At 43.8% G+C, this 60948-nt stretch overlaps 1 long non-coding RNA gene across 1 annotated transcript; it reads right to left on the reverse strand.

Annotated features, from left to right (window-relative positions):
* Nucleotides 1-25096: 25096 nt before the first annotated feature.
* On the reverse strand, nucleotides 25097-59671 carry LOC140116702 (uncharacterized). The gene is made up of 3 exons (XR_011852922.1): nucleotides 59533-59671; nucleotides 53095-53157; nucleotides 25097-25202 (listed from the first exon to the last, which is right to left on the reverse strand). It is a non-coding gene; the product is annotated as an uncharacterized lncRNA (long non-coding RNA).
* Nucleotides 59672-60948: the final 1277 nt, after the last annotated feature.

The raw sequence follows: 60948 nt of genomic DNA on the forward strand, positions 1-60948 counted from the left end.
TGAAAGAAAATATATGAACTAGAAAAACTTAAACAGTCATTAATCTCCAGCACTGCCAATAAATGCTGGCTGATATCCTAGGGAGGTGGAAACAATGGCCTCTCAATAGACATTCTTCAGCCTCTTAAATCATATAAGGAATGTTCTTGGAAGAAAAACTAAGAAACAAAGGGCCCAAAGAACCTAATGAAAAGTTATAGTAGTGGCAAAGACTATGGGGGAGATTTATCAATTGCCTCACAGCAAAATTATTTCAGTTGCCTAAAGCAACCAATCACATTGTGTCTTTAATTTTTTTAAGAAAAGAGTATAAAATGGAAGCTTCTCTGTTTTTGGGTACTGTGACATATGTACAGGATTTTGGCTCGCCCTATGAAATTAAATCAATAATAATATAAAATTTCCCATATATTATAGGAATTATTAGACTCCAGGGCAGTATTAGACTTAGGCTGAGTTCACACCTAGTTACTTGCCATATGTTTTAAGGACACGTCAGGAGGATTCTGACATGTCCTCACAACATATGGCACAGATGTATCCCACTGTATGCCTTTACAGTGGGGTACATTGCCTGGGGACTCCCCCTCTGCCATAAATGAGGGTGGAGGAGTGTACATCGGCAGCAGCAGGCGATTGGCTGCTACCGATAAACGGGGTGTTCTCCCAGTGATGTCACTGTCCTAATATGGACAGTGCCATCACTGGGTCCTCCCTCCTGCTGAGTGACGTATGCGCTCGGCGGGACTGTGGGAGAGATGCAATATGCTGCATCTGCTCCCCATAGCTTTCCATTGCCTCCTTTTAGTTGCTGCTGTCTCTGTTCCCCCTTCTCTCTGAGATGCTGATTACTCTAACCCCCTTTCCATAAACTTCTCTATAACACTTGACACTTCTTGATGTTGCAGTTTCCCCAAAAAGTTGGTAAACATTGAAACTTTATTAGCCCCTTCACCTTTCTTTATCTTTTAAAAATCATATTGTTTATTGAACGAAGACAAAAATGAAAACTTTCCTTCAGTTGACCCATGACATAAACAATAGCATAATGTAATAATAAGAGAAGAAGTGCAAACAGTTTGCAATCAGAGTCTACATCATCTGGAGGGAAGGAAATGCCTGTCGACATGTCCTCCAACCACCAGGTTAGGTATGTAATCAGGATTATCTCACAGCTTTTTTTTGTAACTTACATGGAAGCAGTCCAATGGAGTGCAAGTGTTTTATTAAAATCTTTACAGGTTTCACTTGTTTTTGTACACAGTGGGGCACATTTATTTACCCCATCCACATTTACTTACCCCGTCCGACAATAATGCACGGTGCCGCAAATCACTAAGATTGTGCGCCCGATATCCTGCATGTGTCGCTTCCCCGCTCATGTCCGACAGAGTTCACCTTATCTTAAGTATCGGGCTTGCAACACAATTTGAAGGTTAAATCCCGTGCTCAGTCCGAATCAGTTGGATTGTCCAACAGAACGCCCCCCCAACTTGCGCTGCATGGAAGCCAGCGCAGCTCTTCTAAACTTCTTACACCTTTGTTTTTAAGAAAAAAGGCTTTAAAAATTATGCAAATGAGCCTGAGTGGTTGTAGGCTCCATTAACATGTATGAAGCCCGGTGCCCCTCAGGCGCATTTGCACAATTCTAAACACCTTTTTATTGTAAAACAATAAAATAAGAAGCTAAAAGAAGAACAGATCCTGCCAGAGGAGGCACGCACCAGTATGTCATTGTGCTTGTTTTACAATCTTCAATCTAATTGGAAGATTTCCATTAAGTACTCTCTACACTGATCCCTATCCAGATAAAGGAATCAGGGAGCCCACATACTGTAAAAGTGTGAATGCTCCTATTTCAGAAAATAGATGACTTCCTCAACTCCACCAATTTCCACCACCATTCGATCCCAGTGTCTTATAGAAGGAGTCATAGGTTGGTGCCAATGTAAGGGATTTAGAGTATTTGCTACCTATCCTGAAGCAATTCATCAGTGAAGATAACACAATAAACAATGAAGAGTTATCTTCATGAGAGCACAACCCAGAAAAGCTATTTAATCTAAAGAAAAAAAAATTATCTATAATGATCACTAAGGACATGATATTCATATTCATGAACTCCTAAGTAAGTTCAGTGATTAGATCCCTCTGCACCTATTAAGCACTTGGGTTTATAATTAACAATTACAGCCTAGATAAAAAAAAAAAAAATCTATACATTTTTTTAACAAAATATATAAGTGCTGTGCACTGGAAGGGTAGGCCACATAACATTGCAACGTCATGTTACTACTTTGCACTTGCATGTAAGTGAATGTGGTAGTTTTTTGTAACCCACACGTTACTTGAACACAACACAACAATCACCAAACGTTTACTATAATTACAGTAGTCATAATTGGACTGGTAACAAGCAGATGGAAGTCAACCATGTAGTCATATGTTAATACATGAATGTCTATGCAGGGAAATTCTGTATAAAATGACATATTTTTTTACATGATACTGTGCTCAGGCCCAGAATCATAATGGAGAGATTGAAGAGGTTCTTCTGGCACCCAGCTGATTAGCAAGTGGTTACAGCACTATAGTCAGTTTCATCTGCTTTACAGGCCAGTGACATCAAATCCACCCGCCATATGACCCGTACAGGGCAGACACATTTTTGTGAATGTGGCTGAGTGCAATACCATGCACAGTGTAAGGCGCTGTGCTTAGTAAGACATGGACTGGCCACAGCGCTTGACTGAATGCTGCTGTGTCTTCAAACAGCTGATTGTCAGGAATAATAGGTGTTGGACACCTACCAAACTGATATAAATCGCCTATTAGGTGATCAACAAAAAAATAATGGAGAACCATTTTAACAAGGCTAAATTCACCATAACTCACATATCAAATTATGGCAAAGAAAAGAAAATAATTAAAAAAATGATTAAAGTAAGCTATAAAAGCTCTTATACATCCTGTATCCCCCCAATTTCCTCATAGACTGTAAGGTCTTGCAAGCAGGGCCCTTACTTCTATTGTTCCATATGACTGTTTGTACTCTGTAATGTCTTATTTTATTTGTATATGTTCCCCATGAGCACTACATAATATTATGGCGTCATATAAATAAAGATCATTTTTATTATCTTTAGAATGAGGAGCCAAATTTATATTATCGTTATAAAATTGTCTGTTTTACCTGTCTCATCTAAATTTGAGATCACAATAATAAATCTCCCCATAGTAGGTTACACTTCTCTATTTTATTACCCAATGTTTTCACATAAATGAAGGAACAATTAATCACTGTAGTAAATAGGCTAACATTCTCCCAGCAGCTTCAGGAATCGTTGGATTGACCACACATACAATAATCTGCTCTCATGTTACAACTTATAATTGCTTCTGTCAGTATAGTTACCATCTAATCTATTGATCACTAGTTAACAAGCCTTCGAGTAATGGACCAGTTGGCAGCAGACTGTAAAGTCAAGGACTGGGATACTGTTGTAAAACACCCTGTGGGCAGATTTTTTAAGCCTTTGGTTTTATCTTGCCATTCTCCTGTTAAAATGGACCCTTTCCACCCCCTTCTGACTTTTATGGAAGATGAAGTTACTTACTTATATCCAAAAATAGATAGAACAATGCAAGTCCCAAGGAAACTCAAAGAGCCTTTTTGTCATCCAAGTGCATTCTCAACACTATGTCAACTCTGTCATTGTCAGAGAGATAAGATAAGAGGAGGGGGGTAGTCCATGTTAGTATAGGGAAGTAGTTAGTTAAATTTCTTTGTATGGGCTGCAGCCGATATCACAATGGAAATTACAAAAGTGACAGAAAGCCAAACATCAAGCGAAACCCTTCTTTTCAACTAATTTATAACTTTAGTTAGTGTTGAGAGCAAAACCAAGCACAGTAATATCCCATAGATTGTCATAAAGATGTAGACAACTGGCTCCATTCACAAAAGTGATGATATTTATTATAATAAATACATATATAATTTAATATTCCATCTATGATTATGGTGACACATAAACAAACATAAAATTTCAGGTTTGTTCATTAGAAGTTCATGGCTCGCGATGGGTTTAGCACATCTTCCCCCGCGATTGAGGAGAATTTAAAAAGCTAACAACTGCGATTGGTGCCAGAACCAAACCAGAACCAAAGAGGATTTTCAAATTTGGGTTTAGCCAAATCCAAATTTGAAGAGGCCCACTCCTCACTAATAAATAGTCTTTGCTTTGTAATTACCCATGAACAATTGTTGTTGTTTTTTTTACATTACCTACTGTATGTGACATGTGAGTGTACTGGTGATAACAAGTGTGGCTAAAATAAAACACAAAAACAGTGTGGCATTTATAAACAGCCAAAAGCATTGATGCTATGTCTGAATTGTATTTGGGAGATTTCACATTATTACTCCTTTGCTCCCTATCGATAAAGTTTGATAATAAAATTGCGATAGTCAATATTTTTGGTCGCCCTAGATCAAGGTCAGCACTTCTGGTGTAAACTCTTTGGGCAACAGTTGAAACCAGTTCAAAGTAACATATCAGATGGAAGATGGAAATTATAGTAAATCAGGTAACAGTTTAAGGCTGGCAGAGTTCATGCTATACAATAAACCAAGCAGAAAGACTCAAAATAAGGCGGCAGACAGATGTTTGTAAATCAGAAACAAACCAAGTCAATCCTTAGCAAATACAATAGCACTAAAGCTTACTATAGCATGACAGCTATGGTTGCTTTGGTGGAAGGTAAAAGGCCATATAACTGTAAAGTTCCATCCTAAAAGAGCTAAAAGGCTGTTTGTGGCTGATATCAGGGTGGTCTGAGAACAGCGTGGACACAGATTAAAGAAAATATGAAACATAGGATCCTGTGTGACTGGTGATAGACATATTGGGTGGAGAGTGTGACAAGGCCCATTAAAGGTATATGTAGCATCATAAGGAGAGTCCAACAATTAAGAATTGTCTGTTAGCCAAAGTGGAGAGCCCAAATAGGGGACTCTGTGCCACTGCCATCTATGTCTTCCTTGCTAGCCATCTATATGGCAATTCATGGCTTCATATATTGCTTACCAAAGTTTCCCTTGGTGCAATTAATTGATCAACAGGGATTTGATAAGTCAAGCCCCAGATATGTCCTCAACCAGTAAAATATGAAGCAAATATTATTACAAAGGAAATTACCAAAAATAACATGTAATAGATAGGGTTTTGTAACTTTATTTTCTCTGTCAAACGTTGTGTTGTAATTTGGTGAAATTGTCAGGCTTGATTTTGCCATTTTGCTTCTTGTATGTATTAGAGACCTGTACAACCTCTTTAGGGATATATTTTGTGTTTTTGTTATAATCCAGAATGCATTTCATAATTTGTTAAATCTGGTCAGAGTCTGGTTGTTAGATTTTTGCTATATTTTACTCAGTTTTCAGCTTACATTATATACGCGTCTATAGAACTGTCTCTTTCTTATTTTATGTTTTACCGGTAGTAGAAAATCAATATCAAAATGTAGATGGGAAGAATTTTGTAATAAATCACTTTTAGTAAAATATGAAATATCAAGAAAACAGTTCTATGGACATATGTGTATAATGAAAACTGAGCTACAGAACAGTGAAGAACACAGTGAACACAGTGAAGAACACATTGCAGATGTTTCCGTACATCTGCTAACTTATCAGAAGACATTAGCGCAGAAAGGTGTTCTTCACAATAGTATGTGAAGAACAATATGTGTGAAGAATCTTCACACATAATGTTCTTCATATACTATTGTGAAGAACACCGTTCTGCACTTGTGTCTTCTGATAAGTTAGCAGATGTACGGAAACATCTGCAATGTGTTCTTCAATGTGTTCACTGTGTTCATCACTTAAATTATCCTTAATAATCCTTAAATGATCCTGTTTTCACTGTGTTCTTCACTGTTCTTCACTGTGTTTACTTAAGTGAAAGCTCGTTCTCAAGCAGGCGAGATACTCGTCCGAGCAACGAGCTGTTTCGAGTACGCTAATACTCGAACGAGAACACATTGCAGATATTTAACATGGGTCATTCTCCTTTTTGAAGTTCCACGAATATTCCATTGAATTAAAAAAACAAAGAAACAGGACTGACTTCCTTATTTCTCAATAAAATGACACATTTTATTGCAGAGCCTTGGTCCCCTTGAAAAATGCTCGAGTCTCCCATTGACTTCAATGGGGTTCGTTATTCGAAACGAGCATCGGAAAAAGTTTGACTCCAGTAACGAGCACTCGAGCATTTTAGTGCTCACTCATCTCTACACAAGATCCATCACCCATAGGCTATTATGGCCTCTGCTGAGTGTATATGCCACTCAGCAGGAGGAAGCAGGATGAAAAGATGAAGCTTTCTTCTTGTGTTTCCTGCAGGATGGGACGTACTGTGAGGCAAAAAAGACTTCTCCATCTGCCAGTATATGTCTATGGATACGTTCCGCTTTGCTGATGTATATACAAATCCATAAAATGTGAATGTATCATAAGCAACATGCAATGTTTCATTTCCCACTATGGTGATGGTCGAGAAATTTTTTGAGTTAATGCTATGTTACAGATGAATTCTAAGGAAAGACCTTTTAGAAAAATTGACCGTGCTCCCAAAAAGGTGTCCCTGTTACATTATGGGGTGGACAAAATAAAGTGGTGTGAAAATGTTATGACTTTCTATATTATATAATATCTGTTTGACCTTTGCTACTGAGTTCATTAAGTTGCAGTGCAATGCAGTGAGCAGTTTTGAAATGTGAGATATGGCAGTTAACCCTTAAAATATATATGAATATTATACATATGCTGCAGGAATTTTTATGCAGTCCTACTCTACATTCTGTTGTCTGCTGAACATTGATCACTATATCTGTGTTTGCGTTGCCTGATAAGGAATAGAATATATGTTATCAATATGGTGACAGCTTGGAGATTGTATACTTTTAAAGGCGAATTGCGCCTATAAACCAGGTTAAAATACCAGAAAACATGTGAAAATACATTTTATTTTCATATTTTGTTTTTTTTTATTGTGTGTTAGAGTGAAAGAGAAAGAATTTCTTCTTAATGTACCATTAAAGAGAAAAGCTGTCAATATTCTTGTGTGATTTTCAACATATCCTTGCTTTTGTCCAACAGAATCAGTGGTAGAAATAAGAATACCTGCCAAAATCAATTTACAGGGAACCTGTCATGGTGAAATGCTGTGTAATCTGAAGACAGAATGTTATAGAGCAGGAGGAGTTGAACATATTGTTATATAGTTTTGCAGAAAAAGATTTGGTGTAACTTGTCTAACTGAAAATGTCTACATATGGTCAGAGTGTAGAAAAATAGCTACCCTCTAGAAAGTATTTAGGGACCATTAGAATTGTTATGAATATGGCTTAAAGAGGTATTCCCACGAAGACAAGTTTTTAAATGTACTCAGGATAACAAAATAACACATTCTCTAATTCACTGTTATTAACAAAAATTCAGCATTTCACAGATATAAGTCCAGCCTGTCTCTATCAGTCCTGGTGTACACAATTTCAGTTGCCCCTAGACGACCCTGTAACTTCTGACTAAGGTTTGGGGAAGCGATCTTGGATTTGCTTGCTGAGTTTCTCGTTTTCTGTTTCCTGCACTCTAGCCCCGCCCCCCTGCAGTCCAGGATGGAGCTCACTCACTGATGCACACTGATACACAGACACTGAGTTTCTGCCTGCAGCAACAGCCAGAGGAAAACTACAAGCCACCAACAGAAAAGTTCTTTATCTGAGAAGGAGTGGAATAGCAGAGATGCAGGAGAGCTGACTATGTACTTGTGTGCAATAGGCATCTAAGGGATCTCATCATCTCATCTCTGATTTGTCTCATCTCTCTCTTTCTATGTGTCAGATACTAGTACAATGTTCAGAAGCTAAATTAAAGTGGCTAAAACAGCATTAAAACTGAGTAAAATTGTTAAGTAAAGGGTAAATAATTATCTTTATTGTGTTAACATCACTAGGGGATTGAAATTTGAGTAATTTATTTCATGGGAAAATCCCTTTAATGATTTAGAGATGATCTGCAAAGAGGAGTGAACCAAAATTTCTTCTGACATGTGTGCAACCCTCACCATCAACTACAAAAAATGTTAACACCAACAAGGGTTTTGCCACCAAGTATTAAGTATGAGGGACCAAACACTTATTTCTCAATGCCAAATGCAAATAAATGTATATAATTTACACAAAGGACTTAAGGACACCTGACTTATAGACACCTATAGACGACCTTTCTGCCCACTGTGACTTCTGGTGATGGTCTAAGGCAGTGATGGCAAACCTTTTAGAGACCGAGTGCCCAAACTACAACAAAGACCCGCTTATTTATCGCAAAGTGCCAACACAGAAATTTAATTTGTGATTTATACTCCCTTCTCTGTCACAGTTTTCATTGATAGCAGCAGCTGAGGACAGCAATAAAGCAGAAAATAGTCCCTGGTAGAGCTGTCACTTTAAAATAGCTCTATGCACAACAAGTCCTGGGCTGCCTGGGACTGCAGGAAGATACCTGGAGTCATCTCTGGTGATGGCCTGAGTGCCCACAGAAAGGGCTCTGAGTGCCACCTCTGGCACTAGTGCCATAGGTTAGCCATCACTGGTCTAAGGTGTCTGTAATGTAGTTTTATTGATAAACCTTGTTCCCATAACAGGACAAAATTTTGAAATTCAACTGTCACTTGAACCAAATTTTTTTTTGCCTGGAGCTACAACTATAAAATATTCCAGTTCCGACTTAAATACAAATTCAACTTAAAGGGGTATTCCAGGAATATGAACGTCTGACACAAAAACCCATGATGATATAACTAAATGAATACAACAATACTCAATGTCATTAGTCACAAAACAAAGCTTAAATAATTAGATTTTATGATTTACAAAGTTTATGGCCTCCCTAAAGTAGGTGGAGTTATCACTAAGATGGCCGCCACTGGAAACTACAAGTTCCATGATTCTTTAGTTCTCAGTAACTCCTCCTACCACTTATGCTCTGCTAACAGTGATGATATAACAGACTTTTATTACCATAGTAATGATGTGTAACTGCCATCACCATAACACTGGCTATGTATGCACACTGGATGCACTGCAACCAACCGACTACAGCCAAACTAGTGGTGATCACATGACCTGCCCAGGCAGGTTCAGGCCATGTGATGTGGACATGTGACCAGCAGCCATCTTCTGTCCTGCAACGGACTGCGTGGAGGAAATTAACGGACTGATTAAAGGGCCAGTAGCATTTTAATTCTCCATCACAGTGTATGTCACTAGCATTTTCTGCTGAGGGGAGCAAAATTTTAAATAACAACTAATTACACATTAGCTTATATTTTGAGTGCCCATTTGTATATGAATTATGCTGATTCCTGGAATACCCCTTTAAGAACAAACCTAAAGAACCTACGTACGTAACGCAGGGTCTGCCTGTACAATATGTTGGGATTCTGTGGCTCTTTCCCATAAGACTATACTGCTCTCTATACTCCCAGGTCAAGTATCAGCAATAAAGGCTTGTAACACTATTTTATTGTGGCTATAACACAGATGATCCTCTGACTCTAGAAATCATCGACTTTTACCTCCAGGTTACTATGGGTTAAAGAAAAAGATAGAGTTCGACTGGAAAGACCGCTGGCTCCTGGATTCTTGTCTTAGAGTGTGGTTACCTTGGGTTGTGTTTTGTGCCTCAGCTGCCTTATATTACTGGTTTGTTGGATCGTAGGACCTGTGTACCTGAGTTCTAGCTGAACCAATGGGTGGTCACTTCCTTATGACTTCCGTTTGGGTACAATGGAAATGTAGGGACCTCTAAACTGTCCCTCCTCCCTTCCATCTTTTTCCCCCCTCAACTGCCTTCCTCCTAGGCGCACTCAGCTCAGCCTAGATATGTGTCCTGAATGTGAGGCTAGAATATACTTCTTGGTGTGGATAATCCTTGAAAACACTAGAAATAGGCAACATTCTGATCCTGACCTCTTCACTATCTGCGAGGATAGTCAGGAGGCCCACATATACATCTAATAGTTGGTCAGTCCGGTCTAAGTTTTGGGGTTTGGCCAATGCAAATATTGGCATAAAACACTTTCCTTGCTATCACTTTTAATTGGTATCAATCAACAGTGGTAAATAGCAGAAATGTACAGCCAATTGACAATCAAGACACAGCACGGTGGCTTAGTGGTTAGCATTACAGCCTTGCAGTGCTTAGGACCTGTGTTCAAGTCCCAGGGTCAACATCTGCAAACAGTTTGTATGTTCTCTCTGTGTTTGTGTGGGTGTCCTCCAGTTTCCTCTCACACTCCAAAACATACTGGAAGGTTGATTAGATTGTGATCCCCATTGGGGACAGAGACTGATTTGGCAAGCTTTGTGCAGCGCTGTGTAATCTGTGTGCACTATACAAATAAAGGAGTTATTATTATTAATTAAAGAAAGCCAGGTATGCAGCAGAGTAGTTACAGAGGGTCCAGAGGCAACAGTTTTACATAGGTACTGGTGCTTGAAAAGCCTTAAGTTGCATCTGATATTCTGATAATCATCAATAAAACATATAAGAACTAAATAGAGATGAGCGAGCATTAGCGTACTTGCAACTGCTCGTTGCTCGGACAAGTATTTCGCCAGCTTGAGAAAATGGCATCTCCCGGCGTTTAGATTTTTGGCGTCCAGAAACAGAGCCAATCACAAGCCAGGAGACTCTGCACTCCACCCAGCATGACGTGGTACCCTTACACGCCGATAGCAGTGGTTGGATGGCCTGATCAGGTGACCCTGGAATAGACTAACCTCTGCCCGCGCTGCTCGGATCATTCTCTGTCTGGATGCCGTTAGGGATAGAGCTGCTGCTGGTCAGGGATAGCGTTAGGGTGTTCTATTAGATTACTATTAGGCAGGAGTGATTCTACAAGAACCTCACTCTTAGGCAGGAGTGATTCTACAAGAACCCAACAGCCCTTGTTATGGCTACATTAGTGTTTTTCAAAAGTTAAAGTGACAGTCACAGGACAAAATCCTTTTGTGTGCTGTCAGTGTTGGTTAGAAACTAGCCATAGCAATCACCTTCTGAGGTTGCTGTCTGATTTCTTCAGCACGTTTTGACCTATAAAACCAAAAAAATAAATTAAAAATGACCCCCAAAAATTTACAGTTTATAATTTTTTGGTCTATAAAATAGACTTTAATTTGGAAAATGTTGAACCCGAGGGCTAACGGTAGAGGATGAGGGTGTGGGCATCCAATTACTGCAGGGGTCAGTCTGCACCAGTCAGTCTTCCACGCAGTCCACCCATGTTACCCAAGTGAGCACTCCTCCAGCTCCTCAACCTCCTTCCCCTTAATCTGCCTCCTCCCAGGAAAATTTGGAATTTAAGCCGGCATACTCTGAGGAACTGTTTTCTGGACCCTTCCCAGAGTCACAAACCACTTGTCCGGTTGCTGCTAAGCTCTTTTCCGATGCCCAGGTTTTCCAACGGTCACAGTCTGTGGGTGATGATGACATTGTTGAGGTAGTGGAAGAAGTGTGTTTTATATAGAGGTGTCGGATGATGAGGAGGAACGGTTGTCAGACGGTAGTGAAGTTGTTGTCAGGGCAGGAAGTCTGAGGGGGGAGCAGACTGAGGGATCGGAGGATGATGAGATGACAGACCCAAGCTGGGTTGATAGGCCGGGTGAAGACAGTGCTTCTGAGATGGAGGCGAGTCCTATACCAGAACCGGTTGGAAGAGGCAGTGGTGGGGCCAGACGGAGAGGCAGGGCCAGAGCTGGTGCATCAGCACCAAATGTTTCACATAGTGAAGCTCCCGTGGCGAGGGCTAGATTTTCTGAAGTCTGGAGGTTCTTTAAAGAAACAGCGGATGACTGACGGACTATGGTGTGCAACCTGTGCCACACCAGGATCAGCAGGGGTTCCACCACTACTAGCTTAACCACCACCAGTATGCACAGGAATATGAGTGCTAAACACCCCACTCAATGGAAACAAGGCCGTTCACCTCCGGCCAGGCACACCACTGCTCCTTCCCCTGTGTCATTTGCTGCCTCTGCTAGTCAGCCTGCTGCCCAGGACCCCAGCACAAACACCTCCCGCTGGAAAACCACACCTTGGCCTCCACTATCCTCCACAGCATCCACCAATGTCTCCATGCTCAGCATTCAGCTGTCTATACCCCAGACGCCAAAGCGCAAGAAGAAATACAGTTCCACCCACCCACATGCCCAAGCCCTCAACGTCAACATCTCCAAATTACTGAGCCTGGAGATGCTTCGCTATAGGCTGGTAGAGACCGAGGCCTTTCGCAACCTCATGGCAGCGGACGCCCCTCGGTATTCGGTCCCCAGCCGCCACTACTTTTCCGAATGTGCTGTCCCAGCCCTGCCCCAGCACGTGTCAGACAACATCATCCGTGCCCTGACCAACACCGTTTCTGACAAGGTCCGCCTGACCACGGACACGTGGACGAGTGCTGCTGGGCAGGGCCACTATATATCGCTGACGGCACATTGGGTTAACTTTTGTGGAGGCTGGGACCGAGACTGACCCTGGGGCCCCTCATATACTGCCGACGCCGAGGATTGCGGGGCCTACCTCAGTCACGGTCTCTCAGGCCTACTATGCCTCCATCTCCTCCTCCCACCCCTCCTCCTAATTACCATCTGTGGGCATGGCGCCATCAGTCGGTAGTTCTAGGCGCAGCAACAGTGCCGTCGCTAAGCGACAGCAGGCAGTGCTCAAACTGCTGAGCCTAGGCGATAAAAGGCACACCTCCCAAGAGCTATTACAGGGCATCACTGCGCAGACCGATCTGTGGCTGGCATCGCTGAACCTGAAGCCAGGCATGGTTGTGTGTGACAACGGCCGTTACCTGGTGGCGGTTCTGCAACTCGGCAGACTGACAAATGAGCCATGCCTGGCCCATGTGTTAAATCTGATAGTTCAGCGGTTCCTCAAGACATACCCCAATCTGTCTGATTTGCTCACGAAGGTGCGCAGCATCTGTGCGCATTTCAGAAAGTTGTCCACAGATGCTGCCACTCTCAGGGCAGCGTAGCGCCGCCTCCAACTGCCCGCTCACCGAAGTGCCCACGAGATGGAATTCCACATTAACCATGTTATCCAGAGTTTACCAGAAGCGCAGAGCGATTGTAGACTGCCAGATGTCAACTTCCACCAGAACTGTTAGTCAGGTCACTCAGCTTCCTCAAGTCTACAATGAGGAGTGGACGTGGATGTCTGATATCTGTCAGGTGCTGAGTAACTTTGAGGAGTCAACACAGATGGTCAGTGGCGATGCCGCCATCATCAGCCTCACCATCCCGCTGCTTGGCCTGTTGAAAAACTCTCTGGTCAGCATGAAGTCGGAAGCTTTGCGCTTGTCACAAGAGACAGGGGAAGAAGATTCCCTTGTTGATAGCCAGAGCACCCGCTGGTCTGTTTCTCAGCGCGTATCGGAGGGGGTGGAGGAGGATGAGGAGGAAGAGGAAGAGGAGGAGAGTGTCGGCGAGACAGAAGAGGGGACCATTGCTCAGTCCTTAACTGTTCAGCGTGTATGGACAGAAGAAGAGGAGGTGCAGGAGGAGGAGGAAATGGAGAGTCAGGCCAGTGAGGGGAGTGAATTCTTGCGCGTTGGGACTCTGGCGCATATGGCAGATTTCATGCTAAGCTGCCTATCCCGTGACCCTTGCATTCAAAGAATTTATTCCAGCACCGATTACTGGGTATTCACTCTCCTGGACCAACGGTACAAGCAAAATCTTTCCACGCTCATCCCTGTAGAGGAAAGGAGTGTGAGAATGCATGAATACCAGCAGGCCCTGACACCGCTAGCGGCAGAGGGCGTACTTCTGCAGGACAAGTAGCGGAGGGAGAGTAGGCGAGCAGGCAGCTTGTCCAGCACTGGCAGGGGTACGCTTTACAAGGCCTTTGCCAGTTTTATGTCACCCCAGCAAGACAGTGTCCCCTCTCAGCAGAGTAGGGCTGATCTTTACAGAAAGATGGTGAGGGAGTACGTAGATGACCATACCATCGCCCTAAATGATCACACAGTTCTCTACAACTACTGGGTTTCAAAGCTGGACTTGTGGCCCGAACTGGCGAGGAACGCCTTGGAGGTTCTTGCCTGCCCTGCCGCTAGTGTGTTGTCTGAGTAGGTTTTCAGTGCAGCTGGTGGCATCGTCAGCGATAAGCGTACACGTCTGTTGGCTGACAGCGCTGACAGGCTGACGCTTATCAAGATGAATCAAGCATGGATTTGTCATGATTTCCATTCTCCACCAAGTGACAGCAGCTCAACCTGAATAATTCTCATGTATGCACCCCTCCTCCTCATTCTCCTCCTTCTCCTCCTCTTTGTACACTAAAGCAGAGGCAACTGGTTATTTTTTGCCAGGGCCAACTGGCTCTAGCTATAGTACTCTATGTACTCTATAGTACTCTAGTACAAAAAATTTTTGGGAGTGCCACATACAGGTACTCTATGTATTTAATTTTTCTGGAGGGCCACCTACCCGGTCCTCTGTTTTGAAAACTTTTTTGGACTGCCACATACAGGCACTATCCAAATTTAATTGTCTCCATAGCAGCCTCACTCGGTCACTCTGTCATCACCATGCTGTTGCACATAATTTTGGCATAATGGTGTGATTAGGCAACCTCAGAGGCATCCATGGATGCTGCCCCTGCTGTTTCCTGTCCATTTCCGTGGTGTTTTTTTTTTTTGGTGGTTTTCTGAGGTTTCCAGGTTTTTGGCCAAGCTTCCCTGTGCAGAGCCTTGGTCCCCTTAAAAAATGCTTGAGTCTCCCATTGACTTCAATGGGGTTCGTTATTTGAAACGAGCACTCGAGCATCGGAAAAAGTTTGACTCGAGTAACTAGCACTCGAGCATTTTAGTGCTCGCTCATCTCTAGAACTAAACCATAATTGTATAAAAAAATATTTGTGCAATTCTTAAGGTCTGCTTAAAATAAAAGGTCTAGTTTTTTGCAGTTGTTTTGTATCATATTGGGGCTTATTTACTAAGGGTCGCGGATCACACTTTAGTTGGATATTTCGATGTTTTAAGGATTTGCGCCGCTGTGACAGGTTTTTAGCAGGGGATTATGTCGTATGCAATTGGATTTTTCATCCGACAGAAATCAGGGGGGGGCGGGCCATCGGATGATCCGACTGATTCGGACTGAGTGCAGGATTTACCATTCAAATTGTGTCGCAAAACAACGCACTTACATGCACCGGGAAGAAGATGGTGAACTCCGGCGGACCTGAGCGGGGAAGCGACACATACAGGATATCGCGCCAGAGTGCATTATGGTCGGAACAATGCACTTCAGGTGAACTCCTCGGATCGGGTAAGTAAATGTGCCCCATTGTCTCTCCATGTTTATAATACCTGCACATGTTGCAGTTGTAAGGGTTTTGTCTTTTGGCTATGCATTCACACTGACATTATAGTTATGTCAACGTTCCTAAACCACCTGAGGCCTTTGACTTTCCACTGCAGAAAGGGATCAACAGAGCAAGCAACTAATTTCCACAATTAGATAAAATGGACACAATCACTGCTCCTTCCATTATCACAGAAGTAGCAAGTACATCACATTACACATTTCCGAATGAGATATTTTGTCTTTTGGTTGTATATTAAAGATGCTATCTTTCTAATGCAACACAGTGTGTAGAAATGATAAATGATGTCTGGACTAGGTAAGATTAAATTGAAATTGAGAAAACTTCTCTCTCTAGAATTACACAAGTAGCATATATACTGAAAAGTGTGAATTTTGTTATATAGCATAATCACACGTTATCAAGAAAGTTACGCCATCTGGTGTAAAACAGCACAGTACGTAGGTGCGATAAAGAAAAAAACTCAATGTGCCTGGTCTACGTACCGTAAATCTGCAATAAATTGTTAACTAAAGAAAATGTGTTGCGGTCGCAATCCACCAGAACTAATTTAATTTTAAATTATTTATCATATTAATCTTTTTCATTTTCTAGTTTCAAGAATTTTTTCATTTTTCAGTTTAGATTTTCTTAGAATCTTTGGGGGGGTTTATTAAGACCAGTAAAAGCCTTGGTATAGTTGCAAATTATTGTGCACTGCTGTGAACTGCGACTCTCCCCACTTCCACAACAACTGAGTGTGTTACAGGGACATGGTGGGGTCCGTGTCAGACAGTGTACTGGCTATAGACTGCACCTGTTCGTTGCAGCATAACTCTACAAAAGACAGGGCCAGGGCTGGCTGCGCGATTGGCGGTGATATACCGTATATTCTTGTGTACAAGCCAAGTTTTTCAGCACAAAAAATGTGCTGAAAAACCTCATCTCGGCTTATATATGTCAATAAAAAAGTCAATAAAACTTATAATAAATAACCTAATAAACTTACATACTCACCCTCAGGCGCCCCGATGCTCGTTGCGGCTCCTCTTCGTTCTTCTTTCTGCTGTATTAGCAGCCAGAAACGCTTCCTTATGATCTGCTGGCCCGGCGCAGACTATGATGTGGCGGTGTTGCCACTGATGACGTCATAGTGTGCACCGGCAGATCACGTGGACGCGTCTCTCCCGGCTAATACAGCAGAGAGAAGACCGAAGAGGAGCTGCAACGAACATCGGGGCGCTGGAGGGTGAGTATGTAAGTTTGTTTTTTGTATGTGCTTGGCAACTGCGGGCTGGCTATATACTACATGGGCTGGCTTTATACTACTGGGGGCAGGCTGTATACTACATGGGGCTGCCCGTATACTACTGGGGGCTGGCTGGCTGTATACTACTGGGTTCTGGCTGGTTATATGCTACCGGGGGCTGGCTGGCTATATACTACTGGGGGCTGGCTGGTTATATACTACTGGGGGCTGGCTGGCTATATACTACTGGGAACTGGCTGGCTGTATACTACATGGGGGCTGGCTGGCTGTATACTACATGGGGGCTGGCAGAGGGTATACTGGGAGACTGTGACCAATGTATTTCCCACCCTCAGCTTATACACGAGTCTTGGCTTATAATCAAGTGTATATGGTATCTGGCAGTATCGAAGAGGCGGAGAGTACATCAATTTCTCAATGCACCAAAACTTGATAAATTTCACCCTTTGTTCTTTACATATAACCAGGGTTGTGATTTAAATTTTTAACCGACACCCTAACTAAAGAGTGTGAAGATATTCCCATTGTGTGACGCAAGACAAAAATGATACCTATGACAATTATATTTAAATTGCATTTTATATTAATTTAATATTTGAATCAACTTTATTGTGTCTAATTGTGATTTAACATATTAACTCATATATAGACAAATACAGCCCCTTTACCAACACATAATACAAAAATGTAGTGTTAACTGTATAGAAATTAACTGTAAAGAAGAACACATACAACACCAAAACCAAGTTAAATACAGCACCAGAGCCAATCTCACACTATAAATACAGCATAACAAAGTTCAATACATACCGTATATGCCGGCGTATAAGACGACTGGGCGTATAAGACGACCCCCAACTTCTGCCCTAAAAATCTAGAATTTGGTATATACTCACTGTATAAGACTACCCCTCTCCCAAATGAAAAAAAGTCTGCTTAAAACTTTGCAAAACAAACAAGAGAGCAAGTGCCTGGTGATCATAACTGTAAGCTGCGATATTAATGAAGATCCGACATGCTTCTGTAAGTGCCGCCTGTGACCCCCAGCTCTGTGACGCCGACCACTGTGACAGGGCGGCTGCATTAGCGTACAGCGCGCCGCCCCGTCAGTGAGTACTAAGCTTCTTCTAATGACTGTGAGAGGCGGACTGCCGCGCATGCGCGGCGGTCCCAGGAAGCGGCTCTCTGCGCGCTGACGGGGAAAAAAAACACCTCACACAGTGCGGCCCCCGTATATCCGGCGTATAAGACGACCCCCCACTGTAGCCATTATTTTAAGGGGTTAAAAAGTAGTCTTATACGCCAGTATATACAGTATATACATCACCACAACCAAAACCAGTACTTACAGTAAACATAGCACCAAAACCATATTTAAACTAGAACCAAGCTCAGTAAATAAAAACAGCACCAGGACCGAAATCAGAAGGAAAAAATATGGCATTAGAAGTGAGATCAGTAAAAAGAATACAGCACCAGAACCCAGTTTAATAGATAAATACAGCACCAGAACCCAGTTCAGTAAATAAATGGTGAAACAGAACCAGAAGTACATAAAAAACAAGCTCAGGGTAAAAATATTTAGTATTGAGTGCAGAATTGTGAGCTAATATGTAATACCAGAACTTACTGTAAATCCTGTAACAGATGATACCTATGATCAGGAGACTGTTTCATCATCTTCTTCTACCTGGCTGGCATTTCAGCTTCTGCCAGCCACAACTCCTCTCTGCATATTTAGCAACACGAGTCCTCACTTTATCATCATCTCCTCCAGCTTCTTATTACAAACATAATACAGGTCTGTTGTTCCCGTAGTTATACCTCTCACAGTCACTAATACAGTAATGGAGTCTCTACATAGTGGCCAACAGTAACAGTGCCCCACACAGTAGCCAATGGTCACAGCACAAGCCCCACAGTAGCCAGTAGTCACAGTGAATACCTTAGTAGTCAATAGACACAGTGCCTGTCCCATTGTAGTTAGTAGTCCCAGTGTCTGCCCACAGTAGCCAGTAGTCAGAGATCTTGCCCCCAGTAGCCAGTAGCAAAAGTGCTTGTATTGGTATTTGACATTTAGTTTATTTATGTCCTAGGTATATGCCTTTGTAGTATAACGTAATACGGTACCCCTGTTAGAACATCACAAGGCTAATACGGTAAACAAGTAATTTATCTCATTACACAATAGTGATAAAATGTCTGCTTCAGAATCTGACCACGACACTGGTTTATAAAGGATATCATCAATTATATAAGATTTACGAGATAGAGAAATGATGAGTTTCCATATACAGTCGTCTGTGTGGATGCTGGCAGATTCTGAGCAATTAAATTCTAGCTCTGACCATGGTAGACAGTGTTTACAATAGACTGAAGCAGTGATGAGTCACACTTTTCACATGGGAGATGTGTCTGCTGCTGCTGCTGCTGCTGCTGCGGAGAAAAACCTTGGTGTCATCTTACATTTCTTACTAATAAAAGCAGCTTTCAACCTTAAAGGGAATATTCCTGCTTCCCAAATCACCCCACAAGTACAAACAGCATAGTGTGTCTTACTTGTGACTTCCGTTTTCTAGACATACCTTGTCCATTTTCCATTGTTATTATTCGAGAATATAAAATGTTTATCTTTATGCAAATGAGCCTCGTGGTGCACTTGGGAATTGGGGTGCCTGATGGTGCTCTGTTTTATTTCTTTGCTTCCCTTCACTTCCTTCCACTTTTACACAATGAATGAAGAAATTAGGAGAAAAGAGGTGCATCTGCAAGTGCACTAAGAGGCTTATTTGCATACAAATAAAGGTAGCATTTTCCCTAAAGTTATAGATTGCTTCAAAAGTGGAAAGGTTTGTCTGGAAAGTTTTTCATGTGCTGTATACAATTCTGTTTTTAGTTGCAAGGTAGAGCTAGTGGACTCCATTTAACAAGCAGAAATGTAATGCATTGGGGGAGATTTATCAAGGCTTGTATGCTAGTTTTTTCGTGTACAATAATAATTAAAATAATTAAAATAATCTCAATACCTCATGCATGGCCAGGAATTGTAATTATTTCCCCCTTATAACACCTTCATAACAAGGGAGGGGCATGAAGGGGAACATGCCTGGAGGCAGAGTGTGCCAGTGTTTGTATTCCTGCCCCCTCTGCGCGCCTGTTCATGCATAGGTTATAGCACAATTCTGTCGTAATTGCATAAAAGTGAGGGGGGCCACCGGGGCCTCCTTATATATCCAACATGGTGGAAGGGTGGGATATACATCATATGCTGGTTAACAACGATAAATTGCCCCAAAAGTTTTTACTTTAAATTAATTTATTAAAGTCAATTTTAAGAAAGAATTCATCCTTAAAATTCAAAAATGATTTTTATTATGCTGTTGACTACAGCGTGGATTAGATGTCTGTTCCAATATTATAATCTAAAGAAAATAGAACTATTAAATCTACCGTCAGTACATCAATTAAGATCACACATTTCCATGAATGATATTTAAAGGGAAACTGCCTGTGGTTTGCCCTACAACATCTTGGTCTGTGGCCACTATAAAAAAAAACCTTATGTTTATTCCTCCCTAGGGATGGGTCTGATAAGGTGTATCAATCTCAGCTCTGGTGCGCTTGGTGCCCATGTAATGCTCCAATAATGCCAGTATAGTAGACTCTGGCATCACTGCACATGCAATGGACCTTCAGCACATGTGCAGCCGGTCCATGAGGACCTGCCGGTAGATTAGTGTCCCAAATTGGACTGACAGTATAGTACAATAACACTAACTCATCCACAGTAATCTGGACTTGTAGGGTCTATAATATTCAAACGGCCCAGGACCAATGGCAATCTTAATCCGCCCCTGCTCATCCATCTTCACCAACCTAACTTGAGATCCAAATAAACTAAATGGACATGTAAAGTGATAATAAATGGATATGGATTTCCATAATAGTCTCAGTGACAAGAAACACCCCCCCCCACCACTGATAATACACACACTGCCCCTCCCCCCACTGACAATGCACAAGCTCCCCCTCACCGACAATACTCCTCTCTCCCACTGACAGTGCACATACTCACCATTTTCCCACTGACAACACACACTCCCCTCATCCACCACTGCAATACACATAATCCCTCTCCCCCACGATAACACAAATACACCCTACCCAACTGACAACACAAACCCCTCCCCCACTGACAATGCACAAGCTCCCCATCGCTGACAATATCACTCCCCCTCCACCACTAACAGACACACTCACCCTCCCCCACTGACAACATATACTCCCCCCCCTCTTTTACTGAAAACTAACAAACTCTCATCTCTCCCACTGACAACACATGTCACTTACCTCCTGTTTCCTGCATCTCTCCAGCACATGCTGTGGGGACCTCTCCAGCTCTGATGCCTGATGGGTTGATTATATTCATATTTTGATTGATCAGGTACCTTGCAATGCAGGATAAGCCACCTGCCCTGTGTGGAGAGGACTTGGCCCATGAGCCCTCTCTGTACACCCTTGATAAAGCATCATAAACCATGATGTAGATTCTTATGGGTGATTGGGGACCAGTTAAAGCATTGTGTTTCATTATATTATAATTATTGCATTGTATCTAGAATTATACAATTATCTATAAGTTAACAAGTTTGCTTGTTTGCTTTAGAGCACCACCCAACGCGTGAGCGCTGGGTATTGAGACATGTGACTGGAATGCTTGACATTTGTGACCTCTCATTTGCCTGAACAGATATTTGTGTTGAAGGCAGGGCCAGCGCCAGCACTGGGCATTCCTGGGCAAGTGGCGGGCCCAGAGCTGCTGTGGGGCCCACATAAGGTTGTATATAAGGAATCCATGGGGGTAAAAGGACTTGTATCTAATCAATCCATAGAGGGTAAGGGGGGGACTTTATCTAAAATAACCATGAGGGGGTTGTTTGGTATGATAAACTAGGGAATATTTTAGCGAACAGGAGACTGTTAGTTTCTGAATTTTTAATGTCACCATGTGAGTTCACTACAAAGGAGACCACTGAGGCTCTATCTGAGGCCTACTGGAACCTGGAGCCAACCCTTGTCGAAGGCAACTGCTAGGCATCACTACCCTGTTGAATCAAAACATCACACGGGTACCTGTAGGAAGGACATAATAGCTCATAATAATGGCCACCACACTGAAACCCCTGAAGACATTTTTAAAACGTGAGTCAAAATCCACTTTAAATATTTCAAGGAAAGAACAAAGCTTTGAATAAAAAAATGCACACACTAATTATTAATCTACGAAGGACAGTAGAACGCTCCAGGACTATGTTTTTGGCAGTATATACACAGCCACTCCCAAGAGTTTTGGAGCAGAATACGCCCTTCAGGCCCAATCTGATGATGTCACAAAGAGTCATTCTATCCCATTATAACTAACTTAAGCAGCAAGAGGAGGGCAGAGGGAGTATGGAAAAGTTCTGTTGTTTTAATCCAAGTTTCTACAATTGGCTACTACAATGCAATGCTGTACTACACTGTTTGGCTTGGACATCTGGTACATGATGCACTGAAAGCTCCTCTGTCTTCAATACCGACCTCCACATTCCTTTGACAGATATTTCACACTTTAGTTTTACACATGACTCATACTGTGAATTTATATGATTTTTTGGTTGTGCCATACTTCTTGATACATTTTGTACTATAGCAAAAGGTCAGTATGATAACATATAAATCTGATTAGAATACAAGTCAGGCCTGTTTTCACAGGCGAATATTGGCAAAGTGCTTCCTTGAATATAAATGAGCACAAACAGCGAATGGTACGCTTTTTATCTTTGATGGGAAGAAGCAGCGGACATGGGGCTGATACATTAGGAACAATGCAATCAGTACATTAGTATTCTACTAGGAAAGTTATGTCATTTAACAATTAATTGCCAGATTTCATGCCTCCTTAGTAAAATGTATATCTACTGTTTAATATATTTTGTAACTAAACTGTACCATTTTCTTTCTATACGATTGGGCCTATAGGTAAACCAGACATTCCATATCTGCTTATCCATACCCCAGCTGTCATTAAATATCACATTGATCCGATTTAGAATCAGAACACTAATCTTAAGATCCCCCATTTCCTAGACTATTTATGATATCATAAACCAAAGTATTAAAAACATTTCCTTTATATTGTTATATATTCTCAAACTTCCTCCAGCACATAATTGGCATGGAGAAAGTGAAGTTCTGGATAAGGGGTAGCTTGCTTCAGATGAAACCTTCTCTGAATGTTCTTTACAATGAAAACCATGAGATCAATATAACATTCCACATAAATTAAGTGAAGGGCTTTTTGCAGATTTTATTAATCTAAGTGTGCTTTTATATTGCTCATTTACTTTTGGAACAGGTGGAATAACCTGGAAAAGTATGCTTCTTACACTATACCAGATTTATCATCCATCATCAGTCTCTTAAATGAATCTTGTGCGGCACAGGCGGGACGGAAATATGTGCCTTGCGCGGTATGGTGAGTACAACGAGTTCTCACCGTACCGTGCCCTGGCCACAAAACAGATAGATTACACTCTATGCTAGGCCGTAAGAATGTCAGTGCAGCATTATTTTCTATGGTGAGAGGAAGGGTGAGTAGCGCTTACTCCTCCTTGTCTCCATCGCGTCTGCCGTATGTGTGCATGTATCCTTATACTGTATATTGTTATTATTTACCTTGTCCATACATTTATTGAGTCTGTGGGTGACATGCTCGGTGCATAAGGTATATAAGTGTTTTGCTCACCCTTATGGTACATGTTCATTACTAATGTGTTGACCTTAGGACAGTGGTGGCGAACCTATGTCACGGTTCCAGAAGCGGCACTCAGAGCCCTCTCTGGAGGTACACAGGCCATTGCACCAGCACAGAGCTGACCACAAAGGACCATAAAGCCCCTCCTGCCACAACACATTCTTGGTTGCCTGAGACTGCTGAATGAGCGAGAAGGTGTGGACAGGGCTGGTTATTATTTGAGCACCTACTGCAAGTCTCTCACATTTTTGCTGTCATCCTGAACAGATGCTTCAATGATTATCCAAATCCCCCCTCCTTCGTTTAACATATTGGTGTCCTCAGTGCGCTTATATGATTTATAGCTGAGGCACAGCAGTTAAAAATAAGCTACTGCTTAAATTGCTATGTAGGCACTTCATGATAAATAAGTGGGTTTTGATTGTGCTTCAGGCAAATTTATTTATCAAAGGCCGGCATATTTATCATATTTTATATATTTATAACAGGCCAGCGCTCATGCACCGGCGGATGATAGGCCCGCATATTTGGAGCGGGATACATCAAGAGGATTCTGCCTCTTGTTGTATCCGGGCAGGCTGCTGCGCAGTGTTTATACGCCCTACCTAGCGTAGAAATAATGACGGCCAGCGACTTTTATGTCGCCGCCGGCAGCGAGAGCGCCAGCGCGGGGACAGCAGCATCCCACATCTGCCCACTCCCGGAGGGCGGCCCCCCCCCACACACCCCTTCATGCCGCGCTGGCCTGCAGGTAGCGGAGAGGGTAAAATAGTCGCAAGTGTTAGCAATAAGCAGTGGCGCAGAGGTCCTGATAAATATGCCCCACGGTGTCTAAAAGTTTGCCATCACTGCAAGTTCTCCTGATTTTAAGTGCGTTTTATTATACTTATTTATTATTTACCTTTTAGATTAAGTTTTTGCATGCATTTAGGTTTGGTATTATCTTTTCTACCTAACAGACCTGACAATACCTGACAATCTAACATTTTTAAAATCCAATTGTCATAGAGACCAAAAATAAATTTGGTTGGGCTCACAATTATAAAATATATAGTTCTGGCTTATGAACAAACCTACAGAACCTATCTTGTACCTAACCCAGGGTCTGCCTGTATACCGTAATATATGAAAAGGCTCATCCTTTTATTGTGAGCCATTGACCTACTGACCCACTGGGAAATGTTCTTTTCAGTCAATATAGACAGACCAGTATGTACTTTGATAAAAGTCAAGATTTGTTTATTTAACTTTAATATGGTCTATTCTCTATTTTATGAGCTTCTTTGATAGGAACAGTAAATTACCTTGTAATGTGAAAAATCATTGCAGGTGAGAAATAACACCATGAGCACATGAAAAAGGCAGAAAATTATATTGCATGTCAAAAACATTTCATAATTAAAGTCATGGACGAATTTACATGTAGGCGCATTAGCTCTGTGTCCAGGTATGAGGCCATAGAACAGTGGTGGCGAACCTATGGCACTGGTGCCAGAGGTGGCACTCGGAGCCCTCTTTATGGGCACCCTTGCCATCACCACAGGGTAGAGTTTGCCAGACAGGACTCAAGGCCTCTTGCAGTCCCAGGTAGCCCAGGACCCCAGAACGAAGCTACAATGATAATCCAAACTTCTTCTCCATCTTTCTTCTACTGCATTGGTGTCCCTGGGGGCCTATACAATTTAAACCTGTGAAAGAGCAGGCAGAAATAAGTTACTGCTTAAATTGTCGCATTGGCACTTTGCGAAAAATATGTGAGTTTTGGTTGTAGTTTGGGCACTCAGTGCCTGAAAGGTTTGCCATCACTGCCATAGAAGATATGGCACAATGCACAACCCCCTCCCAGGGGAACCATAAAGTTGAATTGTATCGTATTGTATAAAGTAGTAGATGCGCCAAAGCTCTGGAGCCTGGTCCTGGGGTAAAATACTCTCATAGACATGTATTGCCAATCATTCATAATTTTAATTGCCACATTTAACTATGTTGCTCCCCCTAATTAATTAAGTGACCCAAATAATGTATTTCCTCCCATCTCTTATAGTTTTTGTACCCCTTTATAATTTTATTAACCTCTACTCTTTAATAATTTTAATGCCTCCATATGCTGCTCTAAAGAGAGCTCTAATATGAACATGAGAACTTGGGCACATCTGGTAACAGATTTGTAATGCAATTGTAATGCAATGGAATTGTTTAGGCAGGCTTGTGTACTAGATTACCCAAGGAACCAGCTGAGATATGTCATGCAGGGTAAAATTGGGTATTGCATTCTTAAGATCTTCTTTTCTTAATAAGGACCATCCATTTCAACCTGTGTAAAGAAGAGCATCTTCAAAACTACCGTGACCTAAGGTGCGGAGCTAAAACAGCCTTTACTGTGCAACTCTGTTTTTTTACTTCACAAATCAGTATCTCTAAGGCTACATTCACACTGCCGTATGGGGGACATATATACTGCTGAAAATATACACTGTATATACATCTCCCATAGACGGCAGTGGGGGCACGGAATATGCCGCAGTGCGCTATACTGTATATCAGTATGGAGTGGGGCGGGGGTGATCAGCGCACACCCCCTCCTCCTCTCCCCAGCGCCGACATGTGCCCGCCGTACTACGATATGGGGGGCACATATTGGGGCACATTTACTTACCTGGTCCCTGCGCGATCCCCGATCCAGACTGTCCGACAAGGATGAACTCTGCTGCAATTTATGAAGTTCTTGTGCCCGATATCCTGCATGTGTCGCTTCCTGCTCAGGTCCGCCGGAGTTCACCTTCTTGTTCCCGGTGTATGTAAGTGTATGGCTTGCAACACAATTTTTAAGTTAAATCCCGTGGTTTGTCCGAATCCGTCAGATCGTCCGCCGGCCCTCCCCCCAATTTGTGTTGCATGAAAGCTGGCGCAATTGCGCCAAACTCTGATTGCATGCGCCAAAAACCCCTTTAAATCCCCTGTCCCAGCAGCACAAAACGGAAATCACCGGGATGTCCGACGAAAGTGCAGTCCGCGGAGCCCCTAGTAAATGAGCCCCATTGTGCGAATGTAGCCTTAGAATTTACAGAAGATGTTATCCTCCTCAGTTTAGCCTGCTATGTCTTCTGGCTGTGCTGATTTCTCCTGTGATTCCATAAAGTTGTTTAGAAATATTTTTTCATGGAGGAGAGGGGCTGTGCTCTCAGATCTCTCTGGGGGGAAGATGGTGAGGTCATATGATAGTGCTCTCTGGTGTAGCTGAGAATGTTGAGCACTGTGGATGCAGAAGTCTACTACACAGAATAGTAAGGTAAAAGATTTTTCTTCTTCAATATTAATTCCTCCAACCCAGTCTGAGATTCTGCAGACCTTTTTCTGTCTCTATCTGTACCTCACATTCCCACATTATCTGCACATAAGATAATCTATTGGTCACACAGCACAGACTATACACTTTGTGTAACTTTTTCACTCCTGGTGTCTACTACTTATTACATGCCACATGCTGCCATGCTAGTCTCTAAATAGATCTTGTATATACACTATGCAATGTTAAAGGGATTATCCGGGTGTTAAAAATTACTGAGGGCCGGGCTGGGGTGGGCTATTTAAAAATAATAAACATCTACTTACCGGCATATCTCCTGTGCCACGGTTTGTCTCATCTGTGCGCCGGTTTGTTTACAGGGTTGCACATGGAACTTCCGGCCGGCCAGAAGTCGGACAGTCTGGATCGGGGATCGCGCAGGGACCAGGTAAGTAAATGTGCCCCAATATGTGCCCCCCATATCGTAGTACGGCGGGCACATGTCGGCGCTGGGGAGAGGAGGAGGGGGTGTGCGCTGATCACCCCCGCCCCACTCCATACTGATATACAGTATAGCGCACTGCGGCATATCTCCTGTGCCACGGTTTGTCTCATCTGTGCGCCGGTTTGTTTACAGGGTTGCACATGGAACTTCCGGCCGGCCAGAAGCTCCCATCCGACACCATCTCCCAGCACTTACAACGCTGAGAGATAGGGACGGATGGGAGGAGCCGGCACATCGCGGACCAGAAGCTTCCTGTGCGCGGCTTCTGTGCCCCTGTAAACAAACAGGGACATGGATCGAAGGGACTGCAGCGCGGGACATCGGCGGCACTGGAGGAGGTAAGTACATGTTTATTATTTTTAAATAGCCCACCCCAGCCCGGCCCTAAGTAATTTTTAACACCCGGAAAACCCCTTTAACTGGATTGAATTGTAGGAATCTTACTGGTTTTAGGGCTAAATTACTTAATGGGGTATTCCTACAAAGAAAATTGGGGCACATTTACTAAGGGCCCGAATCGCATTCTTCCGCCAGGTTTTCCAAATTTTACCGTTTTGCGCTAAATTGTCCCTGGTTTTTGACGCACGTGATCAGATTGTGTCGCATCTGCGCCAGCTTGCATGCGACGAAAAATGGGGGGCATGGCCGTCGGAAAACCTGACTGATTCAGAAAAATCGCGCTATTTAAAAAATAAATAAATTGTCGCTTGAGAAGCACTTACATGCACCAAGAATAGGATGGTGAACTCTGGCGGACCTCGGCGCAGCAGCGACACCTAGTGGATATCGGGCGCACAACCTTAGTGAATATCGGCAAGCTCCGAATCCTCGTGGGAGAACGCCGCTGGACCGCAACAGGACCGGGTAAGTAAATGAGCCCCATTGAGTCCTATATCCATCTCATGGCTCTAATCTGTCTCATCTCTCTTTTTCTATGTGTCATAGAAGTAGTAGAATGTTCAGAAGCAAAATGAAAGTGGGACAGTCCAGTTTTTTGGGTGCTGTCCCACCATCCAAAGCGGCTGGAGATTGTCTAGGGCAGCCCCACTCTCCCCTGCATTGTCCCACCTCCTCCTGGTCCTGTACTTTATAGCTGCAGACCAGCCAAAGCATTGGAGCCAGGAGGAGGCGGGAGCAGCCCCTGCTACCTCCTCACATGGTGTCTGGACAAGTGGCCCTGCCCCCTCCACAAGTCAGACATAGCCCTGTAGAAGAGAAAGTGACTGCTGCAGGGAAAATAGAGAAGGTAAGAGACAAAGTTTTTCTTTGGTTTCATACCAGGGGACAGGAGGCTACTATAAGAGGAGGTTGGAGGACAGGGGAACAAAGGAGGAGGCTGGTGGACAGGGGGCTACAGGAGGCTGGTGGACAGGGGGTACAGGAGGAGACTGGAGGACAAAGGGCCACAATAAGAGGAGGCTGGAGGACAGGAGGCCACAATAAGAGGAGGCTGGAGGACAAGAGACCAGAGGAGAAGCTGGAGGACTAGAGACCACAAAATGAGTGGGATAGAGAACAGGGGCTACAACGTGTGAGGAGAGGTGAGGGTAAGAGTACAGATAGTATTATGTATAAGTTTGCGGAGATAAAAATAGAAATGTTTTATATGTGGCAGAGTTGCATTAGGAGGTATTATATGGCTCCATAGGGGGGTTGGCCACAATAAGGGGGTGTTGTACTTTGTGGGGGCCATAAAGCTCGATATTTTAGTATGCTTGTGGGTGGGGCAATAGACGTGGATTATAAAAAAGGGGAGGGGCTTTTTCTCTTGCACAAAATTTGGTAGTTTTGACATTGTCAGCACACAACATTTCATAGCACAAAGGAATCAAGAAGTGTCTGCTCAGCTAGTGCCCACCCACAGTGCACTAAAACAAAGCTAGGACTTAAAAATATTTTTCTGTGTAAACATCACTAAGGGATTAAAATTCAAGAACTTTCTTTCATGGGCAAGCCTTTTTAATGAGAAAACAAAAGGAATCATGGGAACTGTGGGCTTCCTAAATTTGACTAAGTTTCAGGGCAGATACAAGAAGAGGTTTATCCATGCCCGCTTCATTGCTACTATTATTTGGTATGTCAGGCTAGCGGACACATTTTCACAAAACAAGTCACCCATTGAGATTAGTTCTATGAAATCATTTAAGTAGACATGGGCTGATTCTTGGCATTGATGGAAACCAGCTATGTTTGTGTGCATGAAGGTGTAGTAAAATGATTAACTAAATGAGAGGAATCATTAATGGAAATTTGCATTTATGGTTCATGCCTGTTAAAAGGTCATCAATATTAATACATAGGAGAGCCCATAAGGCAAAGGATACTGGACTTCGAAGCATTAACTCATTTATGGCCGCATGGAGTACCTGTATGTCATGGGGCCATTAAGAATGTATGAAGAGGACTCACAGGCTAAAAAATCTAATCTCCTCCTTTGCCTCGAACTGATATAAAAATAAACAAATAAAATAAAATACATGTTAGGAATCGCAGAATATAAAGACAGTTATACCCACCAGTGAATCCTGTAAATGAAAACAGCACCCAAATGTTTGCAGCACATAAAATTTGGAATTAAAAGTGATCAAAAGGTCATACTATACCCAAATAGGTAACAATTAAAACAATATCATTTCCTGCAAAAAAACAGATCTGTACACCAAAGTATAGAAAAGTTATTAGTGTCAGAACATGGCAAAACAAAGATTTATTTTTGTTCTAAATCTTTTAATTTTTAAAATGCTATGAAAACATAATAAGCCGCAATTTCCATAACAAAAAACCTGCTGAAAAGCCCAAACTCATCTTAAACGAAGTGAAAAAAAGAAAGTCAATACTCACCTTTCCGACAACCCAACAGGTGCTCTTCTTACATGGGGCAACAGGCTATGACGTCAGCTGCCAATGACATCAGAGAGTATGCGCGGCTGCCCGCACACACAATATGATGGCAGCAGCAGCTTTCGTCAGATCCTGTGTGCCCCAACGTGGCATGAACCTGTCGCTGACAGATGTAAAGAGACGACCTGTGGGGCTGTCGGAGAGGTGGGTATTAGACTTTCTTTTATTATGTTCTGGACCTATTATGGCTGCCTATATACTGGCTATATACTGGGGCTGCTGGCTGTCTATACTGGGGCTGGCAGCTGGATAGCTAAATACTGGAGGGTAGGGGGTTGCGTGGCAGTATACTGGGGGGGGGGGGCGCGTGAGGTTGGCTATGACCAATGCATTTCCCACCCTAGGCTTATACTCAAGTCAATAGGTTTTCCCAATTTTTTGTGGTAAAATTAGCAGCCTCGGCTTATATTCCATTGGCTTATACTCAAGTATATACAGTAAATAAATTTGATATCCCCCTGGCAGTACCTACCCAAAGAATAAAGGGGAGGTGTCATTTGAGCACACAGTGAAAGCCATACAATAAACATAGAAGTCTTATGCTGTGCCAGATTTATGTCTGATACTAAATGATATCTAGTTGCAATTTGGACATCATATTGGTTGGCTTCGAATTTACCAGCAAGTTTAAATGTCTAGGAGATTAGCATTATTTGCACCTCTAAGTCAGACTTTTTCTATCAAATCCTTCCCTTTTTGTCATTCTAGTCATACACATGCTCCATTCTCTAAAAAGCTTGATTCTAGTACCATATGTTAAAGTGAATCGCAGACTTGTATGGGCTATAATATTCATACATCCCAGGGCTCATGGCCGTCTTGATTTGATCCTTATAGCCATACAAGACCCACCATACTCTTCATCCATTCATTTATAATGTCTTTATACTGTAATGATATGCTCTAATAAAAAGCCATTTTTATGTAAGGTAACATCTTTTAACACGTCCTCTGCATTTTTTAAAGGAAATCCATCATCAAAATTAAGCATGATAAACCAGGGACAAATGATTCCAGGCACAGCGACTGTGGTAATCTTCTAAGATTTGTTATTCATGGCCTCCTTCCTTCTAAAATCAACCTTTATAATTAACTAATGAGCCAGAAGGTACCTGGGGGATGCTATGAATGGGATGAAATTATAACAAGGGAGCAGGTGGGACAGTGTAAGAGCCTGTGAAGCTGTAGCACAGAGGGGCCCTGGTAACACCCACCACAGCCCTTCTGGTGGTTCACCAGAATAAATTCAAAATTTGCTTTTAGAAGGAAGATGGTCATGGATTACAAATATAAGAATATCACCATAGTCACAGTCCTTGGTTTATAATGCATGATTGTGACCTTGAGTGCTCGTTGTTGTAGGCCTTGCATAATGTAGGTGCCCTCCTGCTAACAGATCTGAACATTTCTTGCCCAATATAAGGAAATAAACCCACAGCTACATTATAACTTGTTTAAATTTGTGCAACAAATAATACACTGGATAAAGGCAGTTTGACAGGAGCACCATGTTGATACATGCCTCCCTAAGCAATGAGATTATTTCACAATATTTCATTAAGGTTATAATAATCATATAAAAACTGGCAGAGAATGCCATGTGAACAGTGTGCCAATAGTGCCTGCTTTGTACTGATATTGCATCAGTGTGGGATGATTACATACAAATTCCAGAAGGAAGTGTAGCATTAGTTCCTGGGAATCACTTCAGTACAAATATATCTAAGTCTACATTTATTCACACGACCGTTGGAGGACGTATATATGGCCGCTGTATACACGCCCCCCATAGGCCGGCAAAGGGCCCATGGAGAGGTACACACATGTCCTATCTTTCCCCACATTACGGCTTCCAAATTAACTCAAAATGAACATTAGAAATTAATTTTGTTTTTGTGTGTGTGTTTTTACTCATAAAAGACCCCTGGGGGATATTTTCACTTTTTCTTTTTTTTTCTTTTACTTTATTTTTTCTCTTTTACATGTTTTCCCCTGTAACTGAGGAGCATCAGTTACAGGGGAAATGACCAGCTGTGACTCGGGATTGTGATCAGAGCTGTACTGGGTCTAATTAGACCCTGCAGCTCTGTTTAACTCCTTTAGGCCCTGGTCACACGTTCCGCTAGGCGTCCATTCATAACGCGACGCTAGCGCACAGGGGGCGAGCCTCGGCCCGAAGGCACATGCGTTTCCGGGGATCAGCTTATCAATCCACTATCCACTATCCACTATCCACAGCTTTAAGCCTCTGCCTGGGAGGTCACAAGTTAACTGTTCTAACCAATGATATGCTCTGTCATTAATGTGAGGAAGGATTGTGCTGGTTGGATAAGTGCTTGCCACCTCATAAGGGGGAGTTTATAAAACCCCTTGTGGGTGGGAGCACTTAGTCCAGTCTTCACGAGGAGGTCGGTCCTAAAGCAGAAGTGGAGCCAGTGTTCCAGACCAGGAAGCAGAGGTGTCCCAAAAGACGAGGCCTGAGGACAGAGATCCACCATCAGGAGTCTTTTACCAGCCCAGCCTCTTTACCAGGTCCATCTTTACCAGCCTAGCTTGAAGCCATTATCCGAGCTGTGAGCAACCACCTTGCAGTGTGCAAGAATTTGCGATCATTTCAGTTCTAAATCTCCCCCTATGTATCAATTCATCACCTGTGTGACATCACATTACCAACATTTATCCACTTAAAGTAAACCTAGAAGCTTTCTATAGAATGACTGCAAGCAGAGATATAGAAAACCATGGGGAATTGATAAAGAAAGTATATTGGAAAATTGCATAACTGCCCATCATACAATCAATAACATCATTTGCTGAAACAGGAACTTCTCCCAAGTACCGGAAGAGCATTTCATTCTTAGGGGGGCTGCATCAGGCATTTCATTACTAGGGGCTGCTGCAGGGCATTTCATTCCTGGGGGAGGATGCTGGCCATTACATTACTAGGGGAGGCTGCTGGGTATTATATTAAAGCAAGCTGCTGGCAGTACATTACTAGGGGAGGCTGCTGGACATTACATTACTGGGGAGGCTTTTGGGCATTACATAGCTGGTGGAGGCTGCTGGGTATTACATTAGATGAGGCTGCTGACATTACATGACTAGGTGAGGCTGCTGGACATTACGTTACTAGGGGAGACTGGTGGAAATTACATTACTGGGGAGGCTTTTGGCATTACATTGCTTGGGGAGGCTGCTGGACAATACATTTCTAGGGGAGGCTGCTGGACATTACATTTCTGGGGGAGACTGTTGGGCATTACATTACTAGGGGAGGCTGCTGGACATTACATTACATTACTTGGGGAGGCTGCTGGGCACTACATTTCTAGGGGAAGCTGCTGGACATTACATTACTGGGGAGGCTGATGGGCATTACATTGTTGGGGGAGGCTGCTGGGCATTACATTGCTGTGGGAGGCTGCTGGGCACTACATTTCTAGGGGAAGCTGCTGGACATTACATTACTGGGGAGGCTGATGGGCATTACATTGTTGGGGGAGGCTGCTGGGCATTACACTACTAGGGGAGGCTGCCTGGGGCATTTTATTACTGGGGGGGCTCTGACCAATACATTTCCCAGCCTAGGCTTATACTCAAGTCATTACGCTTTCCCAGTGAGTTGTGGTAAAATTAGGGACCTAGGCTTATACAGGCGGTCCCCTACTTAAGAACACCCGATTTACAGATGACCCCTAGTTACAAACGGACCTCTGGTAACTGGTAACTTACTGTACTTTAGGCTTAGGCTACAATAACCAGCTATAACAGTTATCAAAGGCGTCTGCAATGAAGCTTTATTGTTAGTCTTGGTTGTCTGGAGTTACAATTATAAAGTATACAGTTCCGACTTACATACAAATTCAAATTAAGAACAAACCTCCAGAACCTATCTTGTATGTAACCTGGGGACTGCCTGTACTTGGGTCGAGTATATACAGTATTTATATTTTCTCAAATACTTGCCTGTGTGAAGTTGAAAAACATTGATACAAGATTAAAAGAAATGTATGTGTCGTAAAAATGCCAAGTGAGTCAGGCTGAACATGAAACTACTCCAGTCAGGTAAGATTCCAGGCAGTGCATATGTTTCATGTGAATGTATTATTTATTTCACGAGACTCAATTACCTTCAGCTTTCTTCTTATATTATGTGCACACATACCCACTTAGAATGGCCAGCCCACTCCACAAGGTCAGGTATAAGTGCAGTGGTTATTCTCTTTAAGAAAAAAGTCAGAACTTTGTCTTCTCATCTACATAAGAGGCTCTGGTATGAGTCTGTCTAAAATTGGAGTCCTCCATGCAGGATTTTTATCATCCATCAAAATGACAGATGACATAATGGATACCTGGCCATTTCCATTCCAAATAGTATATCTTATTGTGAGTCATTTATTAAATGGCGATATCCATTTGTTACCAAATGTTATAAATGTAGGCCCGTCATTTTGTATTTGACAGTGCATACATAGGCATAGATCATGTGATGGACATGCAGGTGTCACACAGTCAGAGAAGGTGTCACACAGTCAGTGAAGTGAGTCTGACAGGATTCAGTCAGAAAGACTAGCCAGTCAGACCAAGCAGTGAGTTAGACAGAGAGAGGAAAGAGGTATCATTCTACCTTCCAGGGTGATACCTGAAGCAACTCAGGACAAGCTGAAGCATCCTACTAGGACACAGCTACCTCCCAGCCTGCCTTTGCATCCAGGCTGATGATCTACTCCTGTGGCTCCCTCCAAATGCATCTCAGCACTCCACCATTTAGTTAAGGCTCGTTGCTGCGGTTCTTGTCGGTTCCAATAAAGAACTGTAAGTTGTTTTTGTTCAACCTCTGCCTCCGTCTGGTCCCTGCTACTCTGGCTGCCATCATCACAGGCACCCTGTCCACCACACAGAGACTAATACTCTAGACACCAAAGGGTTGCCCCAGGGAGATCCGCTATAGCAGCCTCTCCCTCATCATTTCTTGCCAACACCACCCTACTGGAGACCTGCCTCCGGTTCCCCCATACCAAGCACCGTGACACTAGCGTGCCTAGGCCGCAACCGCCAGCCACTCAGGTACTGCGGGCCCCGGCTGACTCCAGGCCCCGAGAAAAGGCTTGGCCCCGGTGGGGATGTTGCAAGTGGCGTCACGAACACAGGATCATTACTTGTGCCTTATTCTGGCACTAGAGACTATCCTTTATTGAAAAACTACTGTGCTGCCTAACCCTGCTACCATTCGGGTATAGGCTCAAGTGATTTTGTGCTATATTTCACATTGACTTTATTACTGCTGCCAAGCGCTGTCAAGCATCGCTCCAGCAATCAGGGGGTTAATCCCTGCCAACGGACTCTGTTAGCTCAACTACAGTTGGTGCAGAGCGGTTGAAGCATTTACCTGTGCTGTGGTGCAGCAAGTATTTGCAGCAAATCCTCACTGGCGGGAACTCCAGAGTCGTCACTAGGCTCCGCCCCCTGCGCGAGTGGCGTGAAGCACCGTGGAGGAGGAGCTGGAGCGGGTGCGGCCGGCAACGAAGAGGGCTAATCGGCCATCTTGGATTTCGGCGCAGGCCGCGCCTGAAGCCTGCCAGCAGCGTGCGCCTCATCCGGAGTTCCGGCGCACGTGTCCTGCGACTGGAGGAAAACACAGCTGAGCATCACTGAGCCCCTGCTGCCTGCCCGACATCGGGAACGGAGTCCTCCATGCACCGGAGCTGTCCTGTCACCGCGGCTGATCCTGAGTGAGTACCGCTGGGGAAGTTAAAGGGGGGTAGAGATTGTTTCCAACGCTAGGTTATTGGCTCACCTCCCAGGGAATAGTGACGGTGTCTTAAAGTGCCCACGTCCCATTCTAGCCATCGCCCATAGCAACGGACATTGTGTAACCCTACAGACTTCCCTCAGCTAGGCCAATCATGTCCGTCCAGGACGAAGATACGGGACTGGAACAAGTCCCGTCCCCTGGTCCCTCCTCAGGGTACCGGAGCATGTTAAGTCCTCCAGAGAGTCCCTTCAGCCCTGCTACTGCTAGTGGCCCTGTGACCCCCACCATTATGTCTCTGACTATGCCATACTATCCGGGGGCCCCCTGGTTACCCCACTACGAAGGAGAATCACACACTCTCCCTGAATTCAGGGACAGGTTGTTAGCCACCTTCGCCCTGTACCCGTTCACAGAGGAACAGAAAGTGGGCATTCTAACCGGGCAGTTGAAAGGACACGCTCTCAGGGAAGTCAAGTCTTGGCCCCGAGAACAGTGTCAGAATGTGGTCCAAATTCTTGATAGGCTGCGCAACACCTTTGACAAGTGTACTGCCTCAGAGTTGAAGCAGCAATTCTTCGGGAAAAGACAGAAGCCCCAAGAGTCCCTCCGAGACTTTGCCCTCTCCCTACAGGAGACATGGAAGGCCATAACCCGTCTTGATCCCAAAGACGCTGAAACCTCTGATCAAACCCTGAGGGAACAATTCATTAATGGACTTGTTGATAGAAATCAAAGGTGTCAACTAAAGATCATCTCTTCTCAACATGCCCAGGCCTCCTTTCTTGAGTTTAAGGAAATTGCCATTGACATATTAGGGGACCGACCGCCTACTGGACCGCAGAAAGAGCCTGAATCCGTGGAAATGGAGGACTCTGCTCTAGCTTGCCATCCAACGCAGTCGACATCACCTACTCCTGCGGCTACGGAAGTTGCTGGCTTAGCAGGACAGATCCCTAATCTGGCGGACACCCTGCATAAAATACTCGATCGTTTGACCCAGTTGGAAGTGACTGTCTCCGCTATGAGGAAGAAAGCTCCAGAGAACTCTGTACGGTCAGCTACCCCTCGTGACTCTCCGGCCAAACAGCGCCCAAGAGAAGCGAAGTCGTAACCATCAACGGAGTTACCCTACCAGCCTTAATTGATACCGGCTCTCAAGTGACCACCCTCCGGAGTGCTGCCTTCGAGAAATGCCGAGGAGGAGCATCCTTAGTCCAGCCTCCCAAGGCTTACTTGAACATTATTGCTACGAACGGAAAGCCCGTACCCATCCGTGGCTACTGGGAGCCCACGCTAACCATTGGAGACACTGAGTTAACCAGGCAGGGCGTAGTGGTGACACGAGTGCCCGAAAACGGTAACTTCTCCCTGGTACTGGGTACCAATGTCCTCCGCAACTGCTACCCTGAAGTGCTGAAGGCTCTCCATGACTCCCTGCCAACAGTGCCCAACGGTTCCCGGAAGGTAATTCAGGAGACTATGCAGGTTCTAGCGGCGCAACAGAAGTTTGCTGGCCCTAATGGTGAAATCTGCAGAGCCCAGATCAAGGATCCCCAACCTGTCCGCCTTCAACCTGGGACTGAGACGTTAGTATGGTGTCGAGCCTGCATAGGCGTCCAAGGTCAAGACTACCAGGCGATAGTAGAACCTCTACCAACTGATGAAGACCTGCCCATTCTAGCCGCCAGGAGCCTAGTCACTGTATCCCGAGGACAAGTACCCATTCGACTACTAAATGTGGGAGACTCCCCAGTGGATCTGAGAAAGTACCAAGCCGTAGCCACTCTCTTCAGCGTCCATCCTGAAGACTTGGTGGAAACCTCTCTGTCTGCCTCCCAACAGTTGGAACTGAAGCAAAGTGCTGAAGGTGAGCCTGCCGAGCAATCCTGGTGGCTTGAGCTCAATATTGGAGACAACGATTTTACTCCTGCAGACCAAGTACAAGGTGTCCTGGATGTCGTTATGAAGCACCACCAGGCCTTCAGCAAACACCCACTGGATTTTGGTCAGACTACCCTGATCCAACATACCATCCCTACTGGCTCTCATCCCCCTATCAAGGAGCGATACCGGCCCATACCTCCAGCCCGCTACCAAGAGGTGAAAAAGCTGGTACAAGAGATGAAGACAGCCAACGTTATCCGGGAGAGTCACAGCCCATGGGCTGCCCCGCTGGTCCTTGTGAAGAAGAAGGATGGAACCCTTCGATTCCGTGTTGACTATAGGAAGATCAACAATATCACCCACAAGGACGCCTATCCTCTGCCTCGATTCGAGGAATCCCTCGCAGCCCTAGGGTCAGCTGCCTACTTCTCTACCCTGGACCTGACCAGTGGCTACTGGCAAGTGGCCATGGCGCGAGAAGACATAGAGAAGACGGTTTTCACCACCCCAATGGGTCTGTTCGAGTTCAACAACATGCCGTTCGGGCTATGCAACGCCCCAGGCACATTTCCACGGCTGATGGAGAGATGTTTGGGTCATCGCAACTTCGAGACCGTCCTGCTATATTTGGACAACATCATCATCTACTCCAAGACTTATGAAGACCACCTCCACCATCTGGCTGAAGTCTTCCAAATCCTGACCCAACATGGGTTGAAGGTCAAGCCATCCAAGTGCCACCTGCTACAATCTAGCATCAAGTACCTGGGACATGTGGTGAGCGCTCATGGAATCGAGCCAGATCCAGAGAAGATTGCAGCTGTTCACGACTGGCCTACCCCATCAACCATACGGGACATCAAAAGCTTCCTGGGATTTGCCAGTTATTACAGGCGTTTTATCCCGAAGTTTGCCCAGCTGGCGGCTCCCCTGCAAGAACTCCTAAGGGGCCTGCCAAAAGAGAGCCAACGTTCCCGAGTATCCATTGAGTGGACAGCCGCATGAGAAGCTGCCTTCCAGATGCTCAAGCAACGGTTGACTGAGCCTCCGGTGTTGGGATATCCAGACTACAGTCTGCCTTTCACCCTATACACTGATGCCAGCAAGCAAGGCCTAGGGGCTGTACTATCCCAGCTCCAAAACGGAACTGAAAGGGTCATAGCCTACGCCAGCCGTTCCCTCCGAGAACCGGAACAAAACGACCAGAACTACAGTTCCTTCAAGTTGGAGTTTCTGGCGTTAGTCTGGGCTGTGACCGAAAAGTTCAAGGACTACCTGGCTGCATCATTCTTCACTGTCTTCACAGACAATAATCCCTTGGCGCATCTGAACACCGCTCGTCTTGGAGCACTGGAACAACGGTGGGCCTCCAGACTTGCCAACTTCAACTTTACCATCAAGTACCGGGCTGGTAAGACCAATGACAACGCCGACGCTCTGTCACGTCTCCCTGACCAGTGGGAGGGACCCTCCACGGATGCTCAGTGGGAAGATGTGGAGATGCCAGCCCGGTTTGTTCTATGCCCGGTTGGTGCGTCAAGATGCCCAGAGAGTTTACTCCTTACCGTCAGAGGCAGCGCCAGCTACTCCTCAAGAAGAGTCAGAGCCCCCTGCGGAAAAGGACCTCTGGATAAGCCTTCAGGAGAAGTAATGGACTATCTCTCTAGTGGGCGAGTGCCTGAAAGAATCCGCCGCAGAAGAGCTGATGGAGAACTGTCTCAATTGTGGCGCCAGAGAAAGACTCTGAACATGCATCAGGGTCTGCTAAAGAGAAGAACTCTGGACCCTATCACTTATGACCGGCTGTACCAGATTGTGATTCCCAGGAGGGACGCCAAGATAGTACTGGATATGTAACATGACCAGTCCGGACACTTTGGCGCTCAGAAGACTGAAGCCACCCTCCGAAGGCGCTTCTACTGGGTCAACATGAAGCCCGACATTGAAGCCTGGTGTCGGGAATGCCCAGCCTGCGCCATCGCTCGAGGAGAGCGACACAATCAAAGGGCCCCTCTACATCCCATTGTGAGCCAACGGCCCTTAGAGATCCTGGCATTGGATCATGTGAAGTTGGAGCCCAGCAGATCCGGTCACAGTTATGCTCTCACGATCATCGACCACTATACCAAATTTGTGGTTGCAGTACCTGTCAGAGACCTATCTGCAAGGACCACCGCAGCGGCCCTAATCAACATGCTGAGGACTCTGACCCCTGCAAAAAGGGCTGACTGGCCAAAACTGTTGCCCGAATTAGTGTACCTGTACAACAATACCACTCATTGCTCCACAGGATACACCCCGCATTATCTGATGTTCGGGAGACACGGCCATCTCCCTGCGGATATGACCTGGGACATGGAGTCCCCTGATTCCCAGTCTTTACTCCCCCAGACTGACTGGGTTCACGAACACCAGAGGCGCCTGGCGGATGCCAGAGAAGTTGTGGATCTGCGGTTGGAAGAGGCCCGAGAGAAACAAAAAAGGGACTTCGATCGTAATGCCTGTGCTGAGCCTCTTGCCCCAGGAGATCGAGTGTGGCTGCGCAACAACCATCCCACCAGTAAGCTAGATGGGCGTTGGGAGCGTGAGCCATACCTAGTTAGGGACAGTCTCTCCCCTGAAGTCTACGAGATTTCAAGAGGAGACCGTCCACTACTCCGGGTACATAGGAACCGGCTGAAGAGATGTCTTCGTCCTTTTGCCTCTATGTCCACACCTCTCACCTCGACCCCCAACTTACAGACCTCCTTGTGTTCACCTACCCCCAGTTTCCTAGAACTTGTGACTGTGCCTCAACTCTGTTTTGTTGTTTCCACTCCAGTAAGAGGTACCCCAGAGAGACCATCATCACCACCGCAGTCTCCAATACTGCTGCCTGTGGAGGATGATCCGGCTCCAGAGTCTGCAACCCCTGAAATTGTTTACGAAATTGTTTACGAAATTGTTTACAAAATTGTTTACAAAATTGTTTACAAAATTGTTTACAAAGCTCTAAAGGAATCCTGTCAACAAGATACACATACAATTAAGGTCGAACTAAGTTCCTATATCTATATTAATATCTTTACATGATTTGTACGCGGATGTGTTTACATTATTCATTTTAATTTTACTCAATGTCTGTCATATTTTAGAAACTATTATAAATTAAAAAAACGTTTTACTTCTGTACATCTGAAACCGTTTTTGATTGTGCCCACACCCATTTAAAAAGATTGTGTTCACCTACCCCCAGTTTCCTAGAACTTGTGACTGTGCCTCAACTCTGTTTTGTTGTTTCCACTCCAGTAAGAGGTACCCCAGAGAGACCATCATCCCCACCGCAGTCTCCAATACTGCTGCCTGTGGAGGATGATCCGGCTCCAGAGTCTGCAACCCCTGAAGCATCAGAGGCAGCTGAGACTCCGACTCCAGCGCCTGACTCAGAGGAGGACGATGAGGAGGTTGTTATCTTCTCCAGGCCGGAACTTCGGAGGTCTCAAACGGAGACAAAAGGTAAAGCTCCTGCGTACCTGCAGGAGTACCAACTGGTGTCACACAGAAGGAGGAGGCAGGTACGCTTTTCTGACACCGAAGTACTTACCACCGAAGAAGATACTGAGTACCCCCTGATGGGCTGAAAGCCTTACCAGGTACTGTGCTTATTGTACATATTGTAAATATTATTACTGCTATCCCATTTGGGCTGAGCGCCCGCTATTCCACAAGAGCCAGAGACTTTCCTGGGACTCTCACCCCTATTTATTTATTTCAGTCAAGAGACATACCTTGAACTGCCCACTGTTATGTGCTATGATAGCACCCCTACAAAGGACTCTGTCCCTCTACACATAGAGGAGACCCTTTGCATCTTTATTGCACTTTTCCCACTTCAAGGGCTGTACCCAGAAGATGGACTTTGCTATTAAAGACCTTCTGAGAGACTTTTGCCAACCTCAAGGAAAAGTTGCTACTTTATTTATTTTTATATTGCACTTAATGCCTTCCTTTTAGGTACAGACATTCTACATGCACTTTTATGCCTTTCCTTTTCAGGTAAAGAGACATTCTATGCTGCTACCCTGAGTAGCCTAACTATCTGTAACGTTTGTAATGTTATAAGATGTGTACCCATTGGGCTCCTAAGCCAATGTGAGTTTACAAAATGTTTGCACACTGTCAATTTATGTCTGTAGTTTGCACTAACCTTTTATAGGCTTTTCAGATTGTAGTGTGGCTGTGTCGGACCGTCTAATCTGTAAACCTTGACCGCTATCTTATGCCTCAAACCAAAGCTTTGCAAGTGGGGGTAGTCCGTAAACTGCGGGTCCTTAGGGGACCGGGGGGTGTTAAAGATATAGCACCTGGATGCCACTCACACAAGGGTAAGAATGTCAGTCAGCAGGTACTTGTACATTGTACAATGTTTTATTGTGTCACATATGCCAATGTAATGCATATATACACTATATATTTGTCGCCAGGGAAGAAGTGTTTATATAACAAATATACAGGCCCTGGTGCAAGGAGTGGATTACAGTACATGACACCACACCTTTCCTACTGTACAGTTTGGTTTAATGGCGTCAGCAACCAACTGTCACACATGTCCTTGTCTTAGTCCGACACCAACCTAGGTGCCTGTCTCCAGGACCATGGGCGGTTTGTCCCTACAGATCATGTAGCCTGCACTTCACAGAAGTGCCCCTATCTACCTCTGCACCCCAATCAGTCTGTAGTCGAGCCGAGGGCGGCTCTTTCAATTGCCCTGGGGGTATGCAACACCCTCGCCACTTGCAAGGCAGAGCTGTGTTTGCAAATACGTCCCACCATGTAGCTTGCAGCCTGTGTAGGGTCTGATTAGCCCCACAGCATGTCACTACATAACACTAGATAACACAGATGAACTCTGCAGTGGTAGATCCTGCCTGGTAAGGCAGGAGTTAATTGCTTTATGTGATGTAAAATGTGTCATCCAATCACATGTATTATCCTAATGTATTGTAATCTGGGATGTAATTGGAGGAGTAACCACCACATGACCAAGAGCTGAGAAAAAGGTGACGGTTGGAGATTTCCAACAGTCAGTTCAGTCAGAGAAGTGAGTCTGACAGGATTCAGTCAGAAAGACTAGCCAGTCAGACCAAGCAGTGAGTTAGACAGAGAGAGGAAAGAGGTATCATTCTACCTTCCAGGGTGATACCTGAAGCAACTCAGGACAAGCTGAAGCATCCTACTAGGACACAGCTACCTCCCAGCCTGCCTTTGCATCCAGGCTGATGATCTACTCCTGTGGCTCCCTCCAAATGCATCTCAGCACTCCACCATTTAGTTAAGGCACGTTGCTGCGGTTCTTGTCGGTTCCAATAAAGAACTGTAAGTTGTTTTTGTTCAACCTCTGCCTCCGTCTGGTCCCTGCTACTCCAGCTGCCATCATCACAGGCACCCTGTCCACCACACAGAGACTAATACTCTAGACACCAAAGGGTTGCCCCAGGGAGATCCGCTATAGCAGCCTCTCCCTCATCATTTCTTGCCAACACCACCCTACTGGAGACCTGCCAGGCTGTAGGACAGCCCTCCGGTTCCCCCATACCAAGCACCGTGACACTAGCGTGCCTAGGCCGCAACCGCCAGCCACTCAGGTACTGCGGGCCCCGGCTGACTCCAGGCCCCGAGAAAAGGCTTGGCCCCGGTGGGGGATGTTGCACTTACTATTACAAAAACCCTATCAATTATTTGCCTAAAGAGGACAACCCCTTTAACTGAATTTATACAACCGCCATATTGACCAATGCTATTGCACTGTTTTCCATATGGTTAAAGCACACCTGTCTATAACACAACAGAAAAATTGCAAACTAGCAGAGATGTAAACATGTAAAATAAGCCTAAGGCTGCATTCACAATGACGTGTGCCTGCCGTACCGTAGCACGGTCGGCACACCGAGAAATATGGCGCATGACGCCGTAATATGGGAAAAGATAGTTGCCATGCGCTCCATAGTGCGCTGTGCGGATATTGCTGGCCTATGGGCGACGTACACATGGCAGCCGTATATACGTCCACCAAGGGTTGCGTGAATTCAGCCTAAATAACACAGGGAAGAATGCCAAAACACACACCTCCTGCTGGTTTTACCATGTTCTGTAATGGCAGCAGTCAAGGGAATGGTACTTTTTAGTAAAACCAATTAGGTCAGTGGTGGCAAACCTCAGGGGTTGCACTCAGAGCCCTTTCTTCGCCAGACCTAAACCCCAGTATAGAAATTGCCAGATAGGACACGATACAACCTCCTCCAGTTCCGGAAAGCCCATAATAAGCTATTTTAAAGCATTTTGGGTTACATGAGACTGCAGGAAGAGTGCAAAGGTGCCGAGAGGATCAGATTATCATCTCCGAGATTCAAACTGTTTGGGGGCCCCCAGAGAAAATCTATTCAAATCTGGATTTCGCCACCTTTCAGTGGTATTGGTTTGCTCAGATGCTGATATCTTTGAATGCTGTGGCAGAGCAGGGAGAAATAATATAGAAATAAGTTACTGCTGAAATTGCTGATTTTACTGAGGGTAAAAACCCTGATTGACTTTTGTTGAGATGATTCATTGATCCCTATTCTCTATTCTGTACCCCATGAAATCTTGATACCAGATTATTATCTCTGCTTAATGAATGATTTTATTCTTCAGTGATAGCATATTAGCATACGTGCCCTTCATCTAATGTCTTAACAAAAATCAACTCGCAAACTTCTATACATACTGATATCCTGAAGTATCATACACATTTATTTGCTCTCATTTAGATTATAGGTACAATGTATTTGGTTATAAGTAGATTAGCAATATCCATTCATGGTACCTGGTACCTTAAAAAAAAAATCCCTAGTAGAGTTTACATTTAAATCTAATTGGTTGCTAGAACATCATTTATTTTTATCATGTTTTTTTTTGTTAAATTTGATGATTTGTAATTTAATTGAAAGTTCTTTATTATGGTATACACAAGCTGCGCCCTAGGCTTAATAGTAGATTGACGCTTATTCTGTTGCAGTTATCTTTGCAGACGCTACCTCCTTAACCCCTTCCCGCTCAGCGTCCGATATAGCGGACGCTGAGTGCAGTGACTTAACGCTCAGCATCCTATGCCGATCCGGCATCGGCAAACACGGGGTACCGGCTATCAGTCACAGTGTAACACCGTTGTTTAACCCATGTTTAAGCCGTTAAATGCTGCGGTCAGTCCAATCAGGGGGCGCCGATCGTTGCTATATCAACTCTGGGGTCCGATCTGGACCCCAGAGTTTCCTGTAAGAACTGCCGGTAAGATGGCATCTATGACGTCATCTTACAGGCAGAGTGTCAGCCTATGCATGTGCATAAAATGAAGTACAACATGTGGGGAAAAAACTTTCACAGAATCGCTTTAATAAGTAACAGAGTTGAAAAGTTATAACCATATAAAGCGACGCAAGTCAGAATCCAAAAAATGGGGCTGAGCCTTAAGCTATAAAATGGCTGCGTCCTTAAGGGGTTAAGGGGAACCTGTCACCAGGGACCTCATTTTCACTAAAGACAGGTTACAGAAGCCCATTACAGCTGCACTGCACATCTGCCTTTCTGCCTTCTCTAAGCATTTTCTCGTACAATATAATTGTGTGTTATAACTAACCTTGTATCCTGACACAATCCTCTGTGCAGTCCTAGGGGTTGGGCTTTGGTGTGGAAGCATTTCAAAAAACAACTTGTGTTTTATCTGTGCTGCAGACTGCTCATCTCTTGGCCCCCACCTTTGTGCTCTCATACAGCTACTGCTGTCTGTAGTGAAAATTAGGTCCCTGGTGGCAGGTTCTCTTTAACACAGGTAGGAGAACGATAGAAGATATCACCACTATAGCAAAAAATATATCTGCACAGAGCATTTATAGAAAACTCTCTGTACATCAAGGATTCTATCAAAGCTTGTACGCTTTGTCTGGACAAATCACGGGGTCGCGGAAATATATTAGGAGGCTGGACTTTTGCTGTCTATGTGACCATGTTGCAGCTGTAAAGTATACCACTATATGCTGCTACAAGATGGCAGCCCTCAGCCCAAAATGATACATTTTGCTATTTCTTTCAGTGAATCAGAAAAAAAGAATATTGTGATACTGTCCCTTTAAAGCTCATGCCGCCCTGAACACGTAGAAAAGAATAAGCTGGATGAAGCATGTATGAAGATCTAAATCCAATTTTGCTGACAAGAATAAACATGGGGTCTGAGGTCCCCTTTGCGGACCAAACAAAACATTCACAACCCAAACAATTGGTGGCCTGTGCTTTTGTCTGGTCCCCAAGATGCCACCAAGTCAGTGGGACATAATTGTATGGGGTGACATTAAGGGCATAAATAAGTGTGGATGTCAGGGCTCTGGGTCTGTGGACCCTCTGGACCACCACGGGAGATGAACTAGCCGACACCTAGGACCGGAGTCTAAGTGGCACCTGGTCTTCACCAGAGCCCGCCGCAAAGCGGGATGGTCTTGCTGCAGTGGGGTACCACCAGGTCGTTCCACAGGTGCGACTAGCCCGCAGTGGCAGCCAAGGTGGAAATGTAGAACACAGTGTGAGCCCGGGGTGACAGCGGGAGAACAGCGATGGAGGGAACTCTGGAACTCACAGCAGGGACACAGGACAGGAACGTAGGAACAGACTGGAACACAGGAGCAGGAACACAGAACCGGAACGTAGGAACAGACTGTGACACGGGAACAGGAACACAGAATGGAAACACAGGAGCAGGAACGGGAACACAGGAGCAGGAACTGGAACATAGGAACACAGAGGGGCTTTCACTTCACAAGAATGGCTTGAAGATCTGGCATGGAATCCTGGGAACAGCTGGCCTTTAAGGAAATTAGGAGTGCCAGCGCCAATCAGAGTTGCGCTGGCGCTTTAAATCCTAGAGTGAGGGCGCGTGGAAGCCCTAGGGAGTGGATGTGCGCAGGAGCATGGAGAGGTCAGTTTGATGCTGGGGCCGGAGGCAGCGCCACGGAGAGGAGAACGGGTGTGCCAAGAAATGGTTCGCGGGGGCACCTGTGACAGTGGGCCACAATAAAAGGGGACTTTTCAAAGTGTGGGAGCCACAAAAAAGCAGTGTACTGTGGTATCTACACTCACCGGCCACTTTATTAGGTACACCTGTCCAACTGCTCGTTAACACTTAATTTCTAATCAGCCAATCACATGGCGGCAACTCAGTGCATTTAGGCATGTAGACATGGTCAAGACAATCTCCTGCAGTTCAAACCGAGCATCAGTATGGGGAAGAAAGGTGATTTGAGTGCCTTTTAACGTGGCATGGTTGTTGGTGCCAGAAGGGCTGGTCTGAGTATTTCAGAAACTGCTGATCTACTGGGATTTTCACGCACAACCATCTCTAGGGTTTACAGAGAATGGTCCGAAAAAGAAAAAACATCCAGTGAGCGGCAGTTGTGTGGGCGGAAATGCCTTGTTGATGCCAGAGGTCAGAGGAGAATGGGCAGACTGGTTCGCGCTGATAGAAAGGGAACAGTGACTCAAATCGCCACCCGTTACAACCAAGGTAGGCAGAAGAGCATCTCTGAACGCACAGTACGTCAAACTTTGAGGCAGATGGGCTACAGCAGCAGAAGACCACACCGGGTGCCACTCCTTTCAGCTAAGAACAGGAAACTGAGGCTACAATTTGCACAAGCTCATCGAAATTGGACAGTGGAAAAACGTTGCCTGGTCTGATGAGTCTCGATTTCTGCTGCGACATTCAGATGGTAGGGTCAGAATTTGGCGTCAACAACATGAAAGCATGGATCCATCCTGCCTTGTATCAACGGTTCAGGCTGGTGGTGGTGGTGTCATGGTGTGGGGAATATTTTCTTGGCACTCTTTGGGCCCCTTGGTACCAATTGAGCATCGTTGCAACGCCACAGCCTACCTGAGTATTGTTGCTGACCATGTCCATCCCTTTATGACCACAATGTACCCAACATATGATGGCTACTTTCAGCAGGATAATGCGCCATGTCATAAAGCTGGAATCATCTCAGACTGGTTTCTTGAACAGGACAATGAGTTCACTGTACTCAAATGGCCTCCACAGTCACCAGATCTCAATCCAATAGAGCATCTTTGGGATGTGGTGGAACGGGAGATTCGCATCATGGATGTGCAGCCGACAAATCTGCGGCAACTGTGTGATGCCATCATGTCAATATGGACCAAAATCTCTGAGGAATGCTTCCAGCACCTTGTTGAATCTATGCCACGAAGAATTGAGGCAGTTCTGAAGGCAAAAGGGGGTCCAACCCGTTAATAGCATGGTGTACCTAATAAAGTGGCCGGTGAGTGTATGTCACTTGATAATGCCAGCCAGGAGATTTACAAAATATCATTTGCTTCATAAAACAGGGGACACAATACTGTAACCACCATCATAACAACAACTAAAAAACTTTAGGGGGGTTTATCAAGAGCTTACTCAAGAGCCAACGCTTATTGTTTCCCCCACTTAATCCATGATAAATTCCCATTATTTGCTTCCTCATTCATGTGCATGAAGCACCTCATAGACCGTGCCCTACACAATTCACCAACCATCACATAAATGCTTAATTATTTTTCCCCAATCTTATACAGGTGGGATTTGACAATCATCATGTTTTGAGAAAGCTATGTAAAAAAAACAATATTGAAGCTACCCAGAAAAACACTACTATGCATACAATGTTTATTTCCAGGCCTCACAGCCCCTTACTTATTATTGGCAACTGCTCACTGATGTCTTTCACAATCTTTTTATAGTAAGTAACCTCTTGGAAGCCTTCCATAACTGTAATGTAATGGGCTAAAGTCCAACGCAGAGGAAGAAATAAGCAGGCAATGTAAAATATCAATTGCCTTTCCATCTTTATAAAAGTCTAAATTAAAATATTACACTGTTTAAAAATTGGCCCCAAAAGGGTGAGTTTCCTTCTCATAGACATATTTAATGAGCTAAAGCTGACAGTGATTAAATCTTAATCTACTTTTCTTTTCCATTACAAGCCATTGTAAGTTACACAGCAGGCACTCTCGCCCTCTTATGAGTTCCTTGACAGATTTCCCACAATGCCAGGAATGCAGCTATGGGTAGGAACTTTGGTCCCTGCATGTGTACTGCACACTCCTATTGGATACCTGAATCATAGTTGACTACGAATTTATGTCAGGAGCCAACGCAGAGACTTCCTGATGTCTCTCAATAATACAGTAGGTCACCTTGAGTGTTCACATGCCCTGCAATCCAGACATATGACTACATTCTGTGTTGTAAATGAACTACAGGCAGTCCTCTGGTTACGTACAAGATTCTGAGTAGGTTAGTTTTTAGGTTGAATTTGTATGTAAGTCGGAACTGTATATTTTATAATTGTAACCCCAGCCAGAATTTTTTTGGTCTCTGTGACAATTGCAGACACCTGTTATAACTGATACAGCTGTTTATTGTAGCCTTGGACTAAAGTACAGTAAATTAAAAACATCCAGAGGTCCATTTGTAACTAGGGGTCGTCTGTAAGTTGGGCGTTCTTAAGTAGGGGACCTCCTGTACAGTGATTCTTCACAGTTTATATATTTATCTATTTTGTTTGTCTGTGTTTTCCATTGTAACCAAAAAAATCTCAATTAAAATTTTATTCATTCTGTGGTCCTAACTATGGATGCAACTTACTAACCTAGTGTGCAGTAGCAGGAGCAGCATTGTATCAATAGTGTGCGTGTCAGAGCCAAAAACTTCCTTTTGCAAAAGTCGTTTTTTTTTCTACACCTTAGGCTACATTTACACGACATATGGGAGACATATGTACGGACGCTAGCTTGTACATACGTCCCCCATAGAAAGCAATGGCCGCACTGAGCAACCCCCCCCATGGCGCCGGACGTATGCCGGTAATGTAAATGCATCCTTACTGTACATTAAAACACAAACACATCCGCATAGACAAGAAGAAGAAGCCTTCAGATACACAGTTAGTACAGGAAGAATGCACAGTACTTGAGTAAACCCAATGAGGTCACTATACAAATACAGTTCACTGCATGGACAATGATCCCACATAACAGGATTAATGCAAATAATGATGTCATAGTCCAAGAGGGATATCAGTTCACTAGTAGGACATGTCAATATCACATTGCTTGGGGTCCATTAACCAATACACCCACAGTTAATCATTTTTCAGCATCTGATCAACAGAGAATGCTGTGAGAGGACAGCTCCATTCTCATTGTAGTGGCTGCATCAAGTCACTGTAGTTTAGCTCACATTCAAATAATTGAAGCTGATCTGCAGTAACTTGTGTCTGACCCCTACAGAGAACGGAGCTGTCTGCTTCATGCTTAGTTCTGTTTATTAGCTGCTGAAAACATCTGAATTACTGTCGTACAGTGAATTGACCCAAGTCCTTCTCCGTACTTGTAGTCCATGCCATCAGAAAAGTTCCCGTCACCGTTCATTCATTCCTGAACACCATTTCCTTCCACCTGTCCGGTACCGGATGTTGTTTTGTCGCTCTTCTATCAGTGTATTAACCTGTTGTGTTCATTCTTTTATTTTATATAGAGAATTGTATTTATAATGCCTTTTTATGTATCTATTATTTTTGTGTATCAGTTATTTACTGTGAATTTAATTTTAGTGTCAATCCATTTCCATTGGTAACCGGAAGCGGTAATACGGTGTCAATATAAATGACAAAATGCACATCATTCTGTTATATGAACTAGACGAAGCGCTCGGTCCGAGCGTGAAACGCGTTGTTCTTATCATCATTTTACCCCCCCCCCCTTTTTTATTTCTATCACTAGTGGTTTTATTTTTCACCAAATAAAATCAGATCTTTTTTATTAAGCAGTCCAGCGCCATACTAACGCTCAACTATATACACATCCTTGATGTGTCACATTGTCCATTTTTCTATCCGGAGTCGTGTATCCCAAGCAGGAGAAGGACTGACACCGGGAGCGTGGCTGCACGAGGACGCCAACGTTTTCAACTAAGAACGATTTCACAGAGTTGTGCCTGCCAGCACAACCCCGTCAGGTTAGTAGTTCCACTACTACTCGTACACCGCCAAAATTTATGAAGGATATTGCACTATAGGAGCGCCCCTCTCTCCATTCCCTTCCAGATTAGTAGCTGCTATGGGGCCCGTAGTGTGAGGGGTCCCCGGCATCTGACCTGACCCACCAAAAAGGGGAGGTAGTGCACCATTATATACATATTATGCTGCAAATTATACACCATAATATATGTAATAATAATTCCTTTATTTATATAGTGCACACAGATTCTGCAGCACTGTACAGAGCTTGCCAAATGGGTCCCTGTCCCCAATGGGGCTAACAATCTAATCAACCGACCAGTATGTTTTAGAGTGTGGAAGGAAACCGGAGGACCTGGAGGAAACCCACACACAAACAGAGGGAACATACAAACCCTCTACAGATGTTGACCCTAGGACTTGAACCCAGATCCCTAGTGCTACAATGGTGTAATGCTTACCACTAAGCCACCATGCTGCCTATATGTCACGTGTAGATGCTGTATGTGTATATAGTGTATGGTGTGAATGTATACTGTATGCGTGTATATATGCTGTACATTTGTATATGGCACTGTTTGTTTGTGTATATGCTATTTATGTGTGTGTGCATCTGTGTATAAATATGTGATTGTAACTTGCATGTGTGAGTATACAAATATGTATATTTATATGTATATTTTTTTAAGTGGGAAGGGGGAGTGCCAATGCAGAAGCCTGCTATAGGATCCTGCCTCTCCTAGTTATGCCCCTTGGATTTTGACAATCTATTCTTTTCATGTTTTCAATATTTTTAGCCTGAAAAGTTAACTCGCTCCCCAAACTACTTTTTTCAAGAAAAATGTCTCTTCTCCATAGACATAAGATATTAGCTCCATGCATTACGGATAGTGGCTGTTAGTGGAGCTTGTATTACCACATAGTTAATAGCATAGCAATGCCTTAATCTTCTTAAATATATCTACTTCAAAATTTGTAAAAGAAGTTATGTGAAATGTGCTGCTTTGGAAAATCATGTTAATAGGATATTTTGATAATTCCCACTTAGTTCCCATTTTGTTTGCCTATATGTGATTGATCGTCTTCTAACTTTGCATGTTTTGAGCTTCCAATTAAAATGTTACAGTGTTATTTCCTCATTTTCTTTTCTTGTTTGAATTGCCAGCAGGGTGTATACAAGACTAATAAGACTGATAGACTTAGTGATGAATCAGTATCATCTAATGTGGTCTGATCATGAGTGTGCCATCAATAAGAGCTTGCAAATATTTATTCTTACTCACTCCCACCACTTGAAAAGTTGGTAACTTAGTGATCCTTAGCAGGGTCTTTCTTCATTCTTCTTCTTCTATGATACTGTTCAACAGAATACTTCCAATGTTTGTTGGTGTGGAACATTTTACTTAGCTCTTCCATAGTTGGTCTCCCATAGTCTGGTTTTAGAACCTGCTCATGTAATTCTTCCTGGATGGATCCAGTTGAGGAACTGGCTTTGTGTTCTCATATAGAATATCTACTGCTGGATGGTGGAAGACTATGATTTTCCCACTTGAGGTCAGAGCCAGCTTCACTTCATAATTGAAATTATCAAGTAGTGCAGAATAGGAAGATTCATGACAAAGTGGACACTGGTCTTCTTCTAACCTTGTGCTGCTCTGCCCAGGAATCTGTCCCAGAACCACAGCAGCTGACAGGCGGACCTACATCGCTCAGCACAGAGGTGCAGGAGAAGTGGGTGGCGTAATGTTTGTATTTTTGTTTATTTTCACATAAGGAACTTAGCACTTTTTAAAATCCTCAATGTAAATAAAACCACCTTTATCCATTTCACGACCAGCCAACATAAAAATATGTCACCTAGTAATAAAATAGTTTATGGAGAAGGCTAATGGACCAGACACTCTCCATATGCTGTTTATACAGTATGTATGGAAAAAAGCATCTAAATGTCCTAATTGATACTTTTTGCCATTTTGCCATCAACAAAAATTTGAATAAATCAATCAATGAAACGTCCTCTCATCCCACAAACGTTGGCTTCTTACCCAGCTCTGTACACCAAAGTATGAAAAAGTTACGGGTTTTAGAACATGGTGGCACAACGGGGGAGATGTATTAATGTGTGTGCCTTTAGACCAGTGTCGTTCTTAGACATTAGAGAGTTACTTACCTGTAGCACTACTGGGGTAAATGTCCATGCAGGAAACAGTATATTGGAAGAACTCGTAGGGTCCTAAAACAAATAATGGGGGGAAGTATAAAAATAGGGTATGACAAACACACCTAATCACTAATCACCTAATCACCTATACTTCAAACAAATTTCCAATAGCGATCCAATGCAACTTAAATTCATATGGTGAAGAATGTCACAGCAGAATCTTCTATGACTATGAGCTGGATTCTAGGGAACCATGTGGAATTGGAGGTACTTGGTTTTCTGTGGAAAGTGTGGATGAGCAGATGAGGTGAAATTTCATCCCATAGTGTTGTCTATGTTAGGCTGTTCTACCAGCAGTCAGACAATAACTAAGACTACCTCTCTTCCATCTTAGCAGTTAAGAAGCAACACTGCTTGCCCAGTCATATTATGCAGTAATATCCACTTGAAAACAGTGGGTGACATTTATCAGATGCCAAGCCCTGCAGGATTGAAAGGTAGCAGGCTATAGCCAATGCACAGGTGCAGGGCAGGAATGCCAAACGCCATCTCCTTCAGCTGCCAGTCGTGCCCCCCTTCACATTCCCCAACACACACTTGGCATGATGGGTGGCATAGAGGGGAATATAATTGCGATGCCTGTTGGTTTGCAAGGCACTGCAATCATTTCAGGGCTTGTACGCCAAAAAACTACTTTATCTTATATACCAACCAGAGGATATGAGCAGGCACATGCATGGTAGCTGACCCATATAGAAAAATGTGGGTTCATTTATTGCAGTAAAGTCCCATATAAAAGTGACCACAGTGACCTGCACCCATGGCCAACGCGTTTCAGACTGTCTTGCTGTCCTTAGTCATGGCTACTATTGTGTATACCTACAGAGTTATACCACACCTCCTAAAACAAATGTAATTTGCGGTCATTTGTTTTAGGAGGTGTGGTATAACTCCGTATATAAAAGCTTGTTTGTTTTGCACAATAGTAGCCATGACTAAGGACGGCAAGAGCGTCTGAAACGCGTCACCCATGGATGCAGGTCACTGTGGTCACTTATATATGTGATTTTACTGCAGTTCGGCTGGACCGTGAATTTTTCTTTTCTGTACAGTTTTGTATGCCCTTACAAAGGGGAGGACCGTGACTTACTGGATACGTTGTTTGGGGATTGGTGAGCTGGAGTTCTTCTTTTTCTTATGCAGGGAAGCTGACTCCCAGACACAGTGGGCGGCATTTATTATCGTCTTTCAAATGGAAAACTTGCAGAATTATTTTCCTCTTCTACACCTCTTGCGCCCTATTTATGAAGCAGGAGTGTAACTAGGAGAGGCTGGGCCCCATAGCAGATTTCTGCATGGGTCCCCCCTTCCCCTTAAAAAAATATAGATATATTTAGGCTGCATTCAGATAAACGTGTACTCGCCTGGCTATAGCCTGGCAGGCACACGCCTGGCACACTGGAGAGGAGAGGTGATCACGGCTCACCCCTCCCCTCTCCACAGAGAATAGAGCTGCGTGGTCGTTCTTATGGCCATAGATAGAGCAAGCTCTGTCTCTTTTGCTCAAAACACGTTGTATTAACCGTACCCAGCCAAATACACATACATGCAGGATAAAAACACCATATACACACATGCTGCATATACATACAGAATATACACACATACAGCAAATACACACATATTCAGTATATACAGCATATACATACTTACCTTATACAAAAACACACATACATAATATAAATATATGCGTGTATAAATACAGTATTTGCATCTATACATATAAACACGGTGTATACATATATACACAGTATATACACATATACACAGTATATGCATATATACACAGAGCGATCCAGGAGAGAGGTGGGCGGGCCAGTAGAGATGTGGATGGTAGCCGGGTAGCCACAGAGGGAGTGGCCCGGCAGCACGATGCGTCCGGCAACCGGCAGTGTATCCCTGGACCACTTACCATGAGCAGTGGTAAAGAACTGCAGGCACTGTGCATCCCCTGGCCCCTGAACCTCACAGGCCCCGTAGCAGCCGTAGCAGTAGTTACTCCACTGTTATGAAGTGTTGGTGCCACTATTTTGGTGGTAGAACTGTTGCAAGGAACGGCCTAATTATTATTTTTTTAAAACTGTATTTATTGAATTTTCAATTTTATGAAACAAAAGAACAAAAACACAACATAGGGTCATCAATACAAACGTTGGGTCTAGGACCCATAGGAAAGAGGGTGGAGGAATGTATTTAGTTCCAGTTATCAGCTTTAGTCCTCTCTTTCCACTAGTAGAGTCCTTATGCGGTTTGAAGGTCCAAAATCATACGGCATAGGCTGGCAGATTAACGTCCTTACAAAATATTTATATTCTGTTCTGGGGGGGACGGATGGGGAAGGGGGAGGTGGAAGGGGGGGGGGCAGGGAAACACAAAATAATTAACACACAACAAAACCCAAAAATCAAAAATCATGACAATCGCTCATCATCTCATCCCCAGGGGTTACGCCCCTCCCACCCCAGTCCAAGCATGATATATTATAGAATGTTACCACACTTGTTTGCTATTTACCACTACTACTATTCCTGATCCAGTTCAGTCGATTTCCACAGGGCCATCTCCCACAAGTTGTCGTTCCTGGTACCACACTGTGTTCAGAACGGCCTAATTATAAATGACCCCAATTGATTTTATTCCTCTGAGAGAAGTTGTGAACTTCTTCTGATCACATTCTAGAAGGAATTAATTGTGCTGGTTAAGCTAAAAAAAATCTAAAATTAACTACAGAGTCAGTGGGAGGAAAGTCTTAAGGTCTTTACAAGAAAGCAGGAACATAGCAATAAGGTCGTCAGTTGTAGGAAAAAGTGACTAATCCCTGATTTGGAAATGTATCTGAGGGATGTCCAAGCAAACCAGAACCATACAAACAGACATCACAGGCCTCATTGATATAAATAATCATATACCTCGGGGTAGAGAAGAGCAAATCTGTGAAAGTTATGCATGTTGTCAGATTTCCTATTACCCAGCTTTATTTACTGAATATAAGATAATATTGGCTATAACCTAAATACCTATTATCTTATTTGTAAGAAATAAAATGTCACTACAATAGAAGATTTAGTTATTCAGCTCATCTCAAACCCTAGGTTAAAGTTAAAATGTTAACTGTAAAGAATAAATATTAAATATTAAAGAGATTATCAATATCATAACACATTGTGGATATATGGCCATTTGAAGTAACTGGCCAAAAACATGAGTTTCACTACTCAACGATTCTGAAAATAGAATGCCTCAGTTTCCTGTCTGTAAAATCTTTTGACAATCTGACAAGTCTGACACATTTTACTTTATATTGACTTTATATTAGGAAATACCTATAATAATGTATGTACATTAATCGAATATCCAGCCTTTATATCTTGATCCACATCCCAATATGTTTTACTGTTCTGTCATGGTCTTCTACTGTCTTGCATCATAAAAAAAATTAAGCTGACTTTAAACTTTGCGACAATAAACAAAGAATGTTTTTTTTATAAGATACGATGTAAAGGCTTGCCACTGCTTATATACAATGTAGCCTGGGAAGCAGCTTGCCTCTGGGTCTCTATACTCTGCAGTAATGGCAGCTATTGCTGTTGGATGTCCCATGGATCTGAAAATACATCCCGGTCCAGGATAACCCCTTTAAAATCAATGAGCAGTCCGTATAAAACCCATGCCGATAAAAGTTTTTTCTGGACACGCGCTGGCTTTTGTTTCCATGGCTAGCACATGTTCCCATTTACCGTATTTCTATGGGCTCACACACATGGTCATTGGTCTACATTTATTATTAGTGAGGCAAACTGCAGTATATGTGCAACATCCCCCACCGGGGCCTAGCCTTTTCTTAGGGCCTGGAGACAGCCGGGGCCCACAGTACCTGAGTGGCTGGCGGTTGCGGCCTAGGCACGCTAGTGTCACGGTGCTTGATATGGGGACCGGAGGGCTGTCCTACAGCCTGGAAGGGTGGTGTTGGCAAGAAATGATGAGGGAGAGGCTGCTATAGCAGTTCTCCCTGGGGCAACCCTTTGGTGTCTGAGTATGAGTCTCTGTGTGGTTGATAGGGTGCCCGTGATGGTGACAGCCGTAGTAGCAGGGACCAGACGGAGGCAGACGTTGAACAAAAATAACTTACAGTTCTTTATTGGAACAAACAGGAACAGTAGCAACGTGCCTTGACAAATAGTAGAATGCTGGAGATGCAGTTGGAGGGAGCCACAGGAATGGATCATCAATCTGGATGCAATGGCAGGCTGGGAGATAGCTGTGTCCTAGTAGGATTCTTCAGCTTGTCCTGGGTTGCTTCAGATATCACCCTTGAAGGTAGGATTATATCCCTTTCCTCTCACTAACTAGCTCTTCTCTCCACTCAGGCAGGGAGCTGAGCTCTCCTGCTTTGGTCTGGTGTGCTGGATGCACTGACTCCTCTGAGTCTGACTGAGCTCTTCCTCAGATAACTCTGATCTGAGAGAGTGAACTCTCTCCTCACACTCCACTCTAGAACTTTCCTGACCAGGGGTTTTATTACTCCCACTGGTCAGGTGGTGGCTACTCCTCCAATCACATCCCAGCTTACAGACATAAGACTTGAACAACTGTGATTGGCTGACACATATTACATCACATTTAATACTTAACTCCTGCTTTACCAGGCAGACTCTACCGCTGAAGTGCTCATCTGTCTTATGTAGTGATCTGCTGTGGGGCTGATCAGACCTTTCACAGGCTGCAGGCTACATGGTGGGACGTATTCGCAACAACCCCTCTGCCTTGCATTGGCAGGGGTGTTGCACATGCATGCAGAGTGTGAGCGATTCATGAAGACCAGAGCATGGTTCTCATGAATTTGGCGCACTCTAAAGTTCTTAGCTGACTCCACCAGTTTTTTCTGGTGCACTCAGTTTAACAGGCGTAAACCACAATCATATCGGGCTTCTGACATAAATGTGGTGCATAAATGCACACTGTGACAACTCTTTAGGTGCGCGGTATAGTGTTGCGCCGTGCATAGTGCAGCAACGACACATTACTAGTGCACACACTTCATAAGTACATGTGCAGTTTCGCTCACTAATATACAGCAGGTGACACAGATTTCAGTCTTCATGAATGTGGCTCACCCTTTGGGGGCACCCGAAGTGCGTGAACTGTGTGCACCAGATTTTTTCTGGTGCACTCAGTTCAAGGGGCGTGCACCACATTTCTATCCTACTTGCCGACATAATTGTAGTGGCCGGTGTGAATATGTACCGGAATGCCTCTTTCTGTGCATAGGATTTTGTCAAGACGTGCATAGTGAGGCCACAACACAATACTAGCGCAAAAACGTTATAAATATATGTGCAACCAGTTTTTACACGTATTTATGTGCAATCTACACCTGGACCTGTAGCTATTCTCTGTTACATTATATTTATGGGCTTTAACCCCTTAATGACTAATTTGTTTTAATTTTTCACTTCATAACAAACTGTACTTCGCAGTGACAGGTGTTTAATATTTCAGGAAAAATTCCAATTGCAGTGAAATCGGTGAAAAAATGCATTTGCACCATTTTCTTGTGGGCTCATCGCTTATGGCTTTTACTATGCACTCCAAATGACACATTTGACTCTAATGACTTTTATTTTATACTTTTATACTTTGATCACTTTTTTTTTTAAGTCTTTTACGTGTACCAAATGGGAAACGTGGCGTTTTGGATATTTTGGCACAATTTTCCGTAATGAATTTATATGGAGAATTTGCTAACCCACTGTTACAGATCTGCAGCAATGAGAGGTCCTGGAGTCTTATAAACTGGAGTATTATAATGACTTCAGGCTGCCATAGCAACTGATACGTAAGCTAATACGCGCCGCCTGCTTTGCCAGTGGCTGTTAAAGGGTTAAATCTCACAATTAATGTCAGCACCCCTCTTTTATGGAGAGGGTTCAGCCCATGAGGATAACAGCCCATTCTCTGCTTAGGGCCTGACCCCAGGATTGAAGGACAGACACTATGGCATAGTTCTACACCATATTTCTACACCAACCTGGCATAGAAATATGTACTATGAGTGCACAGACGTGGGGCCGAAACGGTTCCCTAGCAACTGCAATTATTTCAGGGCTTTTACACCGGTTTTCTGGGATAGAAGCCCTAATGAAGGTCCCCCTACCCTTCTATCCTATGGATAGGTCATGAGAAATCCCTTTAAGGACAGCATCCTACAAAATACTAAGTACTATAAGTGGGGCCATAAAGTATACAACTTCTACAATAAATTATAAGACAGCATGTGGAATCGTTAACTCCCCACAGGGGTGGCTTCAGCTCACTAGAACACTGTATTAAAATAATTGAGCTCCCACAATTGTAAAGTACAGAATGAAGGGCATAAAAGGGACATACCTTAAATGGATATTCCTGGTAGCTTCTCTGTGTCACTTTCTTTTCTCCCATAAAGATTTTATACTAGAACTTGTTCTCAAGTCACAAGTCCGGCAACGCTGATAGCAGGGGAAAATACAAGAGCTGTCACCGCTTGTGGAATCAGCCGGTTGTTCAAGCACTGACAGCTCTCCTCACTTTTTGCTGTCACTGTAGCCAGAGTGTGGCTGAAATCTATCTGTAACCCACTGCTGACTTAAAATTAACAATTCATTATGAGCCAGAAAGTCCCTTTAAGTGACTTTTATGATGAAATGTCATATAAGGTTTACTGTGAAGGATTCAGTTAATTGACTTATTAATGCAATCAAAGCCATTTTACTAATACATTACAAACGCATTTGACACTGTCCCTCATAGATGCCTGATGGGTAAAATAAGGTATATTGGTTTGGCAGGAATCAATTGTAATAAGTTGTAAGGGTTATGTGCTTGGTCCACTATTATTTAATATATTTATTAATTATATAGAGGTAGGAATTAATAGCACTGTGTCTTTTTTTCATATGACATCAACCTGTGTAGTGTAATACAGTCCATCGAGGATGTTCATAGGCTGCCGGTTGATTGGACAAACTGAGGTTCAATGTGGACAAATGTAAGGTTATGCACCTGGGGGCTAATAATCCACAGGCAACATATGTCCTTGGGGGAGTAAATCTGGGAGAGTCTCTTGTTGAAAAGGACCTGGATATTCTAGTAGATCATAAATTAAATAACAGCATGCAATGTCAATCAGCTGCCTCTAAAGCCAGTAGGATCTTGTCATGTATCAAAAGTGGTATGGACTCTCGTGATAGGGATGTAATATTACCACTGTACAAGGCATTGGTTCAGCCTCACCTGGAACATGCTGTCCAGTTCTGGGCACCGCTCCATAAAAAGGATGTCCTGGGCTGGAGAGGGTTCAACGTAGAGCCACAAAAATGATAAGGGGTATGGAGGGTCTCAGTTAAAAGATTAAAACAACTAGATTTATTTAGTCTGGAAAAGAGGCGACTACGAGGGGACATGATTAACTTATATAAATATATAAATGGTCCATACAAAAAATATGGTGGTAAGTTGTTCCAGATTAAATCAAATAAAAAGTTTCTGCTGGAGAAAACAATGTTTAATTACAACAGGCGACATGAGAACTGTCATTCTGTGGAACAGCCTCCCTCAGGCGCTGGTACAAGCAGGTACAGCAGGGACAAGGACCTAGATGCCATTTTACACCTAAATAACATTGACGGTTATATAGAATTGTTTCCCCTAAATCATTCAATACCTCATCCAATCACTTCCCTTTCTTGGTTGAACGTGATGGACATGATTACAGAAACAAATCAAAGCAACTTGAATCCATGGTAGTTTTGATGGCGTGTTGAAAGA

Source organism: Engystomops pustulosus, chromosome 2 (genome assembly GCF_040894005.1).
Source record: "Engystomops pustulosus chromosome 2, aEngPut4.maternal, whole genome shotgun sequence".
Taxonomy (NCBI): Eukaryota; Metazoa; Chordata; class Amphibia; order Anura; family Leptodactylidae; genus Engystomops; species Engystomops pustulosus.